General features: G+C 40.9%; 1 long non-coding RNA gene across 1 annotated transcript; it reads left to right on the top strand.

Annotated features, from left to right (window-relative positions):
* The first annotated feature begins 21,470 nt into the window (after nt 1-21,470).
* LOC129702139 (uncharacterized) lies at nt 21,471-48,014 on the top strand. Its single transcript, XR_008724335.1, has 3 exons — nt 21,471-21,827; nt 33,125-33,290; nt 47,338-48,014. It is a non-coding gene; the product is annotated as an uncharacterized LOC129702139 (long non-coding RNA).
* Nucleotides 48,015-72,089: the final 24,075 nt, after the last annotated feature.

Here is a 72,089-nt window from a genome sequence, read left to right as displayed (position 1 = left end):
CAGGCCAGCTAGACTTTCTTAACAACATGCAAAGTCATGTTAGCCACATGATAGAGTTCATAAAGAAGTACCAACCAATCTTACATTTGTTGGAGTAACTCAGCGGGACATGCAGCATTTCTGGATAGAATTAATGGGCGATGTTTTGGGTCGAGACCCTGCTTCAGACTAGGAATAGGAATAGGAATACTTTATTGTCATGTGTGATTAGGCACAGTGAAATTTTTTGCTTGCATACCCAATGTATACAAATAGTCACCACCTACGGCGCTGACTGAGAGTCAGGGTAGAGGGAAATACAGAGATATGGAAGGGTAAGGTGTGAAAATGAGGCATCAAAGGGGACAAAGTTCAAGGCAAATGTAGAATAGATCATTGTTAGCTAGGGGAAGGTGACAACGTAACATACAAAGATAAAATTTAATCAGGAGGACAGTCGGAATGGTAGAGAACTAGGATGGTGGGGAAGGAGAGAGGGAAAGCAAAGGTTACTTGAAGTTAGAGAAGCCAATATTCATACTGCTGGGTTGTAAGCTACAGTTCCTTTCTATTTGTGACAGATTGCATATTAATTTATAGAATGGGTGGTTTGGATGCTTCAATGTGAATAATTTCATAGCTTTTAAAGCAAAAGTACAGACGACCCCTTGGTTATAAACAAGTTTCATTTTTACAGATGGCCATAAGTCAATTTTGTCTATAAGGGCGGCACATATGCGTAGCGGTAGAAGTACTGCCTTAAAGCGCCAGAGACCTGGGTTTGATCCTGACTACAGGTGCTTGTCTGTACAGACTTTGTACATTGTCCTCGTGAACTGCATGGACTTTCTCCTAGAATCTTCAGTTTCCTCCCACACTCCAAAGACGTACAGGTTTGTAGGTTAAATGGCTTTGTATAAATGTAAAATGTAAAAAAGGATTGTCCTTAGTGTGTGTAGAATTAGTTATTGTGTGGGGGTTGCATGTCGGTGCAGACCCGGTGGGCCGAAGGGCCTGTTTCTGAGCTGTATCTCTAAACAAAAGTAGCAATGTCACAACATTTTGAGATTTTAAAAATCAAGTTTGCAATTTATCCCATCAGATAAAGCATAAAGGAAGTTTAATTTGACACCTATTTCATTTTCATATCTTCAGTATTAAATAGGTTATGTCCATTTTCATACTCGGAAATTAGCATCTTGTTCCCTATTGCTTTTCCATTGACTTAACACAAAAGCTATGATCGAGGACAGTCAAAAGCCCATAACTTTCTTAAAAATTAAGAGAACTGAATGAAATTTTCAGTTATTATAGATTGAAGCATTCTGAAACAAACATAAAACATCTTACTTGGACCTGAAATTAAAGCATATAATTAGTTAATTACCTAATTGTAGCTAATTACAAAATTGACCGTTGTGACTGAAATAGTAATAAACACCCAGACTGCCTTGAAAATTCAAAAATGTGATATTCTCAAGATTAGAACTTTAATATTATTGTATAATATGTCCTGTGGATTCCATTTCTTAAGAAAAGGATATATTTTTTAAATAGCCTAAGTATCCAAATAACAAACTAATCCCAGGAATTCACAATATAACATGATTTTTATATTCTCACGGTCATGAATGTATATGCCAGATGGAAGGAATTTAATGTTTAATTCCCATAAATTAATCCAGAAACAACCTCTCAAAATATAATCAAAAGTATTGTTTTTTGCACAATACATGTGACTCAAACTGCTGTGAATATTTAGTTTAAAAAATAATGATCATAGATAGAGAATAACATAAAATATAGACAATTTGGAGGGCCTATGACATGATTGTCCAAAAAAAAATGGTCATTTTAATCATCTTGCTTCTGGAACGCGATCGATTGGAACGTTGCATTTGCAGTGAATTTGAACTCCATATTGGCAGGAAAAACACTGCTGGTTCGTATGGGGCCCAAATAACATTTTCGCAATGTAAAATTAGATTAAAGCCATCCCAAGAAGCAAGATTATATGTAAAATATACAACTTACCATTTGTTTTGTCCCATTCTTGCGATCCGTCACGTTGTAGGCGTTGAGGGCGTTAGAAGTCGCTTTTTATTTTAATCCAAATATTAAATTGTCCAGCGAATTGTGTTTTAAATATAGCGCAAACTAAAGTCCGATCAATTTTTCATCAGCAGCTAGCAGCCCGAGGAAGTCTGCCTCAGACAGGCTGTACAAAACAGCATTTTAATCCCCCCCCCCCTCAAAGGCGCCAAAGTCACGCACACGGCCAGTGGCAGAACTGCAGCGCCGCTGAAGGTAAGTTTTGTAACAGCACTACTAAAAGGTCATAAAATGCACAAAATCAAGGGTTTAATTATAATATGCACCAGGAATGGAACAATTACATTCTTACTTGCTACAACTTTACAGATATATTAACACATCAACACAACAAATAAATATACAATAAAAATCAATAAAATAAATTATCAGTTTTACTGGGCAACCATATTATAATAGTGCAAACAAATTGTGCACACCCAATAATTTGAAGTTGTTGATTCTCTCCATTGCCATCACGCTGATAAAGCAGGTGCATGGTCCCTCTCCTTTCCTGAAGTCAACAATCAGCTCTTGGACTTGCTAATGCTGCGAGCAAGTTTGTTCAGGCACCATTCAACCAAATGTCATAAGGTGGAGCAGTGGACTGATGTGGCCAATGCTGATGGTCAGTGAGGAGGAAGTGTTCTTGATCGTTCGAAGTCGAGCGAGCAGTTGTATTGGGATGAGAAGAGACCCAGTTCCTCCAGTTTAATGACGTTTAAAGGGAATGATAGCATTGAATGCCAAGTTGCAGTCGATGATAAACTGTCTGATACACATGTTCTTGTTGTCCAAGTGGTCAAAGGTAGAGTGGAGAACCATTCCTCTGCAGTAGTGTAGTAACGGCATCAGAAGCAGATAAAGACTGATATGAAAGAACAAGAAAGAACAATTATGAAAAGTGGAGAGAGAGGACAGAAACGAGTTCTGCTGGTCGTAGGAATGAACATGTGTATGTATGTCAAAATTTGAATTTAATTACATTAGGGGAGCTTGGTCATGTGTAACAGTGTCCATATGTTGGGGATTTGTAACCAGTAATTAAATTATGGTACTGCTACTTATTCTGTTTTTATTGTAAAAGTGCCAACAATTATACATTTCCACCCATTGGGTTAAATTACAACATTTTATCATCAGAACTAATATCTTTCCAGTCCTTGGTTATAACAGCATTAGTAATTAAGATAAAGATGTATTTTTACTTATGCTGATAGGCTCCATTAACTTTAGCTTCAATTACATATTTCTTAGATTTAAACAAATATTTTTACTGACCAACAATTGAGTAAACTTTCTTAGCTCCAGTTCTCAAAACTAAGGTATAAAAATGACATTCTAGGCTATGTTTGGGTCACACGATGGAATCCAGATGAACCTGGAAATCATTGGAATCATACAGGTTATGTTGTTCCCCATTAGCCAGACTCAAAAGTAAATGGCTGTTGTTAATGAAGGTCAGGATATTACTGCATGAGGGTCTCAAAATGGTGACTGAGAGCAAATATCTGCAATTGCTTTATGAATGATCGCCTTGATAATGTCAGGAGTGGGGGGGGGGGGGGGGGGGGGGGGGTGTTCTTTGATGAATGCACAATGTTTAGTTTAATTAGTTGAACTTTTATCCAAGCAATTCATGTAAGGTACCAACACTCCAATAACCCAACAATGTGGAAAACTGCCCGGGTCTGACATGTTCACAAGAAGCAAGATAAATCCACTTTTGTCAGATAAAACTGCCCAAGCAGTCCATTCTCGATCATAGCAAAGTGGTGGAAGGTGTCTTTTTCATTGCTATCAACCGGCACTGACTCAGTAATAACTAATCCACTGATTCACATTCTGGCTCTTACTGGGACTACGCATCTCCTCACCTCATCACAACATTGCTGCAAACATGGACCTAAGAATTTAATCACAAGCATAAAGTGACACGGTTGTTGACATCAAGGCAGCATTTGACCAAATGAGGCATCAAGATGTCCCTGTAACACCGAGATCAATAAGTGTTGAATAGGAAATATTCCGCAGGTTGGATTAATACCCTGCACACAGGAATATTGTTGTAGTTATTGGGGGTCAATTCAACCAGCATCGAGGCATCACTGCAGGATTTTCTCAGGCCAGTGCCCAAGGCCCAACCATCTACATTGATTCGTGATTTTCCATCCAAAATAAAGTCAGAAATGGGTATTATTGCTGATAATTGCACCATGTTTAATTTCAATCAACGCCTCAGCAAGTGAAACAGTCCATATTAGCACGTAGCAAGATGTCAACAACATTGAGGGATAGACTGATAAATAAGTGGAATGGAGCACTCGTACTACAAAACTGCCAGGCAATAATCATATCCAACAAGAGAGCCTGACCATGTCCCTTTAACATTCAATCGCATTTGCGTCACTGAGACCCCAGTCATTAATATCTGATCCTGGGCGTCATCTTATTAATAATCCCTTGGAGGTTCCCAAAATAATTTCAAATTCCAAATTTAGCACGTCTCCAATTTCACAGCACTTTCCATCCAAATGATTGATTCAAATGGTAAACTAAACTAGTTGTTTTTTCTGAAGAACAGGAAGTTGTGTTCACAGGTAAACAAATAAGGGTATTCATGTTTGGAGAGTAAATTCCAACATGAACACCGTAAAATTCTAAAGGGGCTGTCCCACTTGGGCGACCTAATTGGTGAGTTTAAAAGAGTTTGAAAAAATGACATGTTGAAGACCTCCTTCGACTATGCAGAAGACCTCCTTCGACCTCCTTCGACTGTTGAAGACCAGCTTCAACTAGCTACGACTAGCTACGACTAACTTCGGGAAATTTGGACACTGAATAGTGGAGAGTGAAGACGACCTCCTTCGATCTCCTTTGACCTCCCTTCAACCTCCGTTCGATGATGATGAAGACTGCCTTCGACTGCCCTCGATTACCTACGACTAACATGACAACCTACTGCAACCTACTATGACTAAACCTACGAGTAAAAAAAGTATCAATATTTTTCCATGGCGACCGTTTTTTACTCGAGGGCGTTTTTAACATATTGAAGAAAAAAAGCCGTGGCCTAGCTGAGGCCTCGAGTACGCGGAGACCACTCTCGAGCATGAAGGAGAGTTACGAAGATTACGAAGTGTTACGAGGTCCTACGGCCTCGTGTCGACCATGCTGCGAGTATGAGTCGAGGGCAAACTCGCCAGAACTCGCGGATTAGGTCGCCCAAGTGGGACAGGCCCTTAAAGGGTTGAAAATACCAATAAAATTGGAAAAGATAATGACAACACTTTGTTGTAATGAAGGTGTGCTGCAGAACTGGTCATATTGTCTTATATTTACAGTTTATTTACATAAAATTATAAAATTATCATAATTATGCTGGAAAGCGAAAAATAAAAATTCTAAATAATGTGCAAATCAAGTTTTAAAACTTTTGGGGATCCTTTTGTTTATAAGCTTTGCTTAATTACAAGCTAGAAGTCAATTAGATCATAAGTCTTTCATCAATGTACTTGTTAATAAAATAACAGCACAGCACAAATCAGCTAATGAAATGTTAGGAATTAAATCTGGCCATTGTGGAATGTATTTGCACCTGATAAAATATAGATATATAGTCAAAATACAAACTTAAAGTAAATCCTATGGACATTTTATATTCCCAATTGATGTCCACATGACTGTAATGCCTGCAGGGTTTTATTTTGGTATTGCTGCTTGCTTGAGCAAATAACAGAGGTACTGTAGTCTACAATAAAACTACCTTTATTGAAAGCAAGAACTCTCAACAAACAGCAGTATCTAATGCAGAAATGTATCAAAAATCACACCATATAGTACAGTATTTAAAAATATACTTACACTTAATCCACAATACTGCTTCCACCCCTAAAATCTCTACAAACTTTTCACTGGAAGTGATATATTCAAGCAAGCACTGGTAACCCAAGAGTATTACTTTTCCTAATATGCTTCACTATTCCTATCATTTTACATTCTCTCTCTGATTGTTACTTCATCATAAATGACTTCATAACTATAAATACCCTTGAACTACATGGACTTAAGTGACTCCAATTGTAATCTATGCAGTGGCCTGGTCAAGGTCAGGAAAAGACCGGACGCCAGGCGGATTCAAAAGAAGCTTTTTAATTCCAACAGTTCGAGTACACACACCACGACACCCTTATCTCTACCCCTCGGGGCGTCGTCAGGAAACCCCGTGGCAGACCAACACCCCGTCCCTCAATCGGCGAGGGGGGTGATCCAAGGAGTGGCCTACCCCCCAGGGACCGCCACAGGACCTCCCACAAGTACCCGAGGTACGAAACGGACAGGAGGGCGTACATGTCGGCCAGCCCGGGTGCACACAATGCTCGGCCCCGGAACAGGCGCCTGGTCAACAAGTGCAGGGAACGGTGTAGCCAGAGGAGGAGGTACCCTAGACCGAGGCCGCCCTCGCTTACGGGGCAGCGTTACCAGCGCCGGCCGATCGATATCGATATGTGCTGGCTTCAACCGCGCAACTGAAACAGTCTCCCGCCGACCCCCCATGTCCAGGACCAACGTCGACGAGCCCTGGTCCAAGACCCGGAAGGGACCTTCGTACGGCCACTGTAGAGGTGTCCGATGTGCATCCCTGTGCAGAAAAACAAACTGGCAGTCCTCCAGAGCAGAGGGAACGTGCGGACGGAAGGACCCATGACGAGAAGTGGGCACCAACGCCAGCTTGCCCACCGTCTGCCGAAGACGTTGCAGAGCTTCTGAAGGCTGCTTCACCTGGCCATGTGCTGGCGGGATGAACTCCCCAGGCACCGTTAACGGAGACCCATACACCAACTCGGCGGAGGAGGAGGCCAAGTCCTCCTTAGGTGCGGTGCGTATCCCCAGCAAAACCCACGGTAGAGCGTCTACCCAGTCTGGGTCAGTGAGCCGCGCCCTCAGGGCACCCTTAAGCTGTCGGTGAAACCGCTCCACTAGGCCGTTCGACTACGGGTGGTACGCTGTCGTGTGGTGCAGACGAACACCCAGGAGGCGTGCCATGGCCGTCCACAGCTCTGACGTGAACTGAGGCCCCCGGTCGGAAGTTATGTCCAGTGGAACACCGAACCGGGCGATCCAGTGCGCCAACAATGCTCGAGCACAGGTGGTTGTTGTGGAATTCTGTAGCGGAATGGCTTCAGGCCACCGCGTGAAGCGGTCCACAGAGTTGGGAGCTTCAACGCAACAGCGTTATTATCCATCACGATGCGTGATGAACAACGCGGGGTCACCAGTGTAGTGGCCTGGTCAAGGTCAGGAAAAGACCGGACGCCAGGCGGATTCAAAAGAAGCTTTTTAATTCCAACAGTTCGAGTACACACACCACGGCACCCTTATCTCTACCCCTCGGGGCGTCGTCAGGAAACCCCGTGGCAGACCAACGCCCCGTCCCTCAATCGGCGAGGGGGATGATCCAAGGAGTGGCCTACCCCCCAGGGACCGCCACACCTGGACATATACAGGACTAGTAACTTACCAACTGTAGCATTTACAATTATACATTGAATGAAATATTTTAATAGATATCATAAACTGAGTCACAACATGTCTCATTACCTCTCATTACACACAGATTGTAATCAAACTCTCACTCAAACCTCCCTTTGACGCCAGAATTTTCATTTTCATTCTTTCCCTTTTGAAGATTTGAAGTCATCTCCTTTACCTTCCCCATCTGGATTGTCTCCAAGCTTCTCAGTTTAATATTGTGAGACCGCTCCCGTAAAATCAGTGTCAAGGCCTTGCACTATCTGCATCCACGTGAGTTGCAGCCTTTTCAACCTTTGCACTCACATGACCTGCTGATTCCCTCTGAACCTCTGTAAGGTGCCCACGTGATGATGTAAAATAGATTTCACTGCCTTTACCCTCTCGGTCGATTTGTGTCCTGCTTGCACTTCAGAATCTTGTCCTGAATGAATCCTCCTCAGATATTTGAACATGGCTTCCATGGACATGGCTATTCTACATGCTCCCTTGAATGCTAAGACACCCGGATCAAATAGTTTCACCTTCATTCTCTTATTTGCTAGTCTGTACACCAAGTGATCTCACAATGCCCATCCAAAAAGGTCTGGAAATTGTGTTTCTTTGTCAACATCTTCATTCTGAGCATGTATTCACCGATTGAAACTTATCGAACAGTGAATGGCTTGAATAGGGTGGATGTGGGGAAGAAATTTCCACTAGTGGGAGAGTCTAAGACAAGAGGTCATAGCCTTAGAATTAGAGGATGTTCCTTTAAGGAGGAGATGAGGAGGAATTTCTTCAATCAGCGGGTGGCGAATCTGTGGAATTCTTTGCCACAGGTTATGGAGGCCTACAATGGATATATTTAGGGCATAGATAGATTCTTGATTAATACAGGTCTCAGGGGTTATAAGGAGAAAGCAGGATAATGGGGTTAGGAGAGAGAGATGGATCAACCATGGTTGAATGGAAGAAGATCTGATGGGCCAAATGTCCTAATTCTGCTCCTACCACTTATAACCTTATGACCTAATTGTTTCATCCAGTTTCAGCTTGCACATGTCAAACCTGGAGCTCTCAAAAACATTTCTCTGCAAGGTTTTTATAATAGGAAGTGGCCTTCCCTAGTTCATGTCACTAGGAGACTCACCATTGCATGTCTATGCTACTCTACAGCAACAATAATTGACTTCCTATTCTAGGGTTGTTGAATTTGGCTGTTCAGCTTCCTCTCCCAGGATAAGATTGTTCAACCTCAGGAGCATTTCCACTCATTACAGATACAACCAAATACTTGTATCTGTTAAGCTCATCAACATATGTGCCATGGACACTGCATGTCATCAATACAACTGTACATGGAGAACCCTGTACTCTATTTTCAACAAATAGCATCACTGTTTGAACATTTAAACTGTTTCAAATGGGGCAGCAAAGTATGATAGCTCATGGAGATACTTCCTCACAACATCTGATACCATAAACAGTGCTGGAATTTCAATTTAGTTAATAATTTGGAATTAAAAATAAACTGATAGTTAATAATGTTGACGAAAAAAGTACTGGATTGCAGTGTTTAAAAAAAAAAAAAAAGATCTTCTGGAAGGAAATCTTCCATTGTTTAACTTTAGAGCTATCTGTGTAGTTGACTCATATGTTTTCTCTGAAGTAGCCCAGCAAGCTACTCAGTTGGATCATAACTGTTAGGTATGAATCTAGACACTTAATTATTCCATCAGAATGCCAGAAGTGGGAATACACAATGTTGAATTCCATTCACAATTTCTTGGTAAATGAAGCAATCTAAATCGCCACATGGCAAGCTCTAGACAATATGCAAGCATTGCTTGTTGTGACAAGTAACTTTGGAGCCACAATAGTGTTAGTTAATAGTGATCTCCAGCAAGAGGGGTTCAACTGCCAACCCTATGGCATTCAACATTATAGCGCCATTATTGACAACTTGGGGCTGGCGGGTGAAGAAACAAACTTGAATTGTTCACTCTGTTTCGCTTCCCACAGATAGAGCCTGACATGCTGGGTATTTCCAGCAGTTTCTGTTTTTATTTTAGATATCTAGTATCTGCAGGTTTTCTTTTCATTTTCAGCATCATAAATATCTTGGCTACAAGGGCAACTCAGAGGCGAAGTATCCTGTGGTGAATGACTCCACACGTGGCCTCATAAAGTACAGGTCAGGACTGTGATGAGACTCTCCACTATCCTGGACAAATGCATTTGGAACAACACACAAGGTTGTTGACACCATCCAGACAAAACAGCCTAATTGTTAGATATTCCATGCCCCACTTTAATTATTCAGGCCCTTCATCACTAACGTTGGCCACAGTATGTGCCATCTACAAATTGCACTGCATTTATTCATTGTGCTACTTAGCAGCATCTCCCAAAACTGCAACATCTAACATCAAGAACTTCGGATCATCAGAGGTTCCTTTCCAAAATGCTCACCATCCTGACTTTGAAATATTTCAGCATTCCTTCTTTGCTGCTACATCTAAATCATGTAACGCCCAACCCAATATCACTAAGGGAGCACTTTCACTAGAAGATGGCAGCACTTCAACATGGTGGGTCATTACGTGGTGCACAGTAAATGCTGTCCTTGCAAAATCCTCCAAAAATCCACAATGAAATAATATAGTAGAGCTATCAACAAAACTTTTCTTATTGAAGGCAATAAGTCTTAAGTAATGGCTGTGTTCATTAGAACAATTTGCCAAAACTCATTGTGCAAACCGTCCTTACTTAACACTTATTGCACAGTAGTATTAATACACGTTTTATCTCCATCATAGCCTGTTTAGTTTAATTTAGAGTTACAACGCGGCAACAGGCCTTTCGGCACACTGAGTCTGCACTGACCAGCATTCCCCATTACACTAGCACACGCTAGGAACAGTTTACAATTTTTTAAAAACTGAAGACAATTAAGCTACAAACCTGTGCATCTTTGGAGTGTGGGAGGAAACTGGAGCACCCATCGAAAACCCATGTGTTCACGGGGAGAACATAGAAACTCCGCACAGACAGTAACTGTAGTCAGGATTGAACCCAGGTTTCTGGAGCTGTAAGGCAGCAACTCTATCGCTGCACCATCTTGCCGCCTTATTATCACTTATCACTTATTAACACATTTATGAAAAGAGAATAGACACAAAATCCTGGAGTAACTCAACGGATCAGGCAGCATCTCTGGAGAAAAAGGATGGGTGACGTTTCAGGTCGGGACCCTTCTTCAGAATTTTGTGTCTATCTTTGGTATAAACCAGCATATGCAGTTCCTTGTTTCTAATTTATGAAAAGAGGATTTTCTACATAATTCCCTGTATTTATTTTCTTTAAGCAAATTGGAGAAAATTGATTGGTATTATGTACAGTGTTAACTGAATAGTCCAATTTTGATTTCCATCACTCAATGTTACAGAGAGCTCTGGAGGAAGATCTGGAGGTCTCCCAGTAACCATGGAACTTAATCTGGCAAGAAGCAGAGCCATTCACAAAAGAGGATAAATGGAAAGAGATTTCTAACACTGCAATTTGGTAATCACTGGTATTTACCTACCCAATGCAAAGTTTTGATGGCATTTTGTTAATTGGGAGTATTAAGGTATATGTGGCAAAGATGAGTACATGGATCAATCATGATCTCACTTAGTGAAAGAATATGCTAAAATTATTTTTCATTGGGAGTTCTTTCATTGGGAGTTGACCATGCAGTCAATGGGCTCTATATAATTTCAAGAACAGATGAATGCCCTGTAAGATAGATACAATATTCTGGAGAAACTCAGCGGGTTAGGCAGCATCTCTGGAGAAAAGGAATAGGTGACGTTTCGGGTCGAGACCCTTTATCAGACTGAGATTCCTATCCCAGAGGATACATTTAAATCTACCCTAAAAATATCATGTCAGGGTGGGTAAATATGTGCCTTTTGTGTCCCTTTGCATCATTATTTCAGCAGACAGCTTTGTGACTTTAGGCTATATCACACATGACTTGTAACACAGTAGTGTACCTGCAAACTCCAAAATAAAATGGACCTGAGGCTACAGGATGAATTACTGTGTGAGACCATTGAATCTTTAATGGGCTGGCTGAAACACAGCAACAAAGAATCAGTAATTTATTCTCAGGAGTGGATTTTTGCATCATTGCATTATAATTATAATTATTATTTATTTACCATACAATGAATTCAGGGATAACATGCCTGTGCTCTCTTTTGACAGCACTGGATGCAACATGAATAATTCCAGCTTTTGAAGCCCATGTAGTCTTTTGTTCCTGTGATTGTAACCTGCTGCAGAATTATCAGTTGTGACAGAGCCCCTTCCCTTGGATGCCGCTCTGATCTTCATCACCAGCAGACAGGTCAGGAGAGGCCAAACCTCAGCACCATTGAGCTGAGGACACAGCTAAATAAGTATTGCTGTGTGCAATTAGTTTATATTGGATTGGCCTACCTGGACGTCGTCAGCCTATTCCTTATAAACTGGGATGTTCCAGCAACAGGGGGAGAGGGGGAAAAAAGAGGAACAGAAAAAGAGAGAAAAAGAGAGAAAGTGGTGTGCCTCCCTGCTAGCTGTGTCCCCCTGTTGTGGGTCTGGAGGAAGACAGAGTCACTGGGACAAACCGAGGCCACCACCTTCTCATTTTGTGTTGCCGGGACAAGCCTTAGATAGTCAGTGTCTCCTCTGGGGCCAAGACTGAGTGGCCAGAGCAAGCCTGAGACCACCAGTGCCTCTTACCTGTCCACAGACAACAAGGGACTGAGCCCACATATAGAAGCAAAGGAAGTGGCGGCGCTGGGAACGGCTGCGGCTCGCCTGCAGTCCGTTTGTCTTTTACTTTTTTGTGTTGTTTTTTTTCGTTTTGTCTAGTTATGTTTTTGGTTTTTAGGCTGTGTTTATGTGGGGAGGGGGGTGGGGGGTGAAACGGGGGCTGCTGTCACTCCCTTCGGGGGAATACGACCTTTTTGTCGTATCCCCCTTCTCTCCCTCCGTCTACGCTGAGGCCTAGCGGAGCCGGCGACCTCGGGACTCTGGAGGCAGCTGACAGGACTCGTCCTGGGCTCGCTCCCGGCCCAGCCCGGGATGGAACGGTGCTCCCGTGAGAGCGGCATGGTGAGGGGCTGGAGTGGCCCAGCCCGAGGGAGGAATGGCACTCCCGCTGGAGTGGCCCAGCCCGAGGGTGGAACGGCACTCCCGTCGGAGTGGCCCAGCCCGAGGGTGGAATGGCATTCCCGCTGGAGTGGCCCAGCCCGAGGGAGGAATGGCACTCCCGTCGGAGTGGCCCAGCCCGAGGGTGGAACGGCACTCCCGCTGGAGTGGCCCATCCCGAGGGTGGAACGGTACTCACGTGAGGGCGATCCGGTCTGGGGGCTGGGACGGTGCTCCGGTGGCTGGGACGACGTTCTGGCGGCGGTGTCCAGAGTCCTGGGTTCAGCCGCGGGCCGGCGGCTGCGTGTGCTGGACTGGAGGTGCGGCGGCTTCGACCACCCCGGACTGCAGTGTTTGAACCGGCCCGTTCGCGGGGTTCGGTGAGCTGCGGGACTGTTTGTACCATCGCCCGGTGGGGAATCACCTCAGCGCAGAGGGAGAAGAGGAGGGAAGAGACTGCAGCCCTAAGATTTTTGCCTCCACCACAGTGAGGAGGTGTTTGGAGGACTCACTGTGGTGGATGTTAATTTGTGTTTATTGTTGTTTATTATTGTATCATTGTATGTATGACTGCAGGCACGAAATTTCGTTCAGACCGTAAGGTCTGAATGACAATAAAGGAAATTCAATTCAATTCAATTCAATTTGGTGGATTGAGCCCCCAGGATAAGCCTGGGAACGCCAGTGCCTCCTCTTCAAACCCAAAGCTGAGCTGCCAGGACAAGCCTGAAACCGGCAGCACCTCCTCTCGAGGGCCTGAGATTTCTGTGCCACCTCCTTGATTGCTTTCTGTCTTATTTTCAGTACTTTTGGTCAATTTTTCTAAGTTTTTCAAACTTTCTGGATATCGGAGACCATGATAACTGCCGAGAAAAGCCCGAGATTGCCAGCACCTCACAACCTGCACACTGATGATGAGGAATAGCACCCCTACGCACGCCTGGACCTTTCTGTCACTATAAGTAAACCATATCACGCAAGTTCACCTTACTGTGTGTGTTGGTGTCGTTTTTTGTTGACCGACAACTTCTCCGATATCCCACGGAGTAAACTTTGATATTTTTGTGCATGCTGTACCTGGGTTATGAAGATCTGATTATGGACACCCCTATGTACAAACAAATTCCCAAAATATTATTAAATTCAATAAAGTACAAAGTAAGCACATGCGTTCATTCCTACAAATGGCAGAAATAGTTTCCTGTCTTACACCACTGTTCATATTTGTTCTTTCTTATCAGTGTTATGTGCTTTTGATGCCTTTCATTACAATACTGGTTATGATATTGAGTGATTTCCTGGTGTATTTTTTAACTTATGAACAAAACCAACTTTTGGACATCTTACATGGAACCCATTCATTCAGGGACCAACTGTCCCAGGGACAATTTGCATCTTGGTCAATTATTTATTGGGCATTTTTTTAATTTATTAAACACCAGAACACAATAGTTTGTAGTTTTTGTCAACATTCTGCAATTCCATGTTAGTTGCAATGTAGCTAATGCAGTGAAGGGCTCTCAACATGATACCCAACTAATATCTCTCAATCCCACATTATTTCTGACTCTTTTTGAACTTAGAAGCACATTTACTGCATGTTGACTCCAAGTAAAGTGTTCTAGTTCAAGTTTGAATTTATTGTCACATGTACCAATTAAGGTCCAGTGATATTTGAGTTACCATACAGCCATACTATGTGAAAGGCAACAATACACACAGCCACATAAAATAAAATTTACCATAAACATCCACCACAGCGGAATCCACATTCCTCACTGTGATGGAAAGTAATAAATTTCAATCACCTTCCTCTTTGTTCTTTGTTCACCCGTGGTCGGGGCTGTTGAACCCTCCACAGTCACCGCTGCCGATGGTCCGATGTCCGAAGCCCTCGCGTCGGCATGATCGAAACTCCGACATTGGGACGGATTGGAACACTCCGCGGCATGGAACTCCCGAGTCGGCCTCTTCTTACTGGAGACCACGGGTTTCACGGTTGGAGCTCTTCATGGTCGATCTTCGGCAAAGGGTCGCTGGTTGGACATGTTAGAATCCGCATGCCCGCAGCTTGAAGCACTGGTCCAGTCTTCAGGAAAAGCTGCACCACTCCACGTTGTTAGGCCGCAGAGGGGACAGAGATACGATACGGAGCAAATCGCAGCTCCGTCGAGGTAAGTGATAGAAAAATAAGTTTCCCCCAATCTCCCCCCACATGAAGCAAACCAAGAAACACTAAAACATACTTTATCTTCAGCATAGGATAGTTACTTTTTAAACCAATTGTTTTTGTGGGAAACAGAGAGCATAAAATCAAAAAGCAAGATCCGTACTCCAATGCAGTATTGTAAAATAAAGCTTCAGTTTTATCCTTTCAACCAGCGCTTCAAAGGGATATTGTTAAAATATTCACTTCAAGGTTTCCCAGGCATAAAGAGTTCTCTCTAAAGGGTCAAAATCCACCAGGCAGGTTTTAGCCTTTTACAAGCCTCCAGAACAGTTCCAGTTCGGCTGGAATCAGTTTAATACATGGAATTAATAGGGGTTTCAGGCCTGGCCAAAGAAGATTATGGACCACTTTGGCCCACAGGCTTGTTTTGAACATTTTTGGCATTTGTGACTGTATCTAATATTGACAGACAACAAAAAAGGCTTTTCTGACAAACACATAATAATGGCAAATGTGTGTGTGATACTGATTACCAGCTTTGGCAGCAGGAAGGCTAAACTTTTCTTTTCAAATAGTTTGTATTGAGAATAGAGCTAATTAACATAATATTGCCTTGCAATAGTGATTTTGTATAATTTGAGTTGGAGACTATGCCAAGTGAAGGGATGGTGCTGGATATGAATGAGAGTTAGTCAAAAGTAGAGTCTAGCCCTCATTCCTCTTTTAACTTCAGGAGAAGTAAAAATTGTTCTGGTTTGTCTCCTGCAAAGCCTCCTGTAAAACATAAACATTGTGGAGAAGAAAAGATCATTCAACCCATTGAAGGCTTTGCTCGCCCACATTGACTCTACAATCACTGCATCTAATTGTAATTTAAATAACTCAAAAGCTTTATTAATTCTAAATTGTTTTCTTTAGTAATTGTTTACTCTTTTATCACTCGTCACGCTAAAATAAGTTTTTATTTCTGCCACTTGCTTCAAAATTCTGTCCCATCATTTGTTCACATCATTGGTTCTGACTCTTGATTCGATAATTCTGATATACCTTAGCTATAATAAAATTATAAAATAAATATGACAGAATATTCTTGATATACTTACTAGTCCTGCAGATAATCAAAGTGATGCAGTATATACACATCAATGCCAAGATACAAGGTTGATTAATCCTGTTTTTCTGCACAAATAATACATTAAAAATAAGTTTGCTCAAGTTAACGATCATTCGTTTGGATAAAATTGCACTGGACACACACACCATTTACATCAAAGCATCAAATATCTTCCGATATCATCTGCATATTATCAACAACAGTTCTGCCTGTGAGCACCAATTTATGATCAGTTACAAACAAGTGCAGAATCATGAATTTCCCATTGATGGGTCTGCATGAAGACTGACATATTGATCTAAACATCTGCCTGGCTCATACTCCACTTGTCAAAATATCCCCCAAATCTTTCATTAGAGCAGCCTCGTAATGTTATGGATTTCCAATTTCACTCACCAACACAGTCTGAGTTCCTTTCCCACTCCTACTGGTCCACCAAGGAATGCCCTTGTCCAGCTTTCTTCTCCACTACCCCTCCCCCCCAACACTCAGTCTGAAGAAAGGTCTTGACCCAAAACCTTATCTATCCATGTTCTCCAGAGATGCCGCCTGACCTGCTGAGCTACTCCAGCATTTTGTGTCCATCTAGGCTTTATTCACCCTTTGCTGACAGAACATACACACCTGATTATTGAAATGTGTTATCTTAATCGTCCAATCTGCCCATCACCCATACAACTGCCCAACTGGGTTTCTTCATCCTTGGTTTATCCTTGCTATACCCTCCCTCATATGGTTCCACCTGCTCCTTTCCCTGGTTCCACTTATCCCTTCCACATCCCCTCAAATTTGTCTTCATTTGCCAAATTTGTTTTTCGCATTTGTTTCCAACTATCCTCCACCAAACTGTCTCAAAACTGTCCCTTTGGTTCCTCCACATGGCACAATCTTCCAATACTTCCCCTATCTGCCACCTCTCACCTACTAGTGCCTGCTTCTCCCCTGCCCAACTTGATTCTCTTCCCTCTGTTCTTAGTCTTGATGCAGGGTCTCAATCTAAAATGTCGACCACCCCTTTGCTTCAGTAGATGCTGAGTTGGCTATACTTTGAATGTAATGTGTTATGTGACCATTGGGTCAGATGACTCTGTTCTGCAGCAACTGGCAGTTATTGTAAATGTAGAAGTGAGCAAACGTAATGTCTGAGACATTGCAAAAAATATAATGTTAAGCAAGAGAGCGCAGAATCAGGGTGTTAAAGGGTTCCGTTTGTGGAACTTTGTTCTTGGCAAAAAAAACCTTACAAAATATGATTCACTGGTTCTGAAGCACTCTGTCCATGAGAAATGGCACATACATGCAAGTTATTGCTATTGAGAGAAGTTTAAGTGCAATTGTAAGCATCATACACTTAGGTTTCTAGCTCTTGATGATGATACCACCTCTCTTTTCAGCTTCCTCCCCATTCTAACATCTTGAAAACTAGCATTGAAAAATTGTCAATATTTGCTGGCATTACATTGACATTATAGTTTCAATGCCTATTATATCCCCCCTCAGTTTCATTGAAAGAAATATGAAAGAAAGGTGGGTGCAGAGGACTGTTGATAGCGACCAATGTCAAATTCCTACTCCCTTTGACTTGAATGGTTTGATTTTGGCACCTATGTCTCCCAACATGTAGGGATTCCTTTAGTACATAAATATGCAATATTATCCTTGATTCACCATTTATTTTTTCCCTTGGTAAATGCTGAGCTTCACAAAGGGTTGCCCAGAAATAGCAGCCAAATCCAACAGCTGAAGAAAGGAATGGGTTTTCCCTTTGAACAATAGTTAAAAAATAATGGGAATCGTGTTTTTTTGTAATTATTTTGCCCATAGCAGAACTAAGCAAATAACGGAGCCTGGGAAGATGTTACAGGCTCAATCTTCCCCACAGCAAGCAGTTCAAAGTGCAGGTACTAATGAGTAAATGATAAAAACTAAAACAATACTTCAAAGACAAAGAAATAGCTGACTCTGGGTTTTGTTTAAGTTTAATTTTCACAAATTTGCATGTTGACTTACTGAAGGACCATGTCAAAAAAAAGACATAAAGATTAATACCATAAAGTAATTTGACACAAGGGAAATTGTCTGTTTGACAGATGTCATGTGTTGAGAAGGGAATTCCAATCGTGGCAGGATCAACATGGGGTTGAAGGGAAAATGAAAGGGGAGTTAACCTTGGTACTGTGCTGCATGTTCTGGTGTCTGGTTACAGAGCAGATTAGCACAAGCTGATGTGTGACATGGGCAGATGGGAAGAGAGAGGGAGGTAAAAGTCAACAATAGTGCTGGGGAAAAATTAAAGCTGTATCATGAAGTGGCCTGTAAAGCACATTTTCTAAAAGCTGGTACTGAAGTTGAGGCCTGGTGTTCACACTCCAGTAAGCAGCCTATTTTAAGCTGGAAGACCCGAGTTCAAATCGTGATGTTGACTCGCATTTGCAATTAGGTTTCCTGAAGAGAACTACATTGAGTGTTCTCAGTATGATATCTGCACAAGCCTAATAGCCCTGTCCCACGGTACGAGTTCATTCCAAGAATTCTCCCGAGTTTGCCCTGATTCGAACTCAGAGATTTATGGTAATGGCCATTTGTCGGTACTCGGGGCTCTCGTGGACATTTTTCATCATGTTGAAAAATCTTCACAAGTTTTCCCGTGCTTGCCTGCCGTTGGCAAGTCTTCCCGAGTACGTGCCGTTAGCGCTAAGAGACATCCCCAAGCTCCGACGTACCCGCTACGTTCATTCTCCGAGTTTACCACGAGTTTGATTTTTTTAAACTCGGGAGAGCTCTTGGAATGAACTCGTACCGTGGGACAGGGGTTTAAACCAGTATGAGACTTCATCATGATTGCAGCAAAATCTTTATTCTCAAACATGGAATGGAACAATTTTATATCAATACAAATCCTTTCCTTGCTGGCTTTGAAGGTTAACCATGGAAGTCCATAAAGATATAAAAAGACTAAATTACTGTGAATTCTGGCTTGGTAATCTCTATAAAAATTCTCAATGTGCATTTATATATTTAAGAGCAGTTATTCTCCATATACAGTCGCGGTGGCGCAGCGGTAGAGTTGCTGCCTTACAGAAAAATGCAGCACTGGAGACCCGGGTTCGATCCCGACTATGGCCGCTGTCTGTACGGAGTTTGTACGTTCTCCCCGTGGCCTGCATGGATTTTCACCGAGATCTTCGGTTTCCTCCCACATTCCAAAGACGTACAGGTTTGTAGGTTAATTGGCTTGGTTAATTGGCTTAATAAAGGGGCTGTCCCACTGTACGAGCTAATTCAAGAGTTCTCGCGAGTTTCCCCTGATTCAAACTCGGAGAATTACGGTAATAGCTGCTCGTAGGTATTCGGGGCTCTCGTGGACATTTTTTAACATGTTGAAAAATCTTCACGAGTCTTCACGAGCTTACTGCGTTTCCCGAGTACCCACCGTTAGCGTTACAAGCCGCTAAGAGGCGTCCCTAGCTCCGACGTAGCTGCTACATACATTCTACGTGCTCACCGTGAGTTTGATTTTTTTTTAACTCGGGAGATCTCTTGAATTAGCACGTACAGTGGGACAGCCCCTTAAATGTGAAAATTATCCAGTATAAAATTGTCCAACTTCCAGTATTGTCCCTGGTGGACATAGTGCTGAATGATGCTCTACCTAGAGCTTTTCAGCATACTACATCCAGATCCAGTATGCCCAGAATTTTGGACCTGAAATATGAGCAAATCTATAGTAGGTCCCAACTGTACAGGAAGCTGGTGATTTTAAGTTAGGAACTGCAGCAGTGGAGTAAATCCATTGATGACTTCTGGGTCTTTTTAAATGAAAGGAACCATTTTCAAGAGAGAGTTAGATTTAGCTCTTAGTGCTAAAGGAATCAAGGGATATGGGGGAAAAGCCGGAACGGGGTACTGATTTTGGATGATCAGCTATGATCATATTGAATGGCGGTGCTGGCTCGAAGGGCCGAATGGCCTACTCCTGCACCTATTTTCTATTTTTCTATGTTTCTATTTCCAATGCTGTTGTGCCGCTTCCCCGAGTGCAGAAATTCTGCTGCAGTCCCAAAATTCCCCAGGCAGCGGAGCCACCCCGATTCTTGTGAAAACTCTGCAATCTCATGTCGAAGCTGTTGCAGTCAGAGTCACTTCATTTAAGGGATGCCTTCCAAAAGATTCAGTGTTGTCAGTGCTGTCAATTCTTATCTGTAGATTCCTGCCACAGTGTCATTGTTTTATTGCCGAACTAAATGTTTTTACAAGTCAACTGACTTGTTTGTAAATGACCGACGTATCATTTTCACACCTACCATGCATTTAGCCGGTCTCTTCCTTGCAACGTCTTACTCTCCAGTTTACTATCATTTAGCGTTTGCAATTGCTAAATCATTGGCACACTGCTCTTTGCAAAGGAAGAGGAGAAATGTATTCAATGCATTTTTTCTTTCTGCAAACATTTTTTGATTTGTGGAAGTGTGACTGGAAATGTAACCACATTTTATATCAATATTCAAGCAGCAAAATTTTATTATTCCCATTTCTATAACCCTGCGTTTGGTTGTGCCCCATCCCTACAACACGCGGAACAGTTTATTTGATAGGTAAACAATAAAAGAATGGCACTTAGATGTATTCAAAATACTTGATATTTAAATGGAGCCACAATAAGGTGACAACATGGATATTCCAATGGAACTCAGGGCATAGAAAACAAAAAGATAAGATAGCTTAAATTCTTTATTCAATCTGATATATTTTGAGCGTCCTCATTCGTTTTATCGTTCAGGTGTTGAACTGAATATCAAAATATAGCTCGGCGATGCCTTGCAAAAAATGCTGCCTCCTAAAACCTTTACAGTCACCTCGGCAGTATTATATTAACCCAATTATGCATGTTATGTACGGACCTGTAACCTCGGTGTTATTGAAAGCACAGCAGGTTAGTAAAGGGAGCGGGCAGGTCAGTGATTTCTATTGAAATCCTTTATTTCATTGGAGAGGGGGTACATTCAACTGTATCAATTCAACTGTATCAATTTTTCTTCGGGATTTTGGTGAAAAGCTATGCATTTCCAGCATTTCTTGCTCATATTTGAAATATCCCGAATTCACAACATTTCTGACAACTTCACCACAGTACTTATTTTCTCTGAAGGTAGCCTTGAATCTACGCTGATAAGAGGCAGCACGGTATCACGTCGGGTTTTCATCGGAAAGTATCCAGGAAAAAAAATCCTCCCAAAGAAAATAAAAAATCCAAGATTATATTTGGGGTCAAGCAGCTGCGCAGGAAACCGAACAAACGCACGAGTTAATGACTTCCCTCAAACATGCAGGAAATCCGGCACTACGAGGGTTAATGACTTCCACCTCAAACTTGGCAGGATCCCAGGCTGAGAGCGTTTGTTTGACTGTATAGTTATAATAACCTTTGGATTGTCCTAGAGGGCAGGCCGGCGGTTTCCTAGTGTGGGGTGGAGCAGAGAGAAGCTGGCCCCTCCCGCACGACCTACGGAGTGCTGAGGTATGAGACGTGAGCCACATGATCGGTTGAGCTCCTATGCATTTAAGACACAGCTTCCCACAAAGACTCCCAGCTACTGAGACCCGAACAGCCATTCAGCAAGCACTGGAGCACACACACGCCTCCTCTCGCAGCGACTGATCACTCTACAGCAATTACAAGTTCACACTGTAGACACAGCAGAAAGAATATGAACGTCAAGTTCCACACACTCGCCCTCTTGGTCCTCTTTGTGACTCTGACCCTTGTATCTGGAGGTAAGTCGCTTATTTGAACTTTTTCCTATTAAATCTTTCCGGGAAGAAACTGAAGTAAAGTTGATCAGTTGACATTGTCGATGAACTGAATTTATTGTAGAAACACCTGTTAATGATTATAAGATGAAAATTACTATTATTAAACAGTCAATGACAATAGAGATTGTAAGATATAACGGGATTCAGCCAATAATGCATAACTTTTAAATCAACATTGTCTTTGATACACAGAACGTCTACGTGCATTTACCTAAGCTTACCTTAGAAATGCGTGCAAGTGAAAGGAAATTATGCTGTGCATATACCTGTTATTGGGCCACAGTGGCGTTTCAGAGAATATAAAATCATCGTACAAACACCATGTTGATTGATGGCGTGATACTTAAATCATAGACTTCGTTGAGCTGTTTATCTGCATCTTGCCCCATGGGAGAAGCCACTATTCAATTTAATTGTAAAAAATTGAATTATTATTTTAAATGTCCATAAATCAGAAAATACTGTCATTTAAACCAATTCCAACTGATACCATATTATAATATTCTCCTCTGCCATTGCCTTATTTTTTTATGTTAAGCCTAATGTTTTTTATATGAAAAAGAAGCCATGTTTATCCTGTGAAGAAAAAAAACTTGCTTTTTTAAATCCATTCAGTAGACCCTGACATCCTCTAGCTGCGAAATGGAACACCACGTGAGATTGCATCTGCATGAAATGTCAACATTTTACATTTTCTCTCACTGTAATAGAATTTTGAAAAAAAAACCTCAAAGCCACAAAAAGCGATTCTTATGTCAGTTTTTTGTATCGAGACAAAAGCAAAATATAATTTTAATCAGTGTGTTTATTCATTAGAGTATTATAAAACAAGGCAACAGCTTGAGAGTAGACAGCTTATAATATCAATATACTAACATAATGGCACAAATACCTTCTTTGGTACTGATGTTATTATGGTTCTGTATGGTTCTATGATGGAATACTCAATGCCATTCAGTGAGGGTATTTATGCCAAACCCAGCCACGACCTACACCTGGTTGACCAGCCTTCATGGGGTATGCAGTCTTTTACATTTGGTCTGCCAGCTGACATGTTTTCAATGGCATTGATAAATGCCAACACCTCCAAATGGAATCACAACATTTGCCAGTTTAAACAGCAACAGTTTAAACAGACGTCCTGGGCATCTTCTGCAAGTGAAGGAAGAGGGATGGCACTGCAGGTGTCAATATGTTCTGGGACCGGACTCCATGTGGCCATGGAGTTGGGTGGCAGAAAATATGAATTTAGCAAAAGGTGAATTGCCTCTCTGAACCTGTGGTATAAACGAAGAAATGGATTTCAATGGGGATTGTAAAAGTGTAGGTAGAAATCAGAAACATAGATCATGGAAACGGGGCCCTCAACTCTAATCGCCCATATTAACCAAGATGCCAACTGGAGGTAACTTGTAGGCTGGTGGTGGAGCCTTGACGGCTGTCAAAATGTCTGACAGAATGGCCGTGGTGTCCTGGTGGATGTCTTTTCACTACATAGGCTGCTCTGTTGGAGATTGTGATGCTTCGCGTCAGCAAGAAAGGCTCTCTACAACTGGTCCAGGTAAGGATGTGTGTGGGTAAACAATGATGCTGATCTGAATGGTGTAATTGGGCTGCAAGAGCCGTGCCCAAACTAAAACAAGCTTCTTGTTGGGGTTGTTGAGGGACGAGCTTTGGCACGCTTACTGAATGTTGAGTACATATGCAGACAATGTTTCATTCCTAGGATGGGTCATATGGGGCAAATTGGATTCTGGTCTCTGACTTCTGAGCTGTGTGGAATATTTTCCCTCGGTTACTCATGAGGATCAGAATAATAGTCCAAAGTCAAACGTGGCCAATTCAAAAAATGACCATAGATCCAAGTACCCCAATGCAGTTTAGTTTGGACACATTCATGTTCCTCATGAATGATTGGATTGTAAGTCAATTGCTAGCTGTACCTTAACCAAATTGAACCCTGATTCTGGAAGTCTGAAATATAACCAGGGAATGCTTGAATGTGATTGGGCTGCATTTATAGAGAGAGAAAAAGAGTTATTGCTCTCGATTGATGACAGTTCAATAACGATGCATGAACTCTGTTTCTCTTTCCACAGGTGGTACCCAACCTGCTAAGTACACCCAGTGTTCTGTTTTAACTCTAGTTATCCTTCTGTGTTGTATCCTTAGTAATTTGGTGATAACAGGTTGATGCTTTCTACTCTAAACTTGAGTGATATGAAATAATGTTCTTTGCTTTTATTGTGTAAGTTGATTTAAATCCATGTCACGTACTTTAAAATCGAAACTTAAGACAATTGGATAGGACTTGATAGAGTTGAAATACGTGCTCACTCAAGCAACATCTATTGTTTATCAGGAGTGCTATGGTCAGAGTACTCTGATCTAAACCATTAAGACTTTGTGCCACTCCCACCGGTAATGAATGCACCTGTGGCTTTTCAACAGATTGTACAACAATGCTTGAAACGGTTTTCATATTTCTTTTGCGTCCCCATTTTTCTCCTCTCTCCTCCATTGCTAACTATGCTTACCGGCTGTCCACTATCATAGAAGTGGCGATTAAAATACCAGCCCAACTGACTATTTCAGCAGCTCATTCAAGATTCGAGGCAGAGCTTGCTCATTTTCATGAAATAAATCTGTACATGCTCGTTTTCCAGCAGAAGTCACTGAAAAGCAATTGGAATTCATGTGTAATCTCCCGTCCTGTATCTTGTGGAGGTACCAAAGCCAATTACATCCACAACTTCCAATTCATAAGAAATTAGCAGAAACCTACAACCTTCTTGGCTCGAGTAGCAAGAACCATGTTAGATTGTTAGTTTCGTTGCTTAATCCACATGCAAGCTACAACTTTTGCAATTTATGATCACAATTAGAACATAGAACAATGCACCACAGGGATGGGCCCTTTGGCCCACAATGGTTATGCCAAACATGTTGCCAGGTTAAACTGACATTTGCCCTTACATGATCCATATCCCCTTATTCCTTGCACTTCCATGTGTTTATCTTATTGCTTCTTAATACCTGCATCGTATCTGCCTCCACGACCACTCGCAGCAAAGCAGTCCAGGCCCCGCCACTCTGTGTGACAAAAAACATTTCCTGCACATCTCCATTAAACTATCCCCCCCCCTCTCACCTTGTAGCTATGCCCTTTAGTGTTGGGCATTTCCACCCTGGGAGAAAGGTTCTGACTATCTATCCTATCTGTGCCTCTCATAATGTTACAGATGTCTATAAAGTCTCTCATTGACCTTTGATATTCCAGAGAAAATAATCCAAGTTCATCCAACCACCCCTTGTAGCTGAAACCCTCTAATTCAGGCAGCATTCTGGTAAAAAATGATCTTTTTCAATTAAAATTACTTGTGTCTTTATTCTTTGATTTCACTATGAAAAGGAAGCAAGCTCCTCCAATCACTAATTTGGGGAAACAAAATCCAGAATCTTTTGTTTTAAGGCTACCAGGTGAAAATAAGAGACCATTGGTAAGGAACAGTAGGTTGGATTGTTTGAACTGATCAATATGGAAATGTTATTATTATGATGGAGCAGACACACGTTAACAAAGCTTTAAAGTATTGAGAGCAACCCAGTCTGTTTAACTGGCTGGGCCCTCCTAAATATTCACTATTCAGCCTGTTATGTTTCATGGTGAAATTCGATAGGGTTTTTGCATCCAGATATTGAACCTCGTGCCTAGATCTACAAGGCCAAAGTTTCCCATAACTGGGTCCAAACATGCATTCCCTTTCTTCCTGGGTGTGAAATATTTGTAGCTGTCTTTGGGACCCTCCACTGCTGTTCCAGCAGATATTCTTGTTAGAAAGAATACTCCAAACACAAGATGGTTAAATAATTTCAGGATTCAAATTGGGATAGAAATGTGATTCGTACATGCTGGAGGTACATTGGCATTAAAAGGTTTGAAGATCGTCCTCCGGGGCATTGTACACTACTTGCTTTCAAATTATTTTCCACCCAATTGCAGACATAATTACGCACACCTATTCTTTGTTTTGTTTTGGATTGACAATTTGATAACCAGGAAGTGATTGAGCCTGTAAATCAACATTACAGCTGCTGGCATCTGATTAGGTCGATATAACTCAACTGCTGTAATAAAAGCACCAAACATCACGGTCCTTGGAACCCATAAATTGTTCATACAATCAACTGAGGAGCACCCCCGAGTATCAAGAAAACCATAATGATTGTTTATGTGGGATTTGTCGAATAGATTTATGCATCCTGCAAGTTAAATCATTCCTATTGTAGATTATCTAAATAATCATAAACTCTTAATGCAATTTACCGTTTAACTCCTTACACTTAACGCAGAGATGCAAATGACATTGCATTGAATGCACAATGCACCCCCTCCAGTTGTAATATTGTTTGTTTTCTGGCCCTGTGCTCCAGATATTTATGGATATGCTTACATTTCAATTCTTAACAAAGATGATGATCTGCAGAAGACAACATTTCAAGGAATATTGAAACATTCTCTGAATTTTAGCAATATCATATATTTTTCACTAGTAATCAACGAGGATTAGCTGGTCTATACTTAGATTTTTGTTTCACTAATATTTAGCATATTTTGACTCCCAATTTCCTCGGAGGATATTGCTTGTATTATTCGTATCCTTTACAAGAATTCACTAATTATAGGAAGCGGTTCATTAGGTCTAAACATTGAACCAGTGGGTGTGGTTTTGTTACCAAAGTTGTAGGATCATTCATTTATTTCTAAATTATTTTTGTCATTACTTTTAAACAAGGGGTGCAAGCAGTTCATGTAGTCAATGATTGGTTAACAAAAGATATAACCTTTGTGGTTGTATTTATTTTATCAGGCCTTATCACACTGGTACCAGCCAAATAAAACACTAGAATTTATTGATCAAAGCGTGGATGACAGAAACATAATATATGGAAATTAAACCAGCTCTGTGGCACGTCCCCATGGCTCAATATGTTTGTACAGGGAGTAACTCAGCCATCTAGTTCAAGATCTTTAGGTCAGCTTGCTGAATGTTGTTAAGTTAACAATTGAAACCAGCTTCAGAACGAGTGAAAATCAACCATTCCCATTTCTTGCTCAGTCTGAGGAAGGGTCTCGACCTGAAACTTGAACTAATACTTTTTCTCCACAGATGCTGCAGGTCAGGCGGCATCTGTGGAGAAAAGTAATACTCTGGCTTTTTTTGTCCATCTTCTGATCGTGTCTTTATGGATGCCATTTAAGAATGGGATTGGTCCTTAATTATGGCCTTTAAAATTAAATGTTCTGCAAATATTGTACAGGGTATAAATGAGATGGGATGTACCATCAGAATGTATTGTTTAAGTGCATGTAGTCAATGCATTGACAATTGTATTTGAGATAACTCTGTTCCCAAAGCCCAAATAAAAGATGTAGTGGTAAAACAATACTTGAAGGAAGTTTCCCAAGAAAACGTCTACATGGTTAGATCCTGCATTAACGGCTCTTTATATCAGGCTAAAGGAATGGTCATCAGCATGTGTTTAAATCATGAGAAGAGGACTTGCAAAGGGCCTTGTGTTTAGGGGGTTGTGGAACCTGGAACAGGTGTGTCTTTCTTGTGGCGTCCAGATGACTACACCTGGAGCTCCTGGAATTTCGAGGGAGGTAGAATAAACATACTGTTTGTTTTTTGTCTTCCTTTTATTTGCATCTGGTAGGAATAGGACAAGAGGTTCTTATCTCAGATCATTAGCTAAAGTATCAGCCAGTGTTTGATGCGTGATTGAATCCTACATCATCAAAGAAACCTTTAAGTGAACATTTTATCCACATTCCCCAAAAAAAAGTAAAAGAGAAGACATTAAGGACAGAAAGCGATGAGTGGTTTACGCATCAGGTCAATTTGAAGTCTCTAACTGGCTTGTTTCTGCTTCGTGCTTGAGGGGGGATATTCTGATAGGTCAGGAGAGGTGGGAGACTGGCTGGGTAAGGGATAGGGTAAGGGATTTCAAAAAAAATCATGTCTGTCTACATGACTGAGTTCATGCAGTGCAGGTTTATTTTAAAATTCACGGTGTTTCTTTTTCAGATACTAGATAAAAACAGATTTTTCCTTCATGGATAGACACAAAATGCTGGAGTAACTCAGCGGGACAGGCAGCATCTATGGATAGAAGGAATGGGTGACGTTTTAAGTCGAGACCCTTTTTCAGACCCTCCACTTCATGGAATTTGATTACCAATTGAGCAGTTAGCTCTTCCTTTCACAATAAAGCTCGCTGCTTTAAAACTGTAGTGGTTATATTAAACAGTGCTGACCAGGGGGATCTGTCGGGGAGCTTGGTTTAGTTCAGTTTAGTGATACAGCATGGAAACAGGCCCTTCTGCCCATCGAGTCCATGCCGACCAATGTACACTAATTCTTTCCTACACCGTACGCACAATTTAGCTAATTAACCTACAAACCTGCATGTCTTTGGAATGTAGGAGGAAGCCGGAGCACCTGGAGGCAACCCACGCAGTCACAGGGAGAACATGGAAACTCTGTACAAACAGCCCCCATGGTCAGGATCGAAGCCGGGTCTCTGGCACTGTCAGTCAGGCAGCAACACTATTGCTGTGCCACTGTGCCATCCACCTGTGAGCTAAGGAGGAGGGAGATGGAGAGAGAGGGATGTTGCAGCTTCTTTATCAAGGTGTTATGGATTGGGACTCCAGAATCAATGGATACATACAGTACCAGCTCGCTCTACTGGGTAGCTCGTCCTAACGTAGGAAATGTGTTTAATGAGAAAGGCAAAGTGCAAGAGTTGCCGCTGCTCTTTCAGAAACAGTTTCAGTCAGGTAGCAACAAAGCAGCAAATGTCCCATGTTTTATTAATGAATATTCTGACTTACAATTAGAGAAATGAATAGAACTGAAATAGCTATAAATAATTATTAATTTATAATCTCATTCTTATGCAGACATGTTGCTGCAGTCCACCAAGAATTATGCACATACTTGAAGCATTTACCCTGCAGAAGTAGTTCACTCTATTTTCAGTATTTTTTTTTTCAAAATGTGCAGTTGATGGATTAACAATGCTCATGACTTGAATTAAGTGCAGGTATTTTCTGCCTGCCTAGAAAAGGCTGAATTCAGTGTTATTTTTACACAACTGATGAATAAGAGGGTCTTTGCTCGGGTAAGGGAGAGCATTGTTTTTCGAAGGAACTGGCCCACGTTACCACAGCACTGAGCAGGTGAGACTAGTGTAGACGGGGCATCTTGGTCTACATGGGCAAGTTGGGCTGAAGGGCCTGTTTCCGTGCTGTACCACTCTATGGCCTGAGCCTGTAAAGAGGTTCAACATTGCACTCACACTGTTGTTGTCACGGAGATCATGGTAGGTAGTTAAGGACATTGGAGAGTCTTAGCATCATTGAAAATTTTACAACACAGAATGAGACCATTTGTGGTCTTTTTTTCTTTTTCATTTTAATATGTTTTATTTATTTATTTATTATGATACTTGACTGTAAGGAAAATTCATTTTGTTGTCTCTAATATGAGATAATGACAATAAATTGAATACAATACAATGATCCTGTCCATTCTGGTCAAGAAAGAACTGCACAGCCCAACCCCATCCTCTAGCACTCTGTCCACAGGCATCCAAGTCACGATTCTTTAGGTATATATATCCAGGAATTCTTTGTGCTTACTGAGGGTGTCTCCCTCTGCCCTCTTTAAGACCTTAACTTTCTTTGAGGTGAAACATTTTTCTTTGTGCTTCCTCTAATCATTCCACCTGTTACTTTAAATCTTGCTCCTTAATCTCTGACCCTTCTGGTAAAGGCATTGTGTCCTTCCTATTTATTATAGGTAGGCCCCTCATAATTTCATACCTCTTTAATTAAGTCAGCCCTCCACCTCCTCTGTTCTAAAGAGGACAACATCTACATATGCAATCTTTCAGCATAGCTTCAGATTCCAGACTGGGCAATGCTGGAGAAGAGACTTTTTTTTACCAGCAGTTGTTTTGTTTAACAGAAGCACAACATGGTCACAGTCAATATTAAAATAGAAAGGGACAATGAAAAGTCAAAGGGCTTTGGAGCAATGTTCAGTTGAGATAAGCGATCTGGCCTCAATTGCAAGGGCAGAAGAGGTAGTAAACAGATCAATAAACTGATACTGGGAAATCTTCAATTACAAATTAAATATTTCTGCAAGGGAAAATATTAGCAGCATTGAAGATTTCCTTGGATGACTGAAAGGAAAACTAAAGAGTAAGATTTAGTAAACATTTAGATACTGAGATGTTGGACTGCTGAAGTTTGGGCCTTTTTGCCTATTTGAAAATGTTGGAAATGCCATCCAGAAGTGAAACGCTTTAAAGAACTTGGAAGAAAATCACAGACTTTACAATCTGGGCATGAATCACCAATCTTCAAGGAATTATAAGCAGATAATTCATTATGGTTGGATGTATGTATGTATGTATGAGCATTATATCAGATTTGGGATCTACGTTTCCTGTCATGAGCTCTCGAACAATATTTCTCTTGGGGCGCACCAATTACCATATTGGATGTTGATGTTGGTGTGCAGTCACCCAACTGAAACTAATGTTGGGTCTTTCCCCTTTACCCCATACCCCCCCCCCCCGCCCCCCCCCCCCCCCCCCCCCCTCTTCACCTCTTCAAGCCAACATCTCAATTTAAAGTGGTTTGCAAATGTGTAGAATTAGTGGTTCTACACATAGAATTTCACTTGTGAAATCATAAATATACCTGATGTTGCTCAAAAAAGTGATAAAGCCATTTTAATAGTTTTATATCTGGAGCGTGTATTGACAACATTGAGTTGAAAGCAAGATGGGACATGAAGAGCATGTGGAATGATACAGGAAATTGTGTGACAAATGGAGTCGGCTTAGAAAACAAAATCAGTTCAAAGAAAAGAGAAGGGGAAGGAGTACAATTGAACCAAGAAAGTTTTTTCCTTGTTCTTCTTCTTTTACAAGATGTAGGTGAGACCACATTTGTAGTATTGTGTTCAGTTTTGGTCACCCGGCTGCAGGGAAGATGACATTAAGCTGGAAAGAGTGCAGAAAATATTCACACGGATGTTGCCAGGACATGAGGATCTGAGTTTAAGGAGAGGTTGTGATGCTTTGGACATTATTCCTTGGAGCAGAGGAGACGGTGGTGATTGTGCAGAGGCGTATAAAGCTATGAGGGGAATGCACCCATTTTTTCCTCTCCTGAGCAGGGGAATGAAGAACTAGATGGCGTAGGTTTAGAGTGAGAGGGGAAAGATTTTACAAACATAAGGTATACTTTTGCACACAGAGGGTAATATAGTTTGGAACGAGCTGCCAGAGGAAGTGGGTATAATAAAATCACAATGTCCATTAGGATAGGAAAAGGTTCAGAAGGATATGGACCAAACAGCCTAGTGCACACTGGGGCGATGGGGACAGTGCTCGGGGGTGTATTCCTTTAAATTGGAAAATTTAATGTTGATACCATTGTGTTGTAGGCTCCCCATGCAGAATACAAGATGCTGTTCTTCCATTTGGTGTGTGGCCTCACTCTGACAATCGAGGAGACCAAGGACAGAAACGTTGTATGGGAATGCGAAAGGGAGCTAAAATGGTTTGCCACCAAGAGCTCCAACAAATTTTGGTGGACAGAGTGCAAGCCTTGGGTGAAATAGTTGGCTAGTCTGTGCTTGCTTTTGCCGTTGAAGGAGCCATATCAGAGGCACCAAGTGCAATAGATGAAGTTGGAAAGGGTTTAGGAGGTGTAGAGATTACATCTCCTGTGGTTATTGGGAAAAGTGCCTGAATCGGGGGCAAGCTGGATGGAAGGGATGAGCAAACCAAGAAATTTAGAGGGAGTACTCTCTATGGAAAGCAGAAAGGGGTGTGGACAGGAAGAAGTGGTGGTGGGATGATGTTGAAGGTTGCAGAAATGTTGCGCAATGATGTGTTGAATGCAGAGGATGAAAGTTAAGGACCAGGGGAACTCTATACTTGTTCCCATCTGGAGCAGAGGAGGGAGAGCAGAACTGCAGGCAACAGAGGAGATTCTGGTGAGGAATCCATCCGCCAGGTTGGGGAGAAACCCCCAGGTTTGCTGAAGAAAGAGGATGCCAGTGATGTCTTGGAGTGCTTCATCTTGGAGACTGAGAAATGGAGTGTGAGGTGATGTCATCAATGCAGGAGGTACGGTGGGACAATGTGTGGTCAAGATAGCTGTGTGAATCAGTGGGTTTGGAATAGCCACAGTCCAGATTTTATACATTTAAAGTAAAACTCGCACTTGGATGCCAAGTATATTAAATGCGTCAGAGGTAGGCGTGACATCAAAATGATGCAAAGTGCTTTTTAATATGGAGAAAGAAAGATAGTGAGCTAAAAACAAGTACACTGTGAATGTGTTATCTGGGCAGGCGTTGACCTGAAATTAACATATGATCATTCCTGACTGAGCAAGACATTCATTTTAGATGTTGTTTATAAAAATTAGCAAGCAAACTGCAAGTTTTAATATCTTAGCATGAATATTAATGTTTAATAGGGAGCAGGCAGACAGCTGTAGCAAAGAACATTACTCAATGGAAAATAAATATTTAATGTCAACTGGGAAATTAACACCTAATAAAAAGTTTACGGCTCTTGTATGATTTAAGGAGCCAAATATTATTTTTACATGGAAAACAAACTTTGTGCTTCATTCAACAAATACATATTTAAAAGCAAATCTAATTTCAACTAAATATGGTTCATTATATCTAAACATTCACTTTACTCTCACCACTAATGAGACAGACCTTCCAATGTGAAATGTGGATGATTTAGCTGGAGGCTGCTGGCATTTGAAAATGCTGATTTCCAGTCAATGTTCACTACTTGTTTTTTTTTGGAGAATCATTATTAGTCCTTGAATGCAGCCAGACTGTGGTTAAAAAAGCCTGCGGTTTTGCGAGATTGTGGTTTACAACTTAAAAATGCGGTTCTACCTAAAAAATTGGTTAATAATCTATTTTCAATTGCTGGCTGGATTCATTTGTTTTGCTGCATGTATGTTTGGATGGAATGAACAGCAGTATTACTTCACTATGATCTCCACTAACCAGTCTTTATTCCAAACCCATTCTGGCTGTTAGAGTTTGCATTGGAATTTATTGTGATCTTCCACACTCACATTTTGCCATAAATGTATCCTCATCCTTGACTAATCTTGCTTATTCCATTCCCAGGGCCAATTGCCATCCTGTCAGAAGGGTCAGCACTGGATGAGAGCAGCATCAGGATGTATGTACAAAAAGGAGGCAGAAGGCCAAACCAAAGGCATGTTCCACTGAAGAAATACAGGAGACTGAGACCCCGACTTTCCCACAAAGGACCCATGCCCTTCTGAGTCCGGTAAGGATAGAAGCACTGCAACAAATGTATAGGCACCATTTTGCAAGAGTTGCATTTATTGATTCAAATGAAATTCAAGCGGCACAGTGGCACAGCGGGTAGAGCTGCTACCTCACAGTGCCAGAGATCCAGGTTCAATCCTAACATGTACTGTCTGTGAGGAGTTTGCACGTTCTCACGGTAGATGCGTGGCTTTCCTGCGGGTGCTTTGGTTTATTCCCACATCCCAAGGATGTGCGAGTTTGTAGGTTCATTTGCTTCTGTAAAATGGCCCTAGGGTGTTGGATAAATGGGATAATATAGGACTAATGGGCGATCAGTGGTCTGCATGGGCCGATGGGCCTGTTTCCATGTGTAGGTGGGAAGTACAGATGCTGGTTTACACCGATAATAGACACAAACTGCTGGAGTACCTCAGCCCATCGGGCAACATCTCTGGAGAAAAGGAATAGGTGACATTTAGTGTTGAGGTCCTTTCTCAGTCTCGGCCTATTTCCTTGCTGTACAATATCTCTAAGCTAAACAATTAATTCATAAATTTATTGCAAACCTTTGCAAATGGTTGTATTATTTAAATCCCTTGTCACAGGTCCTTTGTATCTTGGAGTATTATTTTTAGTGGCCACACTGCTTTCTTGCATGGCTGCAGTGCAATAAATGCCTTGAGGTATGGGTGGTCCTTAGCACAGTGCAGTCCTTTACCTCCCCAGGCAAAAAGTCTAGCGTGCTGTTTTACAAATGTGGTTGTTTAAACTTTGAACTCGCCCACAATAGTGTTGAAATAATTTAAAACAAAATGTTTCCACATTAATTGGAATGCATTATACGAGAGCCAACTCTTGTGTCTTTTATCAAGCAATGAATCTAACAGTAACTGTCTAAAATGTTACATTCAATGTTTAGAACCACTGCCCCATTGACCACATTGCATAGCATACATTGACTAAAACACTGAATTAAATTTTCTATACCCCATCTTTTACTATCCTTCTTTCAAGTATAACTTTGAAAAATATTGCGGCAGTCTCTGGAATACTTAATAATTTATGTAATGTTTCACAGACAAACTTGAAGACCGCTAAATCCTTAATTGAACTAATCCAATTTCCAATATGAAGTGTTTATCACTGGTTGAGAGTTAGCATGGCCTGCCATGCATCAAGGCTACTAAAGATTTAGCTGTAATGTCTCGCATTCCATCCCCTGATAATCTCAAAAGGCTGATGTTATTCTAAACCTTTAGCCCTGTCCGAGGAAAGTGCTTTTTGTGGAAAAAATTTAAATAAGTGATTTTTCTTTCTCCCCAGTAAGTAGGCTTAGTTTGTTTCCTTTTGTTAATTGAAAAGACACACAGACTTGCAATTATTTAGTGCCTTACATAACTTGGAACATTCCACTGTGGTTTATAGGCATTGAATACTGTTGTAGGAAATGCGAAAATCAATTTGTGCGCTGCAGTGCAATCATGACCAAATCATTATTTCTAGGTGTTGGTTGAGGAATTAACATTGGCTAGAACAATAAAGATAACTCCAATGTTTTTCTTTCAAATAGTGCCAGGGGATGTGTGACTCAAGAAAACAGCCTGAGCTGTAGTTTAATGCCTCATTCATAGGTAGCACGCGTGTCAGTACAGAACACTCTGTAGTAGACTGAACATAGTTTTTGTTTTACATTTAATCCAGACAATTGTGAGGAAATGAATTTTGGGAAGTGCAACATAAAGGCAAAATTGACACTGTAAATGGCTATGAACTCAGCAGAGTTCATGTGCAGAGCAACCTTGAGGGCAAATTAGTTGCACCATTGTGCAATTCATTGGTGTCACAGGTGGATAGGGTAACAAAGAAGACATTCTACATGCTTGCCTTCACAGGGGGTTGGGAGAGGGTGGGGGGGGGGGGGGGGGGGGGGGGGGGGGGGTGGGGGGGGGGGGGGGGGGGGGGGGGGGGGGGGGGGGGGGGGGGGAGGAGAGGTGGCAGCGACCCGAAGAAAGCTCTGTCCCCAGAGGCTAAACATGAGCTTAACAACAGCTGTGTCACTGGAATGTGGGGCGGGTGAAGAAGGGCTCGCGGGTGCACTTTGCAAGTCGGGATTCGAGTCGGAAGCCCTAAACGGCGAGAGACGGTTGGAGCCGGGAATGGGTCGACAGGTCATTCGATTCACATTCGATTTACATTTTATATTTGTTTTATTTTAGTTTCTGGCACTCCATGTGCTTTGGAGAAACTAGAGGGTCTAGCAGTCCAGGCAGGCAGTGCATTGTCATTTCATTATTACGTGATCTCTGTTCGTCTGCAAATCTGGATAATCCAGAAAGGCTCTGGATCCGAGGGCGCTGGAAAATCAGTGTTCAACCTGTATTGCTTTTGCAGGCTATATGTATCTTAAAGACTAGGAAAATATTCTTGTGCGACCTAATTAGATTTCTTTGAACATGTTAGTTCAATTCCTTTCTTTTGAAAAGATAGTGCCAGATCTAATCCATTAAGTCAATATGTTACAGGTGTTATCAGACTGTCAAAGTGAAGTAGCCAATATGTTAAGATATCACTAAAAGGTAAAAGTTAGTCCTTTAGTTGTTAATGTATTAAGCACATTGTGTCTAACTTCGTTATCTCAAAGTGGTACAGACGTTTGTTTGCTAAACTAACATAATGATTTCCATGATACTGAGCTTGAATGAATTCTAATCCAAAAATATTGGAGATGAACTACTCAAAGTGTGAACTCCTGTAACACAAGCTTTTAGTTTAGTTTATTGATACAGCAAGGAAATAAGCCCTTCGGCCCACCAAGTCAGCACTGACCTGCGATCCCCAAACATTAGCACTACCCTACACACACTAGAAAAATGTTTATATTTATATCAAGCCAATTAACCTACAAACCTGTTCGTCTTTGGAGTGTGGGAGGAAACTGAAGATCTCGGAGAAAACCCACGCAGGTCACAGGGAGAACATACAAACATCCAGACAAATGTACAGACAAGCACCTGTAGTCATTATCGAACACGGGTCTCTGGCGCTGTAAGGCAGTAGCTCTACTCCTGTGCCACTCCAACTCTGGAAGAAATAAGCAAATCCTTAGTTTTGTGGACCAAATTTTAGTGTGTTTTTTTTTTCTCTTTTAAAATCCAATGAGTGAAGGCCCAGGGGTGTCAAAAGCTCATCATACATTAACCCACTTTTTCCTGGGATCATTCCTGTAAACCTCCTCTAGACCATCTCCAGACCCAGCACATCCTTCCTCAGATATGGTGCTCGAAATTGTTCACAATACTCCTAACGTGGCCTGATCAGCTCCTTATAGAGCCTCAGCAGTACATCTCTGTTTTTGTTTTCCAGCCCTCTTAAAATAAATGCTAGCATTGCGTTTGCTTTCTTTACTACTGATTCGACTTGCAGATTAACTTTTTGGGAATCCTGTAACAGCCCTCCCAAGTTCCTTTGCACCTCTGATTTTTGGATTCTCTCCCCATTTAGAAAACGCATTTATTCCTAAGAAAATAGTCTACGCCTTTATTCCTATGTCTTCCGCATCACCTTAAAATTCCCACAGACCCAAGTTGTTCAGGTTTTGTATACATTGCCGCCAGACTTCTGACTGCCCTGTGAACTCTATTCCTGGAAACTGCTATCATTTCAAATTCTCCTTCCTCATCCCACAGATGGCCAAAGAGTAATTTGTATCATATGAAACAATATGCAATGAAGTAAGCCTTCATGTGAGCAAGCTTTGATTTAGCAGATATTCTGAAATGATTGAAAGGATAAAAGATATTAAAGCATAGAAAATATCTCCAAGTGAGTCCTTTTAGTCCTCAAAAGTTTCATCCAGGGAAACACATCACTCGTGCAGGACATAGTGTGACTCGTCTTGACTCCGTTCCATTAGTGCTTCTTGTCTCCACAGCAACTATAATGGCATCAATCTGCCTGCTTGGAGTAATTAAATACTAGAGTTGAAATCCACTGTTGCAGATCTTTGCAATGCCCACATTTATTAGTTGGTTAGGAAAGCCTGAAATTATATAATACTGCAATGGCTAGTTGGGGAAAAAAAGCACCCTCTCCAGGAAATTAAATCCTGGAAAGTAAATCCAATCCATGAAGTCTGAAATGTTACAGATAATTGTTCTGAGTTTTTATGTTCTATTTTAATTCTCCCCCAGGTGCACCAGTCTAACTCCCCCCCCAAAACACAAGGTTATTAAAGTACACGTTTGACATTATCTAATAATTACTGCCTCATTTAGCACCTCCTTATTCTTAGATCTTTGCTGTTGGCTATTCACCAAACCTGTCAATAATGGCAATTGGGAGATGTCCAGAAAGGAAATTGAACACCTGTTGAGAATGCCACCTGGAATGGCGATACAGCTCGGCCAGAGTTTAATTTAGTTCATTGCTATCTAACTGTTCAGATATTTTGAATATTTCTCTTCCATCACAAGTTCCAACATAACTCGCATTTAGCATTTTGGCTTCCCAGTAAATTGTGCTTTTTCAATACAAAGATTTTCTGATATGCAGCCAATAACTTTAGACACTGGAAACATTCTGCAATTAATCTCTTCTTTCAAGCTGGTTATGCTGTATCATGTGCTGTTTTCTGGAAGATGTTCTTTGGATTTAGTTTTAAGGACTAAAAGATTTGGCCGATGCTCTGCTTAGCAAGACAGGCATTGATCTTCATGTTAAAACATCATTCCCACCACCGTCCCTCTATCTCAAATGGGGGGGGATCAAATGTCCGATCAAGGTCACCACCCTACCCCACATGTGAATTTGTAGCGCAGTGCGGTGGAGAGCCAATTGTGAGAGAGATAAGAGAAGCAATGTACAAACATTGGAGTGCCCACTGTACAGTTGGAAAACAAAGTTAACATTCACTGCTGCTTTGGTTGTCCAGATGTGCAGCAGTGGTATTGAAAATAAAACATTCACAAAAACACACAGTGAATTATGTTTAAGTGCCAACAACTGTTGTGGGGAAAACATAGAATATGTTTGGCACTGACAAGTGGCAGCAAGATGAATGAGTGATTGTTTATGTTATTTTTTAGTTGAGTAAGAGATATTGCCTGGAAGAAATGGTATACTTTTTTTTTGTGTAGCACAGTGTGTTTATTCACATTCACTTGAACAAGCCTCCTTTTTTCAGTACACTCAACATATTTAGATCCTTGGATGTAGCCATTTTAAAAAAAAAGGTTTAATATTCCAATATTTATCAATGCATTATGAAACACAGATTTGTTAATATCTCTGCTTCTGTTTTGTACCACTACAGCCCAGAACTACACTACATTATTAAGACCTATAACTTCAAATTCCATTCAGATATTGCATTAATTCGGGAGGCATTTTGTGAGTTTGCAATAGACATTAAAATGACGGACATGTAAATAAGATGTACATATTATGGAAGTCAGGACCTTGTGAGACTACGAGTGGAATATGTATCTGCACATGTGCCTGCAATTGAGAATGATGGGGACAATATCTCACGTACACAGAAGAATTTCAATTAAGTATATATAAAAATAAAACCTGAATGTCAAAGAGCCTGGACTTTGTCAGCAGTCCAAGTGAGATACTTCAGTTTTTTTCAGATAATCATTTTGGCACAAGATACAATGCGTCTCTGACAAGTCTAAACTCATTTCAAATTTATAGAAAGTGAGCCTGCCGAATGCTCGCTGTGTGACAGGTAACTGCCCATTGTTAGATCAACAGCAGGCCCACTCTGAATTGGTCCGATTCCAGTTTGCTTTGTTGCAACAATGATGAAATCCTGTTAATTATTATCTGCATGTTTTAACAAAATGAAGAAACTAATGGAACTTTTTACTCAGTTGCCAGGACCCTGTATATCTTTGTGGGATAATTCAAAATCAAACTCAAATGAGAATGACATGCTTTCCACACTGGTGGAAAATATTTCCAGATCCATGGCTAGGCGGGATATGCTTCGAACAACACGTCTTCAACACTGGCAACTTGTTAACAGAATGATTCACAAACAGCTGTTCCGTCCATCATTCTTTCTTTTCTACAAGGGCATTTTGAAAAGGCTGAACTGTTCTGTGCAACAGAAGCCTGTGAAAGCTGTAACATTATTCATGTCTAGCTCTCTTGCATGCACACACACTCACACTGGCATAAACACCCCCAGCGCTGTTGGAGCCCAGTTGGTTCAAGTCATTTAAGGTTGTTTTATTGGCAGAATATTCTTTTAATAACGTGCCCTTTTTAAAAAATTATTTCAAACCATCCTGACAATCTGTCCGAATAGATATTACATTGGGCTGCTTCAGGTTTTAGTTTTAGTTTTAGAGATACAGCATGGAAGCAGGCCCGTTGCCGCACTGAGTCCGTGCCGACCAGCAGTCCCCCACACATTAACGCTATCCTACACACATGAGGGACAATTTCCAATCTTTACCAAAGCCAATTAACCAACAAACCTGTTCGTCTTTGGACTATGGGAGGAACCCAGAGCTCCCGGGTTAAACCCACCCAGGTCACAAGGAGAATGTACAAACTCCGTACAGGTAGCATCTGTAGTCAGGATTGAACCTGGGTCTCTGGCGCTGTAAGGCAGCAACTCTACTGGTGCGCCACCGGGCTGCCCTGCGCCACCGTAGTGTCCCGACATGAGCCAACATCTATTAACTTTTGCTTCTGCGGTAAAGATAGAGGGAAAGAACATAACCAGAAATCTTATTTTTGATTTCTATTCAGGAACTAGAACAGATTTAGGCAGGGGCACACTTTAAGCTTGGCAAGTGATCTGCTGACACTTATTTTCTGTGCTCACATGTGAAGAATGGGCCCTTGGATGAAAGTTGAGGGTAACCAGCACCAGTGAAACAGATTCCAAGTGGGAGACGGGATTCTCATGAAAGGATGATGAATATTAAGTAATATTGGAAAGGGAACTAAGATGGGAAAACATTTCATAGAATTACACAGCATGGAAACAGGCACTTTGTCCACTATGACTATATCAACATTTTTGCCAATCTATGCTAATCTTGTTTGCCTGCATTAGGATCAAATCCTTGTGTTTCTTAGATGGTTCTTGTTGGAAATACTTAACGGAGGCACTGTGGATGCCTAGCTGCTGAGAACATCTGAGGCCCAGTTGATTGGTTGTTTGGTCATGAAGGGAAATACAGGTGCACAACCTTTTATCCGGTGTTCCGGAAACCGAAAAACTCCGAAAACCGGCCATTTATTCCAGGTTGTCGTCTGAACACCTAAGCTCGCGTTTGGCGCCAAACTTGACCCGAAACGACCCACGGTCAACCCAGGTCTGTACTACTGTAGCGGCTGCCTCGTCCCCGGAGACCGGGGAGACACTTAAACATCTGTAAATCATTGCTTAAATGTTAGTTTGGAGGACTTTTATGTGAAGGGGGGGGGGGGGTGAAGGGGTAAACTTTAATTCTTAGTCCCCTACCTGGTCGGAGAGGCGGGGAGCGGTCAATGCCTTACCGGGTCGCCGTGCAGTAAGCTCCGCAGAGCTGTGGCCGCCAACTCCCAGCTGGAGCTGCGGCCGCCGCCGGTTGTAGCTCCGACCCCGGCAACTCTACCCCTGGCTGCGAGGCGCTCCAAATCCAGCGCCGCCCGCAGCCCCAGCTCCGCTAACGTTGGGAGAAGGCGGCCTCAGCGCCCTGGAGCTTACCGCACAGCGACCCGGTAAGGCATTGCTCGCTTCCCGCTGGTATCCCAGCGCTGCTGGGGCTGCGGGCGGCGCTGGATTTGGAGCGCCTCGCAGCCAGGGGTCGAGTTGCCGGGGTCGGAGCTCCAACCGGCGCCGCCCGCGGCCGGACGGAGCCCCCAGCTCCGCGATGTTGGGAGTCGCCGACCAGGTAGGGGACTAAGAATTAATGTTTACCCCTTCACCCACCCACCCCACCACCACCACCACCACATAAAATCCATTCAAACTAACTGACTAACATTTATGCAATGATCTACAATGATTCCCCGGTCTCCGAGGAGGAGGCAGCAGCTCCAGACTTTTCAAGCCGCCCGCGCTACCTACCTAATCTACGCTAAAAATCTTCCATTCGGAAATCCGAAAATGTCCGAAATCCGACAAGTGTCTGGTCCCAAGGCTTTCGGATAAAAGGTTGTGCACCTGTAGAGGGCTCTGGAATTGAATGTGAAACTAAATGTCCAGCATGGGTTCTATTGAAAACCTGTGGAAGGGCATAGTGGCCTCAAAAGGTATTTTCCTACTTCTGCTTCTTATATACTCTGGAAAGCATATTTAATCCATAATTGCAGACTCAGACACCCAAATACACTCATCGAAAAAGCTTGAATTAAGTTCAAATGAAAGAAACATTTTTTGCATGCTGATGAAATCTTAAAGAAAAAACATTAATCTTCCCATATTTTGGTACAATTTAGTATCTACATTATATATTAATTCTTTAATGTGTATCAGTTGATCTATTTTTGTACTTGTAATTCATAGTCAAAGTCTTATGTCAGTTACTGTCACTAATATTTCAACAATATGGCAATAAATTACTTTATAATTAATACTACCAAGTAGTATTAAATGACTCAAATATGACGAGAAAGAGGAGGATTACTTTGTGGCAAAGTGGCGGAGACGAGTGGATGGGTTACTGTATCCAAACAAGCACCGCTGAAACACAGTCATCTCTTCACATAAAATTTTCAATTGCTAATCTAACAAACTCAAATTATTTGTAGAGCCGTTTCAGTTTCATAATGCTGTAATTAAAATTGATTATTATGAAATTTGAAAGCAACAGGTTATTTCTGTTGAGCATTTTAGAAGCCAGCAAATTCAAGAATGGCTTGAAAATATTAGCTTTGTGCATGATTTGGACAGGCATTTTTTACATAACTACATACTTATAGCTATTTCATTTGATGCCCACATAGTATTTGGATTCTCTTTTTCAAAAGCTCATGGGTGGCACAGCGGTAGGGTTGCTGCCTTACAGCGCGAGAGACCCGGGTTCGATCCTGACTACGGGTGCTATCTGTACAGTGTATTTGTTCACCATGTTGGGTTTTCTCCGGTGCTCTGGTTTCCTCCCACACTCCAAAGATGTACCAGTTTGTAGGTTAATTGGCTTCAGCAAGTTGGTCAGCACGGACTCGGTGGGCCGAATGGCCTGTTCCCACGCTGTATCTCTAAAGTTCAAAGTTTCTGCTTTCACATTTAATGCAACAAATCTGCCGAGAATGGACCGGATCTGCTGGCAGATAAGTCCGTATCTGGGTTATTACAAAGTGTCGGCTGGAGTGCAGCATTCCACTCAATGGGCAGGTTTCCCAGCCTGCTGTGGGACACCTGCTCTCAGGCTGGGAAATCTGCCCACTGGGCCTGCACAGGATTAAACCTCATGCAAGTACAGAAGTCCCATTAAAACGAATGGGAAAAATTGGCAGCTGCTGTCAGAAAGGTAAGTAGACCTTTTTAGCAATTAGGAACATGGACCTAAGTGTTGTTTAATAGCTGGAGTTGCTACCAACTCTACTTCCCATGCACAAGGATGGCCATCCCTTGTGGCTTGGACAGTGATTAAACACAAAGATGTCAATGCCAGCAATCACAACATTTCCAGAACTAAAACAAATTGCCCAAATCAAAGATCAACTTCTGCCATCTGCCAATTTGGCACGATTAATAAATAGGCTGGCATGCTAAATGAAAAGTCTGATGATAGTTACTCGATAGAATCCTGAGATTAATTCCAACTGTTGTTTTAAAAAAAGGACGTAAAAATTATATTATGGCCATCTGACAAATCTTAAAGCGAATGGTCCTGTATGATTCTTTCTTCCCAGAACTAATTAACATTGAGAAGCAGAAGGCAGAGGAAACTGTCACATATTATTGCCCTTTCAAATAAAATACTGTGGTTCAAATAAAACTTGGGTAGATTCGTGAAAGTCTCTTCTGATATAAGATTGGGACCATTGTTATTTCACCCTTGTAAACCTAATTAACAATGGAGATACAATTCTGTTCTTCGTGAGCTCCTAATAGTTTATAATGCAAGCTGTAATGTGTGATAATGTAATAATTTTGTAGGATAAGCTCCACTTTCATACAAGCTACTGCATACAAATATTAGCTGCAGACCACTATTGAAAATAAACATTGTCAATATTTTCCAGGTTACTTAATCACCAACGTCCAAATAAAATTTGGATTTAGTTTCTCATCTTTAAAACAGTCATTGAAGTAAATGTGAAGTGTGATGTCGCATAATGTATAAACAAATAGGTCTAGGGACTCTTTCCTTCAGCAATTGAATTGTTTAAAGGAAACCAAACAACAGAATTGGATTCATGACCTTTTTGCCCACCTCTTATGATATTTTGCAATACACCAGTTATCATTCTGTCTGTCATTTTTGTCCCTCCATTGTTACATAGAACATAGAATAGTACAACACAGGAACAGGCCCTTCAGCCTACAATGTTTGTGGCTACATAATGCCAAGATAAACTGATCTCATCTGTCTGTACATGATCCATATCCCTCTACTCCTTGTACTTCCACATGCCTATCTAAAAGCCTCTGAAACGCCACTACCGTATGCCTCCAGCATTGCTACTGGCAATGTGTTCCAGGCCCCCATTACTCTGTGTGTGTGTAAAAAACTTTTCCCGCAAATCCCCATTAAACTTTCCTCCTCTCCCCTTCCTCTTATGCTCTAGTGTTGGACCTTTCCACCCTGGGAAAAAAGTTCTGACTGTCTACCTTATCTATGCCTCTCATAATTTTACATACTTCTACCAAGTCTTCCCTCAATGTCCAACATTGACATAATCATTCTCAAATTAATTGACGATCTTTGATCAGGTAAAAGGCCCGATCCAAAATGTCAGACAATCTTAATTCATAACTGCAGCACCTTACCTGGCAAGCTGATTGAGAGCTGGTTACATTTAGTAAGACGAACTGGACAGGATTATCACAGGCAGGCTTGAGACTTCAACATCAGCTGTTTGAATGAGAGTCAAGATTCTGACTACACGAGTTGCCAGATCAAAGACTGATTTTATTTAATGTGAATCAATCCTAATCTGTTAACAGCTCTTTCCCTTTCATGTTAATTTTCTTTTTGCATCAGAAATTGCTCACAACTTTCATGATATCTATTCTGTTTGTATATTGCCAGTGGTTAAAAACGGTTATACAATGAGGAATTCCTTACCCAAATGTGGATCAGCATCAGTCATGAGAGATAATGGAGTATCTATCCTTGAACATACTATTAAAATGAATGTCTATGCTTTTTGCTTGGCTAGTATTTTAGGCAAATTATGGTAGGTTTTCTAAGCAGTCAAGTTGAATGTTCTTCAAACTAATCAATTAAGGTCAATGGGATAAAATCAGGCAGATTATATGCAGTGGGAAATCCACTGCCTAAATGGTGCAAATCAAAATCTGCCTCAACCTTTATTGTCAAAAAGATGTTATAATCAAAACTTTAAACCTTCCATTTGTCCCTTATTTTCATCTTTTAGGGACTTCAACAGTAGAAGATACTATCTCTATCCTTGGACCTGAGGATATGCATTCTTTTTATCAGAGAATTAAAATTTATATTCATCGGAAAGATGCTCTGCGGCTTTATGGGACTCAGTCAATGGGGAATGGTGTGTTGCATTTCCATGTAGTTACACCCACAACTCCATACCTTAGTGTTGTTTGGGTAAAGCTACACGGCCGCTGCATGGTGGTATATGGAATGGTTTATAGCCTGCAATGTGGCTGAAAGCAATGCAAAGCCCAAGATATTCCTTTGTATAGTGGAACACTTTGAGAAAGACTGCTATCAGAAATGAAATTACAATTCTGTTATAGTACTTTTATGAGAGTGATGTTAGAATCTTGAAGTGGACTTGCCTGGTGTTCATGTACCAAACTCTATGGTCACATGTATATTGCCCCTAATTAAATTACTTAAAGCAAATGTTTTTGAACAAGAGAATTTCAAATGCCACTTAATGCCCCAATACATATCTGGGAATCTTTATGTGTAAATATAAATTGGAGCGTCAAAAGACATTTGAAATTCTCTTGCTTGAGTAATTTTAATGAGGGGCTGATTTACCTGGTCTGTGGCTATCAAGTTTTGTATATGAACACTCTTGCAGGCAAGTCCACTTTAAGATTCGAACATTGCTCTCATTGACATCATTTCCTTCCTGGAGTCGCATTTCTTTCCTCACTGCAGGTCTCCTTCTGTCCCTCATCACCACATCCTGGCTGATTGTGTCTGTGACCATTCAATCCAGCAACATATTGTGACCTCAATCACCTCTTCCAGTGAAGTATGAAGATCCTCCCCCCGATACTCAACTCTATTCTTGCAGTTTCTCTGTGATCGCCTTCCACTATAATTTCCCCTCACCCCCTTGAATTCTAGTACTAATGCAACAATGGCAGAGGGAAGGCTTTGTGTGCATGCCATTTGCCAGGTTGGTATTGTTCGCAAGTTTGTTTGCCATATGCGCAATAAAGTATTGTGGCTGGGTGCCCAGACATAAATCACACTGTCCCATTGCACATTGCTAGTTTTACGTGTCTTTTGAGGCACAGAACAATTTCTCGCCCCAGATATTTGACAAGTTGGATGGTGTGCAAGAGGAGCCGCAGCAGCATGGTTAGCTTTGGCATCATGACAGCCAGCTGTGTGAAAGCAATATCTTTAGTCATAGTGGTTAGAAGCTGGAACACATCACCTGGAGTCTTCCCAAGTTTCATCTGAAGACTTGGGTAACTCTGAGCTTCTATAACTCTGAGCAGTTCAGTTCAGTTCTTTCAAGAAAGTTGGAGTCATAACTCAAATGCCTTGAGGCGATCTCACTAGTAAAGTTCCTGGTGCTACCACATGCAATGGTCGAGTGCACCAACACAAACCACTTCTTAAAAGTACTTTACACATCTACGGTAGTGGAATAAGGTTCAATTCAAGTGAACATGTCAATGTACACTTGTCAAACTGAATGGTTTTTATGCTGCTAAATTCCATGTGATTCTGTGTAGATTTGCAAAAGAAAGGGTAACTGGATAGAAAATTAAACTGAGGAGCCCTCGAGGGACAATGGGAAGCCGGACATCTCGTCAGATAGAAAATGCAACCGAGCATGAGGAAACCAGAAATAAAAGGCGGAAATAATTTTCAATGGGGAAATGCAGTTTTATTCTCTTCGTGCATGAGATGGTATTGGCTAGAAGAAAGGATGGCTTTCATTATTCATATCTACTTTGCAATCTCAGGACAAAGTTTATACATTTATGTTCATAACATTCAAGCCAAAAACACAATTTGTAAAATTTACCCCAAGGTCACAAAACAAAAATAGATAATAAAGACCATTTGGCTCACCTTAATTCACAATGAATTGAAAAGCATATGGGGCCTACTGACCTCTTCATTCACATTCCCAACATATGCTCCAAGCAAACAAAGATGTGCATTCAGAATCCTAACGTTTATCCTGTTGTTTTAATGAACAGACTTTCTCTATCATATAAGATACACATTTACTTAATGTAACAAAATCAATCTTGAGAAAACGAAATCTCCACATTCTTACAAAATGAAAAAATCTTCAAAGGTTTTATTTATTATGAAGTGGTCTGATTATAATGGAATCGTTCCAGGTGCGACAGGATTATAATGGAAAGTCAATTAGCTATTGTAAGGAACTTCTGGTTAGGTGAGTGGCAGGAAAAGTTGTGGATATTGATTGGTTTGAGAGAGAGAATGGTTTACAGGAAAATAAAGTGGGTAAATAGGACTGAATGGAATTCTCTTGACTGTTGGCATAAACCTGATGGGCCAATTGGCCTCTTCCCATGTGTATCAAATTATAATTGGAAATGTTGTCACATTCAGCATATATAAATTGAAGGGGAAATTGAAATAACCCCATGTAGTTTTGTGTAGTTTTTTTCACTGCAATGAAATTGGTATCCTTCAACACGTTTAACATTTTTTTACCTTCTCTCTCTTTTTTTCCAGGAATCCCCTAAATTCTCTTTCCTTTGAATCTCATCACTACCTTTTGAAACCTCCATGGAACCCAGGCCATCCCTAGAAGTGGAGCACCCAAGCCTCACCATAGCAACGTGTCCATTTACGAGCATCTTAGTGTCGGCAATTAAAGGCAAAGGAAGAGGCCCTCATTCACATCGCTGACCTGTGACCTTGTCAGGCATTTTGCACTGTGCAACATCTGATTTGAGGGACTGTCCATGTCGGTTTTATCTTAACAGAACACAACTGTCTCCTTTGCGAGAACTCAACTATCTCAGGGTGTTTAACATTAAAAAAAACATGCAAAAATTAATGCTGATTCTTATTTATTAAATTTGGAAAATGTATTATTGTTCTGTAGGGCCAAGGAAGATTCTAATTCTTCATAAGATATTCTGTAAATACTTTAATTTTTTGTTACTAAATTATAAATATATGCTTAGCTCTTTGGAGCACTGCTTTTCTTCTGTAGCTTGAGGCGTTAAAATGTTCTGTCTTATAAAGAATGTGTTGTGCAAATTAATCCTAATTATTGTAAAAAAAAGCATAGAAATAATTATTAAAATAAAATGCTTCACTTTATTATATTAAAGAGTCGTGCAGCTAATATATTGTCAATGAAGAGGCTCCCAAGTTCTGTGAAAATAAAACAAAAATATAATTATTTAAGAAAAAACAAAAGAGCCTCAGTGCCTGATTGCAAGTATCTGACTTTTTATTAACACATTAGAAAAAAAACATCCCTCAAAAGTTAGATGTGCTCACATTGCAATGTGTTTCGAAGGCTTTGAACTTCATTGAGGAGAACTGCTGTTAAGTGCTGGCAAGAGTTCAGGGATTTTTTTAAAGTACATATGTGCATGGAACAGTGAACCACATAAATTGCATACAGATCAACTTGCCAGTTTCCATTAGCTTATACCTGTTAACCACTGTCAGAGGCCTTGGACTACAGCTAATCGCAGTTCACCAAGGTAAAAAGATAGCGATCGTGAAATTCGCTTGTGTAGCACATGACTTCTAAGTGCATTGCTATCGATTATGCGGCATGTTACTTTGGAGAAAGAGCTTCCTTGTGCTTGACATGCACCAGGCACTGAAAGTACAAGCCTGCTCCCTCGGCCACGTGTCTGGAAAGCAGTTCCTCATCACTCTTCCTCCTGAAAGATAGGACAAATAGATGCTGAACTTTCAATTGGCTCCATTGCCCAAACATTATAATGCATAGCGCCACGTTGTGATTCCTCTACTACTGATTTTCCGTTTCTGCACAAGCTAGAGAAACTAGAAACAATCAATTCAAAATACCAAAGCTATTTATACTTGTATTCGAGAATAAAACCATAAGGTCACCGAGTTTTCAGTCAGTTTTCCACAAGCATTTGCATTGACCCTTTGTATGTGAGGTCAAGCTAGTGCATGGTTGCTCATTTAGAGTGGAGGAGGTAACAAGGTAACTGTGATGGATGACCATGAGCGTATCTGCCCAATGGGCAGCTACAAAGAACCATTGGAATAGTGGTGGGACCCGAATGGTGTTATCCCGAGAGAGATTAGCAGCTTCACAATTAGTGAAGCAATGACCACATATCAGGGTAGACCATCGGCCGAACTCAAAGCCTGCTTGCGGCTTGATCACTGGAATTCCAACACAAGCTCTCAGGCAGACAAATTATAGCCAGGTTTCTCTGTGTGTGTTGTAATTAATGTTAATCTATGGATTGCATGATAGATAGGGTGATCTGAGAATTCAGGGGGGAATGGGTGCAGCCACACTATTTAGTGAGATGGCATATGAGCTACCTTCTCCCCCAGCCACAATGCAGTCAACGTGGTTGGCGATTGAACAGGTGTAGAATCTGCCTCTGAAACCTTTCCCACTGCGCCTGGCAATTTGCTGTCAGCCAGCGGCTCTAAGTGTCGGAGGCAGTGATGTGGTGTCTGCCTTCTTACTGTTCTGAGTACTGAGCCCTGCTGCCTGGTCCTGGATGAGTGGCTGGTATTGCCCAGTGCAGCATTGTGATCGTCGTGAGGAGAGGGACAGGAAAAGCGACGCACTTGGAACATCTGCATGGCGTAAAGCAGATGTGTTTACAGAATGAAGGGGAGATGAAACACAAGGAGTAGGATTGGTTAAGAGCAAAACATTACCTTCAGTAATCTGCTGTGTGGCAACCAAGCCATTGTCGATCTTCCATAAGATAGTTAATACACAAAAGGACATAAAGTGCTGGAGTAACTCTTAACGGGTCAGGCAACATTGCCATAGAACACAAATAGGTGACATGCAGTCTGAAGAAGGCTTCCATCCTGTCACCTATCCATGTTCACCAGAGATGCTGTCTAACCTGCTGGGTTACTCCAGCTCTTTGGATCCTTGTCAATACAATACAATGATACAATTTATTTGTTGTCATTTGAACCTCATTGAGGTTCACAAGAAAAAGAACCAAGACACAACACAATTTACACAAACATCCATCACAGTGAATCTCCTCCGCACTGTGATGGAAGGCAAAGTCTTATCTCTTGTCTTGTCTTGTCAGCCTCTATTGTTCAAATAAGGGTCTGTAGGCACAGTCTTGCCAGTTGCTGGTTCAGTCTCTCTTTGCGTGCATCCTTTTATTACATGGGAGAGGAAAGAGCATTAACATTTTACAATGTGCATATATGATATGCCTAGGGTGACTGGATCGCTGAAGGTGTGAGATGTATGCATGAGTGATGGTATTTGACTGTGCATGTTGCGTGCATGTCCGCAGAGGGGATTTGTTGCATTTCTACTGGCCTTTATCTTGTGGAATTGGTACCAAGTTCTAAGTGCTTTACTGTGGCCATTTATCTCCAACGGCCATTTATTTCTCTTTGCTTATCCTTTGTATCAATGGGAACTTCTCTACCAATGTCCAACCTTTTCACCAAGATTTCCAGTTCTGCTTCGATGAAAGGATTGTCCATCCATGCCCATGCTCTGCTGGTTTGGTTGCCCTGAGCTTCCTTTGTGGTGCACAACCAGCAGTTGTCTTCCCTCTTGAGGCATTAGAATTGATATCAATCAACACGAGATGGCTTCAGCAACTATGCGTGACTTCCAAAATCATTTATGCTTTACATATGGCATTATTATGTTAATCGGCAAAACATAGCAATTGGCAACAGCAAAGTAAACACAAGTTTGAAAGATATGCAAACGTGAAAATTCAGGCACTACCAAGATCAAGAATAAAAGGGCATGTGTCTCTGTACAGGACTATTTTAATTCTGGCCCATCAGATTCCATGACAAAGCTACAGTTCAGTCCACAGTACAAGCGTCAGGGAAAGACAAGAGACCATTCACCACTAGGCTAAACATCATCCCAAATGACTGTGTCCACAGTTCGTCACTTCACACAATCAAAGGACTAGTGTGAAAGAACCTTTCATTAGCTCTGTGAATTTGATCCCCCGTCACAAAGTTGAAAGGCCAGTGTTTGTTACTGCCTCTACAAAAAAACCAGCTACTATGCCGATTCAGGCAGATGGAATTATTAAACAGACAATGTGAGCAAGATAGCAGTTAAATGGATGGGAGATTTAACCATCAACTTAAAGTCTCTGAGGTATAGAAATTCATATGTGATTGAACGTGGTAACAATATAAACAGTGTGCATTGTACCCCATTTCTGAAATTCACTTTCATTGAAGTCAAGCGACCAAGGAAGGACATTACCTCCATAGATGCTGCTGCACCCGCTGAGTTTCTCCAGCTTTTTTGTGTAACCTTCGCTACTTTATTTACAGGTAAATTTTGCCTGCAAGTTGCAGCCCTCCATCGTACCACGCCCACCTTGGTCTCAAACATAGAATACAAGGTGATAACTTCCAAATTAGTGAATGCAACAATGTAATGTGATGTAGGGTGAAGTCAAACTCTGGACACATCCGAAACAGGAAATGTTGCAAAGGGAAAATGGAAGAATATACATTCAAAGTGCCAATAAGTTTCATAATTTAAAGATCATTTCTCTTCATTCTCTCACTTTAAATGGCAGGAAATAGCAGAATGGATTAGCGTGTTCACCTTCAATGAGAATACAATAATTTTATGTCACAAAACAAGCAATTGAAAAGAGTTAATGAGATAGAAATGATATAAATCAAAACTTTCAAATTCAAATTTGTGGGTCTCTACAGCGCAGTATTTGGCACATTTACTTAAGATTTGTAAACTAGGCTTTGACATCATTTTACTATAAAGTTACTTTTAGTTGTGGGTTAACTGGGCTCCTTGATAGATGTGGAGATGATATTGGAGCAGTGAGACATGCCAAGAAAGGATGGCTACTTGCTCCAGAGCTCTGATCCAAATTTGACATTTCTATTGAACTGGTAAATCCTGGCTGCTAAATGGTGGTTCTGGTGCACCCAGTAAGTCATAAATATGAAATTAATTTGTGGTGGCTCTGGTGCTAAATAATAGAACTGCAAGACACAGCAAAGTCGAATGGGGTGAATCCGGAGTGATTATCATTCAATGTACTTTTCTTGAATGGGAGCTTTGGGTGGTGGGGAAAAGACTATTGGTGGCAAGACTCCAGTTTAATCAAGTACATACTAAACCCACTATAAAGCAAAGAAACAAGAATAATGGCTAGAGAGGTAATCAAGTCAGGGTTAGAAACCACAAGTAAGTTTGGGGTTTTGTGAAATTAAGCCATGGCATAGGAATGTGGAAGGCCACAGAGGCTGATTAATGAGAATTGTTTGAGTTCTCATGGAAATTATGCTTTCTTAAACAAAAAGAGTTTATTATTTTATAGATATTATTTTTATAGTCATGCCTTCAGCTGGGTCAGATATATAATCAAGATACAAGAGACTTTTGTAGCGGAGCGGTAAAATGGAGTCACAAGAGACTTTCAGTCTGAAGAAGGGTCCCGACCTAAAACTTCACCTGTCCATTCCCTCCCCAAACGCCGAGTTCTTCCAGCAGTTTACATTGTGCTCAGATATATAATTGCTGGCTAGAATCATGGAAAATTTTAATTCATTGCTTGATTGAATAAAACCACAGCTTTTCCATTGATTGCCTCCTCTGTGGAATCTTTATTTGGATCCATATTTCTTCAAATCTGTTTACAGTTAAATTGTTTAAATGACAAGATGAAAAATAAGAGTCGAGTGTTAAACAGATCTCAGGAAAGTAGATTCCCATTTAGGTGAGTAACCTAAAGTTGAGGTCATATTCCACGACACTAAAGGATTGAAAACAATAGAAGCAAAGCTCAGTGATTTCACCCATGTCACAATGGCCTGCCAATACTACAGGGCACCAATCTTGTGTGAAGTATAATACGTCTGCTATATTTCGTATGGCTGTTTGGTTCCTTCAAGCTTGGCACGAATACTTCGAAAACTCTGAAGCGGTGTTTAAAATTCTTAATGTGCATCTGCTAATGTTTCTTCATTCATCTCCTTAGATGCATTCAATTTAATAATAAAACTCCCATCCCAGAATGGAGGTAAGGAAGAATTAGACCAGATGCCAGTGAACCTGTGGAATTCATTACCGCAGATAGGTGTGGAAGTCAGAGACATTGGGTATTTTAAAAACTGAGATTGATAGGTTCTTGATTAGGAAGGGCATCAAAGGTTACGGGGAGAAGGCAGGAGATTGGGGTTGAGGGGGGAAAATAGATCAGCCATGATTGAATGATGGAGTAGACTCGATGGGCTGAATGGCCTAAATCTGCTCCGGTCTTATGGCCCTATCTCGTCTTTCTGTTGTACATTATTCATAAACTGTGGGTGGGATGTTAAAAATTGGGAAGTAAAAGAAATGGAGTTATTGGTTGAGAGTTTCAGATGGGAGAAGTAATTCAGCACTGAAGACTACATCTCAGATTTCATTATACCTACATCTTACTTGTAAAAACTATGCTCCTGTTCAGAAAATATGCACCCATGATAGAGCAGCATTTTAAGGCCACATACAATCTTTCTTATAAATATGCCCTTGACCCAGTACATAGATGCAATCACAAAAACATTATCACCAATCCTCAGAATTTTGAGGAGATTAGACATGTTGGCAATTACACAATCAACCTTCTACAGGTGTACATATAGTGACTATATGTCTGTTGTGAGAATATACTGACTGTTTGCAGCATGTACTGGTTTGGAAATTTAAATGCTCAAGAACAAAGGAGGCTACAAGATTGTGGTGTTTGCCCAGTCCATAATAGGCCCTGACCACAAACAAAGGGATGTATGGGAAGTGCAACCTCAAGAATGTAACTAATACCATCAAACACCCACACCATCTGGCCATGCTCTCTATTTGCTGCTACCATTGGGAAGCCTATTGCAAGTTACTTGAGAACAATTTGCTCCAAATTCAAGAATAGCTTCTCCCCATCAATCTTCAGGTTCTTGAAACACCCTGCGTAACTCTAACTAAACTCTTGCAAACCACTACAGACTGTACATTACTGTGATTACTCTGCATAGGTTGGTTTCACGGTCTAGTTACTTAGAATAACTGATCATTTATTGTTGTTGTTGTGGCGTCTAATAACGGGCTTGCAAAGCCGCAGAAAGTAAGAATATAATTGTTCCGGTTCCTATCTGGTGCATCTAACAAATAAGCATTCTTGACTTTAATAACATTAGCTTTGTTAGATGTTGTCAAGTAAAATAATTCAGTTTATTTGAATTATGAGTTTCTGTGGAAAAGTTGAAAAGGGTCAGATTGACAATAGATAAAAATTATGATGGTAATGACAAGTGATTCAACCTGTGGGTCTTAACATGTCTAGTAACTAATAAAAATTGTCTCAAGACTTGGATGAAATTGTTCCAAATATAGCAAAAAAATAGAGCAACCCTGAATTTATAAATATCTCACAGGTCAGCCTGACGCCTACTGAGTGGTGAACTACTGAAAATTGGTTCAATGTGGTTTTCATACCATTTTGTGAAAGGTATTATGTTACCTTTCCTTGAGACAAATGTAATGGAAAATCAACCAACAGTTTTCCAACCCATGGATTTCAAAGTTATTGGCTATATTTCCCCCCCAAAATAGTGAAGCTAATCTAATAAGTAAGGTCTGACTCCACAAAGTGAAAGATGTAGCTAAACTGCAAAAGGAAGGTCTCCTTGAAATGGCTTTGCTCGATGACCATGTCAATTTCATTGAACTAATGAGACAATGGTGATGAACAGATAGGAAAATAGAGATTACCAGTCAGATAATGAAGCCAGATAACCTTGGATCCAGGTTAAGAATGCAAGCAAGCTCAAAGGACCAAATTACCTACCCCTACTTATTTTCTAAAATGCTGGGAAAAGGTTTCATAGAGAAGTTCATGGTGTTACTCATGGCTGTAGAGTAATCAGGTTATACTCACTATTTAGATTATCAGGAATAATACACAGCCACTTTAATGATCAGCATTGTAGCATCCCTAATCTATGTCTCATATTTAAATATTCACTAGCCATCGATTCATGTGGTTGAGTTAGTGTGGTGCAGCAACATTAGTGGTCACTGGATACACTAACGTTGTTACTGTGCTGACTTCATGTGTAAGTAGCAGGCTCTGTACATCCCTGCTCAGGTAATTACAGATGGCATTATCAGTGAGTTCAGTTAGAGTTTCAGATGACAAGCCCACAAACAGAAATGAAAATACCATAGAAAGCACTTAACTGTTTCTGACTTTAGTGGCCCAGCCCCATCAGTAACAAGAAATATTGTATGTCTACATTGATAGTATCTGTCCTTCATTTCTCAGAACTTTACAATAATCTTTCCATTTTGAACTCCAGAGTCAGGAATACGTTTGTCCAGAATTTGCTTAATTTAGTGAAATAACAAAGTCGAGTGTTCACATTGATAAAATCTTTTTAACATGTTCAACATGATAAAACGCACTTCAAACATCTGGCACAGTTTCAGCGGCAAAAGGCTACACAGCCTAATTTAGTGATTTAATTAGCATATTTGTATCCCTGTTGGTAAACTTTAATTTTGCTCAAGTAAAATCACGCTGCTCTTTTGTGATTAAAACATAGATTTGCTTTCAAGGATCAATCTAATATCCAGTTCACTGCCTCCAAATGTCCACATAAGCTTTCACAGGAGTGACAGTGTCAAATTTCCTGATACTTATGTTTCCTTATAATCTATTACAGAGTTCCTGTAATTGCTCTCAGACACGGTCCAAAGATAATGTGTAATTTATGTTTTCAAATACCCTAAAGAGAAAAAAGTCAGAAAATATATTTGTCTGAAAAACCTCTGCTTAAAATTGTAATGCCTGGTGCATCCTCTCCAGTCTTGTACGATTGAAAATTGATATGTAACCATGCATTAGGAAACTAAGAAGGTAGTTTGGGAAATTAGGCCCCACTCTCTGCAGCAACGTGCACTAGAACACATCAGACATTTGATGCGCAGAACACACACGGAGTGATCACTCCTTATACAATACCATTCACTGCAGCTGTGAGACTTAAAGGGACACTCACACAATTGGCATTTGCTAGCACAGCCTGCACCAGATTTTTTTGGAAACTATTTATTGAATTAGGGATCTTCTGCTATTTGCGGTGACTATGGGTGGGGTGTTCTGCCATTTATCCACTGCACATCTTTGCCCTCTCAGTGGGGGTAAGGTTGAGGGTGCTGCAAAAGGTGTAGCTATGGACTGGCATTGGCAGTAAGCAGGGACCAAAGGAGGAAGTAGTCTGAATGTATTTGGAAGTTAAAGCAGTACCTTCAATGAGGACCTTGCAACAGCAGAACCAATGAGAAGGCCGGCCCTACAGGGCTTAGTAATGTGTAGTGAGCCAGATTTAGTTAGTAATGTTTTAGTAAGGGAAATACATGTAAAAGTTTTCTTCAAAATAAACTTTAATGTGATTGTGACCTTTCAGATTTTTGAAAGAGGTTGCTGTTGTGGATAGGGACATTTTCCATTGGTAGGCAAGTATGGGGCAGAAGGACGTAACTAGAACATCACCAGGTCAATCAGGAGAGTAACTGGGGAATGTACCTTCACACTAACCCTCCTCCGCAAATATATCACCATTCCTTCATTGCTGACGAGACTGAATTCTGCAACTTTCTACCAGACAGAATGCATCAACACCTTCTCACAGGCAGCCAAAGCTAACCTTGCCTGTACCGCCACATCCTTAAAATGAATAGAAAACTTGACAGATGTTTGAGCATATAAAGCATTAAATATTGTGAACACATTTATCATTGTTGTCAATATTACAAAATGTTATTGTTAACTTTCAATCTGATTATGGAGGGTGCAGAGTGTGGAAATGGAAGGTTGTATTTTAGTGTCAAGGGATGCCCACTTTATTTTGACTGTGGAAAATTACTCCCACTGTGCCAGAACTGTCTGGTCATCAGCCACCATCATATGAGACACTGGATTTGACTAATGATGATCCAAAGGATCAAACTGATTCATCCTGCCTTGCCATTGACCTACCATCTACCTCATTGGAGACCCTCAGACTATATATAATCAGACTTTATGGACTTTATTTGGCACTCAACATTATTTCTTTTATCATGTATCTGTACACTGTGAAAGGCTTCATTGGAATCATGCATAATCTTTCCATTGACTGGCTAGCACACAACAAAAACACTTTTTTTGCTATACTTAGTTAAACATGGCAATAAAGTAAACAAAACAATTTTGTTTAGTAGTAAGTTCCAGAATTCAGTCTCATCAGCAATAAAGGAACGGTGATTATATTTACTGGCCAGGATGTTATGCGCGTTGGAGGGAATCCTGCAGATAATGGTTATCCTATGTGTCCACAGCCCTCATCTTCCTTGATGGAAGAGGAAAGTTGATGTGAAGACATTCACCACTGTCTTTCTTGAGCCAGGCAGCAGGTAATTATTTGAGACCAGTCACTGGCTAAGCATGTCTTTAAAGATGAAACTATTTGAATGCGAGCCACAGTTTTTACAACAGAGATAGAAACAACCTTACTGTTGCAGAAACATAGAAACAGAAACTTTGAGCCAGCACCGCCATTCATTGTGATCATGGCTGATCGTCCCCTATCAATAACCCTGCCTGCCTTCTCCTCATTTCCCTTGACTCCACTGGCCCCTAGAGCTCTATCTAACTCTCTCTTAAATCCATCCAGTGATTTGGCCTCCACTGCCCTCTGGCAGGGAATTCCATAAATTCACAACTCTCTGGGTGAAAACGTTTTTTTCTCACCTCAGTCTTAAATGACCTCCCCTTTATTCTAAGACTGTGGCCCTTAGTTCTGGACTCGCCCAACATTGGGAACATTTTTCCTGCATCTAGCTTGTCCAGTCCTTTTATAATTTTATATGTTTCTATAAGATATCCCCTCATCCTTCTAAACTTCAGTGAATACAAGCCTAGTCTTTTCAATCTTTCCTCATATGACAGTCCCGCCATCCCAGGGATCAATCTCATGAACCTACGCTGCACTGCCTCAATCACAAGGATTTTAATTTGTGTTTTTAATTACTGGGATTGTCAATTATTAAACCTTTCTCATGTTCTTCTTCTTGCGTATGCCGTGCACAGCCTAAAGTTGGAGGTCAACGTGTTCTATTTGATCTTGTTTGTGCACGTCGGGTTGATAGTATTAGTCAAATCAGGGTGCACCACGTGAAGGTCGCAATCTCCCACCCCTTTCTCATATTACCACATAGACATCCCAAATAGATTAAGAAAGTAATCGTGAATTAACTGTGTTGGACAGTAGAGAGCATACTGACTGGTTGTATCGTGGCCTGGTTTGGCAACTTGAACATCCAGGAGCGGAAAAGACTGCAAAAAGTTGTAAACACTGCTCAAGCCACCACCGGTTCTGACCTCCCCACTATCGAAGGGATCTATCATAGTCGCTGCTTCAAAAAGGCAGCCAACATCATCAAAGACCCACACCATCCTGGCCACACACTCATCTCACCACTGCCATCGAGAAGAAGGTACAGGAGCCTGAGAACTGTAATGTCCAGTTTCAGGAACAGCTTCTTATCTACAACTATTAAGCACTACAACCTCATAAGCTATGAATGACAATAAACTATTATTATTATTATTGCACTATTATTATTTGTTCTTTTTTTCTGAGTTTTTGTTATATTATTTATTATGATTACATATTCTGTTGTGCTGCAGCAAGTAAGAATTTCATTGTTCTATCTGGGACCCATAACAATAAAACATTCTTGACTTGACTAGGAAATTTACCTCTTTAAACCAGGCAATCATAAACAAATTGTTACATCTTTATTGGGATCATTTCAAGTCAAGTCAAGATCAAGAGAGTTTATTGTCATGTGTCCCAGATAGGACAATGGAATTCTTGCTTTGCTGCAGCACAACAGAATATTGTAGGCATAAATACAGAACAGATCAGTGTGTCCATATACCATAATATATATATATATACACACACATAAATAATCAGATAAAGTGCAATAGGCTGTTATAGTTCAGAGTTTGTTTGAAGTTGTGTTTAATAGCCTGATGGCTGTGGGGAAGCAGCTGTTCCTGAACCTGGATGTTGCAGATTTCAGGCTCCTGTACATTCTACCTGTTAGAAGCGGAGAGCTGAGTGTGGTGGCCAGGATGGTGTGGGTCCTTGATGATGGTGGCAGCCTTTTTGAGGCAGCGACTGCAATAAATCCCTGCAATGGTAGGGAGGTCAGAGCCAATGATGGACTGGGCAGTGTTTACAACTTTTTGCAGCCTTTTCTGTTCCTGGACGCTCAGGTTGCCGAACCAAGCCATGATGCAACCGGTCAGCATGCTCCCTACTGTGCACCTGTAGAAGTTCGAGAGAGTCCTCCTTAACATACTGACTCTCCGTAATCTTCTCAGGAAGTAGAGGCGCTGATGTGCTTTCTTTATGATTGCATCAGTGTTCTGGGACCAGGAGAGATCTTCGGAAATATGCAGCCCAGGAATTTGAAGTTCTTGACCCTTTCCACCATCGACCTGTTGATATAAGCGTGACTGTGGGTCCCCATCCTACCCCTTCCAAAGTCCACAATCAGTTCCTTGGCTTTGCTGGTGTTGACAGCCAAGTTATTGTGCTGGCACCATTTGGTCAATTAATCGATCTCACTTCTATACTCTGACTCTTCCCCATCAGCGATACGTCCCACAACAGTGAACTTGATGATGGAGTTCACACTATGTCCGGCTACGCAGTCATGAGTATAGAGTGAGTACAGCAGGGGGGCTGAGCACGCAGCCTTGAGGTGCTCCCGTGCTGATTGTTATCGAGGATGACACATTTCCACCAATACGGTTAGACTGTGGTCTGTGAATGAGGGGGTCGAGGATCCAATTGCAGAGGGATGCGCAGAGACCCAGATCTGAGAGCTTGGTAACCAGCTTGGAGGGAATGATGGTATTAAATGCCGAGCTGTAGTCAATGAATAACAGCCTGACATATGAGTTTTTGTTGTCCAAGTGGTCCAGAGCGGAGTGGAGAGCCAGTGAGATCGCATCCACCGTTTCTGCAACTGCAAGATAAATTGCGAAGAAAGAATAACATAAAGGTCTAACTGTTTGTTATTTTTATATTCGGATATATTTGGAGTTATAAATATACATTTGCAAACATTTAACCAAATCACTGTTTCCAGAAATCTAATCTTTCACAGGGATATGAATGTGCAAAAGAATTACCACAACTAGTTGCTCCAGATCAAACCATGGCATGAAGTGGTCTGTTTTCAATTACACTGATTGACTGGGTGATGAATGTGTAAGATTTGCCAAGTGCCACAATCAATTGTGTGAAGGGGTCACATCCTTATAAAATCTATCAGTCTTTCCTACAATCCAACTACACTTGGTTCGAACCCCCATCATTCAATTAGGGTTGTAGAACTGGTTTTAAAAGTTTGTTATAAGTAACACTTATTTGATAAAATGCAAATCTAGAAATTCTATTGCATTTGAAGGATGTAATTGTGGTCAAACAATACCCACATGAGCAGAGCTATATTTTACAAGCTTCGCATTGAACGTGGTGGAATTATGACTAAAAGTGGCCAAATTAATAAAAAACAGAGCACAAACATGATAGTCTCTGGATTACTAGCTGAAGCATACATAAATTAGCATCTGGTTATTGATATTAGAGAGTTGACTGTGAGGCCGAGAAACAAGTTACAATTCATTGGACAACCATTATTTTACTGAGGACGGAGGAAGCTGTTATGTTGGAATGCACAACTTGAAACAGACTAGGACTGATTTTATGCCTGTGAATTGTTGGCTTTATGTAAGAACATTTGAGGATGATCCGATTCCAAATATATAGAGCCCTGTAGAGATCACACCTGGAAAATTGTGTGCAGGTCTACCCAAAGCAGGGTACGTTTGTGATAAAGGGACTGCAAACAGAACAAAATCCATGTTGATTCCAAGCATTGGGCAAAATTTGCCTAATGGGGAAATTTTTAACAAATAGAGGCAAGAAAGCCTACACTGTGGCTATACTCTCTAAGCCTAATAGAGCAAACGCTGATCCCCTTGAAACTCACAACATTCTTACAGCATCCAACAAGATAAATGTAGGAATGATGGTTCGTGTGGTTGGAATCAAAATATAGAGTCAGACATTTAGGGCTGAGATGAGAATAAATCCCTTCATCCATAGAGCAGTGAATCCTTGGACTTTTCTACTCAAGAGTGTACTGATGACGATGGACCTCAGTTTCAAACCACTTCTTCAAACCCCTTTCTATCCTAGAGGTAAACTGGATACTACTGTAGGTGCAGTTAAAATAGACTATTGGCCCATGCAGGCTAATCACAACTGCTCGATAACTTCTGTCTGACATGCCTGTAGATTTCCTGATGCATAAATAAATATTTTTAAATCCCTCTTGAGCATTGAGCCAATTAAAGTAATTTAAGAAAATAGTTGTTGAAAGATTTCTTTGCTTTTAGATTGTGTTTATTGCATTAATGCCTTTGGGATGGTTTGCTTTCAAAATGTATATGGTGTATGTATGGGTCCATGGTGGCTGCCCATAGTTATAAAGAAGTGACCTAACCCAGCCTAAACAAATGGTCAGCTTAGGGGCAGTTGGAAGGGTCAGCTTTGGATGGTATGATGAAGACTTTTTCATGGGACTGAGTGGGCAGCGGAAAGCTGCTTAGGAAGCAACTCTCCGAAGGAGGTACCCTGTTAAAACAAGAATGACACTCGTGTACTCATGAAATGCACAATCTGAAAAGAAACTAATGTCCCATTTTAAATTAAAAGGCAGACAAAACACAGGGGGGTCAATTTACTACCCAAGTGGTGAAGAAGAAAATTATGCATCCTTTCTACCTGCCTCCACCATGAGATATCACCAGCCACAATAACTCCAGTCTTAAGATAGTGTGAAGTTAGTATATTCACAGTGCTTCTGACAAAATGTATCCATGGAATGATCATGTTCACGTTATAGGAGTAGAATTAGGCCATTCGGCCCATCGAGTCTACTCCGCAATTGAATCATGGCTGATCCCATTTTCCTGCCTTCTCCCCATAACCCTTGACAGCCATTCTAATCAAGAATTTATCTATCTCTGCCTTAAAAATATCCACTGACTTGGCCTCCACAGCCCTCTGTGACAATGAGTTCCACAGATGAACTAAATGAACTCTGACTAAATTATAACACAATGTTTATTCCATGTGTTAAGATATGGCAGCATAAAATCTACTCCTTTTACTTATGTTTTTAATAGACATTTCAAACTAAATTTTCAATATGCGAGTAATGCCAGCTCAATTACATGAAACATGATACACAATGACTCTTCCATTATGAGATTGTCACAGAAACAATTTGTTTTGAAGAATTCTCTTTCTCTTCTAAGGTAATTTTAAATGACTTCTAAACATCTTTCTGAAGACAGTGGTTTAGAACAGAGAGGAGAAATGACCAAGAAATGTGTGCCTACAATTTGTTCATGTTAAAGGCTGTCATTTAGCACTCATAGGCACCTGTCAGTGTAGACACTTATAACATTTACTGAAAGATAACTTTTATTAAAAGATGCCAACAATATCTTGAGGGAGAACAAGGGAACTTCATTCTGAAATAAAAAATGAAATATAAAATGTCAACAATCATTTCACCTCTACTTTGTCAATAGTTCATAAAGACATTTGCCTTGCTCTTTCCCCTGTGCTATGGAGATAACAACGTCACACATTTCCATGGAATCTTTAATAGTAAGATTAAACGAGAACTTACCAGTTTGAAGTTTGATCTTTATTTTATGAGGAGTTACGATGAGGGACTACGTGAATATTGTCAAACGCATAGCACAGCGACCGGTTGTAGAGGGGCAGAGCTCCTCCAAGCAGTCACGGCGCTATGCGTCTGACGATATTCACGTAGTCACTCACGTGACTCCGAAGTAAAATCTTATACACATCCCTGGGAACTTCAATTGTATGCTGTCCAAGCCACATGAAGAGCTATTAATAAATGAGGTGGCATTTAAATGGTATTGTAAGAGTCGAATGGGAAGCACATAGTTGAAGACATTTAGGAAATAGTTTAGAGTTAGGCGAAAAAAGTGTTCCTCAGGGAGGAACTCAATGGATGTCAGCATCTGTGGAGGGAAGTGGAGATAAAAGCGACTGCAGATGCTGGAATCTAGAGCAAAAAGAGGAGACCAGCTGGAGGTAATTAGCTGTTCAGGCGTGGTACCAAGATCTTGGCAACTGAAGACATTGTTGCAAATAACCGAGTGCTTAAAAATGGTAAAGCGCAAGAGGAACATGAAAATTAGTGTCATTTGGCCCCTTAAGCTTGTTCTACAATTTAGTATGAATTGTGACCCAACACCATATGATATCCCTTTTAGATAACGGAAATCTTTACCACCAACCTGATTATTAATCTCACATTAATTGACATTTGGAATAGGGTATTTCAAACTTCTACTTTTGTATGTGGGAGTGTTTCTTAATATTGCCATAGAAACATATGACTTACATTTGGACCATGTCTATGTTTTGCCAGAAGTGACTTTTTTTTCTACCCACCACATCATTTCCCGTAACATTTTGAAAACCATTAAAATTGCCTCATGCTTAATCTTTCAGATTCCTGGAAATACAACTCAAGTTTCTGTTATTACAGCATATAATGTCGTCCTTATCATCCACGTTTAACTTGCACTCAGTACAACAGTCATCCTTACCCTGACCTTTGATGGTTGTTTTACACCATTTACCTACAATAGCATAGTATGATCACAATTAGTTAAATGCCTAGTGGCCGTGAGAGTGGTAACTCAATCCATTGGAGTTGCTCCAACCCTCTGTAACATTTGTGCAAAATTGGTGGAGTTGCTCGAGAAAATGCAGTTATTTAAAAATAAGAAGCTACACTATTTCTTAAAGGGTTATACCAGGTTCTTATTAAAGACATCACATTTCCACTAGCAGCAATTCAAGGTCAGATATCCCAAATATGAGCTTAAAACAATTGTTTCTCCGACTGACGTAATTCTGTGAATCTGCATCCAAAGTCATTGACCTGTCTGACTGCTCATCTTCCTCTCTCTGGAATCTTGAACCTCTGCTCCCTTTTCATAACTCACATTAGCTCCCATACACCCATTAATCCTGAGGGAAATCCATCTCTTTGACAGGGTCTTTCCTAATATCTTCCTCAACTTTGGGCTGTTTAGATTTTAACCCTTTCATTGGCTAAACAATTTATACTCTAAATAAATGCTGTCCGTTGTAAGAAATCAATCGTTCAAAGGTTTATTTATTATCACGTGTACTGGGCTACAGTGAAGTACTTGTTGCATACAACAAGACTATCATCATACATAAGCACATTCCCCCCGTTAGTACAGAATGTACAGAACAGCCCACTCAGTCTATATGCAGGAGGTGCCATTTTATAGTCCCAGCAACAGATGGCTGCAAAAGCCCATAGAAACATAGAAACACAGAAAATAGGTGCAGGAGTAGGCCATTCGGCCCTTCGAGCCTGCACCGCCATTCAATATGATCATGGCTGATCATCCAACTCAGTATCCCGTACCTGCCTTCTCTCCATACCCCCTGATCCCTTTAGCCACAAGGGCCACATCTAACCCCCTCTTAAATATAGCCAATGAACTGGCCTCAACTACCTTCTGTGGCAGAAAATTCCACAGATTCACCACTCTCTGTGTAAAAAATGATTTTCTCATCTCAGTCCTAAAAGATTTCCCCCTTATCCTTAAACTGTGACCCCTTGTTCTGGACTTCCCCAACATCGGGAATAATCTTCCTGCATCTAGCCTTTCCAACCACTTAAGAATTTTGTAAGTTTCTATAAGATCCCCCCTCAATCTTCCAAATTCTAGCGAGTACAAGCCGAGTCTATCCAGTCTTTCTTCATATGAAAGTCCAGCCGTCGCCTCCATTCCAGTCGTCCGACAAACCGTCATCCCTCTTCTTGCACGGCCCTCTTCATAACTTGCTCCCCAGGGGACATCTCTCGCACACAACGTTGAGGACATGGAAGGTAAGACTCCCTGGTTCTTCTTTTCTCGGGTCTATTGTCCATCGTCCGTCGCGAACGCCGAGTCCCTCCATCGTCCTCTCCGATTGTCGTTTTCCTGTGGCTCGCTGTGACTGGGCTCGCAGTACTTCCCTCTCTGGGCAGATATACTTGGATCATACACACCACATTTCAGCCACAATTGGAAAGACATCACACATATGGGTATCGCCATACAATTGGCTAAACTAAATGGTCACATAAAAACTGCTAAAGATATATCACAGCCTGATTTTTGTAGGCATTAGAATGCTCCTCCCTGTCCCACAAGAATACTCTGTCTATTATTGGCCTTTGTAGTTCTTCCTTACCCGAGCCCCAACCCTTAATTCCACAGATCTCTTCTCCCCAATTGTTCACTCCCCAATTCCGGAAGTGGCGGCGCTGGTCACGAATTTCCATACTTCCCATAATTTGTTGTCCAGGTAATTCTATGTTCTGTAAATGTCCCGGAGGTGGTGGAAGTGCTGGTTGCTCAGTGGATCTGAACAATAATGAACCATTTACTGCAATAGATCATAGGCTGTAATGATACTGTGCGTTAATTTGTGCTTGAAAGCTCCATTCTGCAATCAAGCAACATCACCAGTCCATAAAGCTGGATGTGATTATCTTTTGACAATTTGCCCATAATGAATCACCAGGAACAGGTGCACAATGAATGTGAGTTATAGATTCACTCTGAAACTGCAGGTCTGAAATAAAAACGTAAGGTTTATTTTCTAATCACATTAATCAGATTAACAGGTGGAACTCATAGAAACATAGACACATAGAAATTAGGTGCAGGAGGAGGCCATTTGGCCCTTCAAGCCACCACCGCCATTCATTGTGATCATGGTTGATCATCCACAATCAGTAACCCATGCCTGCCTTCTCCCCATACCCCTTATTCTGCTAGCGCCAAGAGCTCTATCGTACTCTACTGCCTTCTGTGGCAGAGAATTGCACAAATTCACAACTCTTTGGGTGAAAATGTTTTTTTCTCATCTCAGTTTTAAATCGCCTCCCCCTTTATTCTTAGACTGTGGCCCCTGGTTCTGCACTCCTCCAACATTGGGAATTTTTTTTCCTGTATCTAGCTTGTCCAGTCCTTTTATAATTTTATATGTTTCTATAAGATGCCCTCTCATCCTTCTAAATTCCAGTGAATACAAGCCCAGTCTTTCCAATCTTTCCTCATATGACAGTCCCGCCATCCCGGGGATTAAACTTGTGAACCTACGCTGCACTGCCTCAATAACAAGGATGTCCTTCCTCAAATTAGGAGACTGCACACAATACTCCAGATGTGGTCTCACCAGGGCCCTGTACAACTGCAGAAGGACCTCTTTAGTCCTGTACTCAAATCCTCTTGTTATGAAGGCCAACATGCCATTAGCTTTCTTCACTGCCTGCTGTACCTACATGTTTACTTTCAGTGACTGGTGTACAAGGACACCCAGGTCTCATTGCACTTCCCTTTTTCCTAAACTGACACCATTCAGATAATAATCTGCCTCCTTGATCTTGCCGCCAAAGTGGATAACTTGGGCAGACACCATTAAAACATTCAGCACATTCATCAGTTAGATTCTTCCTTATTTATACATCACATACAAAACAATGAAATGCAACATTCTTCAGACTCTGAAAACTTGAATTCAAAGCAGAAAATGCTGGAACTACTCAGTAGGTCAGGCAGCTTATATGGAAAGAGAAACAGTGTATTGTAATAAACAAAAATGCTGGAGAAGCTCAGCGGGTGAGGCAGCATATATAAAGCGAAGGAAATAGGCAAAGTTTAATGATGATACCCTTCTTCAGACAGGTCTTCGCTCCATAGATGCTGCCTCAGCCGCTGAGTTTCTCCAGCATTTATGTCTACTTTCGATTTTCCGGCATCTGCAGTTCCTTCTTAAACAGTTCATTGTAATGATATTTTTAGGTTCTGAGGAAAAGTCTCATATCTAAACTGTTTACTGGGCCTCGCTCCACAGATGGGGTGGGAAGCGAGGTAGAATCATCCCATAACCTGCCCTGCCAATGGATGTCCTGGTCGCATCTGTATCCATCCCTATCAATGGGCAGGCCTACATTATTTGCCGGAGGAAGACCAACTAATTCATGGTCAATGTAAAGTAATGGAGAATTGATGCAAGTGGTGTCAGCCACTCTTTTACTGTTTTACTTTTATGGGACTTTTATTTACTGTGCATTTCAGGAAAAGCAATGCAAGTGAGAAACCACAATGGCAGAGTTAATGAATGGCTCAGTTTGTATTTACTTCAGGAATGCAAACAAGCTTCATACTGAAACACTGCACATTTTGTTTTATTTACAGGCTGCGCATTCCCTGTTGCTTGTGTACTCCTGAGACAGGATGTATCAATGGAGTCTAGCCAGCTTGTTGATCATAAAAACCTTTTACTGTACATCAGTGATAGTTGGAAGTTTGAAATTATATATGTGTATATCTCTAGGTGAGAATTAGTTAATTATGTAAAATAGAGTTGCAATAAATCACCATTTCTAAAATAAATTGTTTTTTGGAATTCACCTATTAAACCTTGTCAGAGTTGTTTATTGAACAGGTGAATGTGTTGGAATGCAACAGAAATCATGGCCCAACTGGAAATTGTGTATACATGGTGCGAGTTGATTTTATTTCTTTAAGTAAAGAAATGGTGCCAAAATAAGAAATGAGTTACGGCGAGCAAGCAGACTTAGAATTAACTAATCCATCAACCTGGTCTTCATGAAGTGTTTTCATTAAAAGCAATGTGAGGGCTTTCAGTCTTGGCTAAAGCTACGCAGGAACTCTGGAGAAATAGTGTCAACAGTGTTGATGATGTTTCTTTGGCATTTCTGTGTGATTTTGTCAAAGTTAAAGTGGACAATCCCTGTAATTTAACCCACATGTGGTTAATCCTGGAGTGAAGCTTAAGTACACAACTTTCTGCCATAGATTTGAGAAATTCACCAGTTCAGCTGTACAGATACTTAAAATTAATTTTGTTTCAGTGATGAGAAGGATGCATGTAAAAATATTCATATGTATATTTTACCCACATAATCAATTTTATGACAGTAGTAAGTTTATGGTTTCATGAAAACATGCATCAAAGCCGAGCACTGTTACAACATCTTGTCTGTTAGGGAAGCATTAAGTAATATAGTGACAGATTTGCTTATCTTGGTTGTACAAGCCCTTGTGCAATCAATATAACTCCACACTATCTCGAATGTGTCTGGAGTCAGAGAGTGATGAAGCTGGTACATGGACAGGAATACCATCTTGTTTTTCCGTAGCATTGTAAGTTCCACAGGAGACACTTGTCCTACCCATCACAAGGAAGATATATTAGTTCACCAGTTTCCCCCCACAAATACACAGTTTGTGTTTTTCGAGAGTCTTGCAGATTCCTTTTGTCGAATTTTCAGAAGTTCCAAACATTCACTCGTCAATGGATCGGTTTAGTCTATTAAGGCTATTGCAAGGAGAAAATTAAAGCCCTGCAAGCCCTCACAAACTACACGTTCACTTTCCCCATTACTGTCCATCTGTACAAAGGGCCAAACCAAGGGAAAATGCATTCTGATAGAGTACTTTCTGTGGCACATCTGTATAAATTGGTAAGTCATTGGACATATCGAATTTCCCTAGTTTTCCAAGGGAGACATCTTTGTGTACTTTCTTAGCATCAATTGTTTATAAAAGGTACACTAATGGGCCTGTCCCACTTAGGCGATTTTCCAGGCAACTGCCAGCGACTGTCAAGTCACTGGCGACTGGAACGGTGACTGTCAGAGTGGAGCTCACACACATCGTTTCCTTCACCAACCCGTTACGCAGGCGGGGGACAGGGCAAGTGGGGGGAGCACTGTCTGAGTGAAATTCACACGGTGCAAACACGCACCGCGATGAACAGGAAGGTTGGCGCTGTAATTAAGATGGTGAAAGCAGTGTACGAAAAGGGTCACATAAGTCGTTTAAAAGAGGAGGGGAAGAGGGGGGAGTGGGGGGAGAAAGAATAGAGGCTACTTTTAAGAAGCCAGAGATACACGACTGTGAAGCTCGGCGGACATCAACATTACCGGTGGGTATCCTTGGTTCTGAAAACTACTGCTTATGTTTTTTTCCCAATGAGCCAATGAAATTCACTGGTCAGCACCAGCTACAACCTACGAGAACCTACGACAACCTTCAACCTCCTAGCAATTTATCAACATGTTGAAAATTTTTCGGCGACCATAATGAGGCCACAACTAGTTCCCAGAATGCGGGAACTCCACACAACCATGAAGGCGACTACCCGGCAACCACCCGCAAACATGTGGCGACCGCATTGTCTCCTGCAGTCGCCTAAAAAGTCGCCTAAGTGGGACAAGCCCATTAGGAACTTTTAGCTGTTGACCATCTCCACTTTACCACTATACATGCAGGCTAACCAAAAGTCACCATCCCACTGCAAACACGCCATCATTGCATATCCTTTATGGTGTAAAATAATTTTACACATATATTTTAGTCAACCATGCTGTAAAAGACACTATCCAAGGATTAACACAAAAAATTGAACATCAGAAATGATCTAGCAAATACTTCCAAAAAAGACTTTAACCGTCTTGTGATGACCTAAACAAAATGATCGTGACATTGTAAGTATGGAGAGATAAACTTTATTTTTTCGATTCTGAGACCACCCAGGAAGTTCTCGTGCAGAATGTGATTCTGATTGGAAACAGTAAACTCTTGCAATAAACTCTGATAAAGGTTGTAGGAACCAGCTAGTACTGGCTGATTTCCTATACCCTGTAATCAGTTTTTTTTTAAAGAGGAATAACTACTGGAATTTTAGAGATTTCCGAAACCATATTCAAAAACCATGGCTGTTGCTGAACTCATAATTGCGCTCTAGGTGACCTTTCTAGTTCCATCAATCACTGGCTCTATCAATGCCAAACAGTTCTGGGAGTCAGGAGCTGAATGAAAACCATTTGCTTCAATTCAGCCCATCTTATTTAAGATTTATGGATCTTACCCACACTCCCTCTTTTGGGGGTCTCTTTAACAATATTTATTTGTACTGCTCAGCTTGTGGTTTTAAAGAAAAGAGCTATTTACTCACCTCAAGAACTAGCTGTGGCATTTGTCTTTTGCATGTAATTACTGCGACAGCAAACGTGTATTTAAGTTCATTTAAGATTTGCGAACATTTTAGCCCAGATATTTCTGTTGGCACAGCTGCAGGGCATTAAAACTTTAAAACAAATAACTATTTTAAAATGACGAAGGGCTATCACATGCATGCATCATGCATCTTTTAGCAGCAATTTTTAAGCCGTTAAAAGACTTAACAAAAATAAAAGATAACCGAAGCACAAATTAGTTCAGCAACAGACTTGGTTTTTGAAAATTGTTTTGGAAATCTGTTAAGTTCTACCAGTTACTTTGATTTGATTACAGACTATAGGAACGTGACTAGTATTAACTGGTATAACAATTATTCATCTCATTATGGAATCTGAATTTTGCACAACCCAATACTATTGAGCTCTTCTTTCCCAAATATCAAGAATGTAAGGAGAAACTATTTGAATGTTGAACGAAATTTCTTTCTGACCGAAAGGTCTGAATGACAATAAAGGAATCCAATCTAATGTGTAGTTAACAGCATGTAAATTGCATAGCATTTCATTTGACTACCTAGAATAAAATCATTCTCGCCCATTCCCTTCGGTATCAGTTGAAAGTGGTTAATGGTTGTAATTTTTCATTTTGTGGCATGTCAGAATTTCTAACAATTACATGCCCACAAACAAATTATTAAAGATTAATTTATAAATAATTTTCTATGCACTACTGGTCTTATGCAGATACATGTTCTTGCAATAAGAATAATAAACGTTCATGGATTTTTTTAACCAAGATCTTTTGAGGCATGAAGTCTCATGGAGTAATAGCTAAACATGAATAACCCTTGGTCTACAGTCTTAATCATGTAAATGAATCAAGCTCATCATTAATGGTCTTAAAACAGACATTTTTCGAGCAAAACTAGAAATGTTATTGATGGCTTTTGAATCTGACACCCATTGTTCCAAAAAGGTGATCTGGAAGAACCATTTAAAAATAAATGCATAAAGAGATTAGAACATTACCTTTAAACTATATAGTCTGGACTTTCTCTTCATTATGACTAATGTTGGGTTAACAAGTGGTGGACGTATAAAAATGGGGAAAAAATCGTTTTAATTGCTCGATTCTCTGGAATCACTTCCAGCTGACACCACACCAGCAAGAGAGGTAGGTCGTTTAAATACTAAGGTGATAATGTGATGACATCACCATTACCTTGGTAAAACAAGCTGTAAATCATGTCCGCATTAGACTAAGGCCAAGATGCTGATGTAACAGCTGAAGTGCATGTACAAGGTTGGCCATTCTCAACTAACAGCTATGTCACTGCCATAGACCTTTGCTGTGGATCCATTGATCGCCGCTCCAACTCAGTATAAAGAGGAATAGCAAAGTTAGTTTATTGTCACGTGCACCAAGGAACATTGAAAAATGTTTCATTGCATGCTATCCAGTCAGCAGAAAGACCATACAGGATTACAATCAAGCCATCCACAGTGTACAGATACAGGATAATGGGAATGAATGACATTTAATACAGAATAAAATCCAGTAATGTCCGATTAAAAATAACATAAAAGAGGTATGCTTCTGGCATACTATAAGGAGGAAAGCCACAGAGACCAAAGAAACGTGATCGAAAGGAGAACCATTATTGAAGAGGATGCAGAAGATACGATTTACCAAACTGCACAGATACTCCTGTTGGTCTGAAACTGAAGTCCCTTGACTATTCTGTCCACTAAGTGATAAATCCTTACTAGACCTTCTCTAATATACGACACAGAAAATGTCAGGTGAGCCTCCCTTGGGTCCCATGTATCTCATTGTTGTGATCTTGACAAAATCACTTCCAAACCTGGCCAAAAATCTTTGTTGCATAATTTCAACGCACTGATTATTTTAGCATAAACAAGCAATTTTGCTGCATGTATCCTCTATTGTCAATGTTTATCCTTAATTCTAATTGAGTGCTACTCCAACTTCTCACTTCTGTGTTGGGAGGTA

Source organism: Leucoraja erinacea, chromosome 12, assembly GCF_028641065.1.
Source record: "Leucoraja erinacea ecotype New England chromosome 12, Leri_hhj_1, whole genome shotgun sequence".
Classification (NCBI taxonomy): domain Eukaryota; kingdom Metazoa; phylum Chordata; class Chondrichthyes; order Rajiformes; family Rajidae; genus Leucoraja; species Leucoraja erinaceus.
This window is presented reverse-complemented; position numbering and strand designations above follow the sequence as displayed.